Source organism: Phyllobates terribilis, unplaced genomic scaffold (assembly GCF_046119375.1).
Source record: "Phyllobates terribilis strain yellow unplaced genomic scaffold, ASM4611937v1 Scaffold_2__4_contigs__length_985480577, whole genome shotgun sequence".
Classification (NCBI taxonomy): Eukaryota; Metazoa; Chordata; class Amphibia; order Anura; family Dendrobatidae; genus Phyllobates; species Phyllobates terribilis.
In genome coordinates, this window is record NW_027362762.1 from 476352116 (window position 1) to 476424204 (window position 72089).

Sequence of the window (72089 nt, forward strand, 5' to 3'; positions counted from 1 at the left end):
CCTGGGGTACGCTCACACATATTATTCCCTCATTTAGTGGATATTTTCACAAAAAAGTGAAATTTTCAAAAATCCAGAAAATTGGCTGAAAACGACTAAATATCAAGGACTCATTGGGCGAATCGCTCTGGAACTGAAATCGGAACTCTCACTGACATTTCCCCTATCTGAAAGTCTGATAAACGTCGGAAAAATGACAAGTCCAAAAAAAAATTTTTTTCAACTTTTTTCAATTTTACCCCCGTGGGATATATATTCTACCCACACACATTTGGAACTCTCCTGGGGTACCCTCACACATATTATTCCCTCATTTAGTGGATATTTTCACAAAAAAGTGAAATTTTCAAAAATCCAAAAAATTGGCTGAAAATGACCAAATATCAAGGACTCATTGGGCGAATCGCTCTGGAACTGAAATCGGAACGCTCACTGACATTTGCCCTATCTGAAAATCTGATAAACGTCGGAAAAATGACTAAGTCCAAAAAAAAATTTTTTTCAACTTTTTTCAATTTTGCCCCCGTGGGATATATATTCTACCCACACACATTTGGAACTCTCCTGGGGTACCCTCACACATATTATTCCCTCATTTAGTGGATATTTTCACAAAAAAGTGAAATTTTCAAAAATCCAGAAAATTGGCTGAAAACGACTAAATATCAAGGACTCATTGGGCGAATCGCTCTGGAACTGAAATCGGAACTCTCACTGACATTTCCCCTATCTGAAAGTCTGATAAACGTCGGAAAAATGACTAAGTCCAAAAAAAAATTTTTTTCAACTTTTTTCAATTTTACCCCCGTGGGATATATATTCTACCCACACACATTTGGAACTCTCCTGGGGTACCCTCACACATATTATTCCCTCATTTAGTGGATATTTTCACAAAAAAGTGAAATTTTCAAAAATCCAAAAAATTGGCTGAAAATGACCAAATATCAAGGACTCATTGGGCGAATCGGTCTGGAACTGAAATCGGAACGCTCACTGACATTTCCCCTATCTGAAAATCTGATAAACGTCGGAAAAATGACTAAGTCCAAAAAAAAAATTTTTTCAACTTTTTTCAATTTTACCCCCGTGGGATATATATTCTACCCACACACATTTGGAACTCTCCTGGGGTACCCTCACACATATTATTCTCTCATTTAGTGGATATTTTCACAAAAAAGTGAAATTTTCAAAAATCCAGAAAATTGGCTGAAAACGACTAAATATCAAGGACTCATTGGGCGAATCGCTCTGGAACTGAAATCGGAACTCTCACTGACATTTCCCCTATCTGAAAGTCTGATAAACGTCGGAAAAATGACTAAGTCCAAAAAAAAAATTTTTTCAACTTTTTTCAGTTTTACCCCCGTGGGATATATATTCTACCCACACACATTTGGAACTCTCCTGGGGTACCCTCACACATATTATTCCCTCATTTAGTGGATATTTTCACAAAAAAGTGAAATTTTCAAAAATCCAGAAAATTGGCTGAAAACGACTAAATATCAAGGACTCATTGGGCGAATCGCTCTGGAACTGAAATCGGAACGCTCACTGACATTTGCCCTATCTGAAAGTTTGATAAACGTCGGAAAAATGACTAAGTCCAAAAAAAAATTTTTTTCAACTTTTTTCAATTTTACCCCCGTGGGATATATATTCTACCCACACACATTTGGAACTCTCCTGGGGTACCCTCACACATATTATTCCCTCATTTAGTGGATATTTTCACAAAAAAGTGAAATTTTCAAAAATCCAAAAAATTGGCTGAAAATGACCAAATATCAAGGACTCATTGGGCGAATCGGTCTGGAACTGAAATCGGAACGCTCACTGACATTTCCCCTATCTGAAAATCTGATAAACGTCGGAAAAATGACTAAGTCCAAAAAAAAAATTTTTTCAACTTTTTTCAATTTTACCCCCGTGGGATATATATTCTACCCACACACATTTGGAACTCTCCTGGGGTACCCTCACACATATTATTCTCTCATTTAGTGGATATTTTCACAAAAAAGTGAAATTTTCAAAAATCCAGAAAATTGGCTGAAAACGACTAAATATCAAGGACTCATTGGGCGAATCGCTCTGGAACTGAAATCGGAACTCTCACTGACATTTCCCCTATCTGAAAGTCTGATAAACGTCGGAAAAATGACTAAGTCCAAAAAAAAAATTTTTTCAACTTTTTTCAGTTTTACCCCCGTGGGATATATATTCTACCCACACACATTTGGAACTCTCCTGGGGTACCCTCACACATATTATTCCCTAATTTAGTGGATATTTTCACAAAAAAGTGAAATTTTCAAAAATCCAGAAAATTGGCTGAAAACGACTAAATATCAAGGACTCATTGGGCGAATCGCTCTGGAACTGAAATCGGAACTCTCACTGACATTTCCCCTATCTGAAAGTCTGATAAACGTCGGAAAAATGACTAAGTACAAAAAAAAAATTTTTTCAACTTTTTTCAATTTTACCCCCGTGGGATATATATTCTACCCACACACATTTGGAACTCTCCTGGGGTACCCTCACACATATTATTCCCTCATTTAGTGGATATTTTCACAAAAAAGTGAAATTTTCAAAAATCCAGAAAATTGGCTGAAAACGACTAAATATCAAGGACTCATTGGGCGAATCGCTCTGGAACTGAAATCGAAACGCTCACTGACATTTGCCCTATCTGAAAGTCTGATAAACGTCGGAAAAATGACTAAGTCCAAAAAAAAAATTTTTTCAACTTTTTTCAATTTTGCCCCCGTGGGATATATATTCTACCCACACACATTTGGAACTCTCCTGGGGTACCCTCACACATATTATTCCCTCATTTAGTGGATATTTTCACAAAAAAGTGAAATTTTCAAAAATCCAGAAAATTGGCTGAAAACGACTAAATATCAAGGACTCATTGGGCGAATCGCTCTGGAACTGAAATCGGAACGCTCACTGACATTTGCCCTATCTGAAAATCTGATAAACGTCGGAAAAATGACTAAGTCCAAAAAAAAATTTTTTTCAACTTTTTTCAATTTTGCCCCCGTGGGATATATATTCTACCCACACACATTTGGAACTCTCCTGGGGTACCCTCACACATATTATTCCCTCATTTAGTGGATATTTTCACAAAAAAGTGAAATTTTCAAAAATCCAGAAAATTGGCTGAAAACGACTAAATATCAAGGACTCATTGGGCGAATCGCTCTGGAACTGAAATCGGAACTCTCACTGACATTTCCCCTATCTGAAAGTCTGATAAACGTCGGAAAAATGACTTAAGTCCAAAAAAAAATTTTTTTCAACTTTTTTCAATTTTACCCCCGTGGGATATATATTCTACCCACACACATTTGGAACTCTCCTGGGGTACCCTCACACATATTATTCCCTCATTTAGTGGATATTTTCACAAAAAAGTGAAATTTTCAAAAATCCAAAAAATTGGCTGAAAATGACCAAATATCAAGGACTCATTGGGCGAATCGCTCTGGAACTGAAATCGGAACGCTCACTGACATTTGCCCTATCTGAAAATCTGATAAACGTCGGAAAAATGACTAAGTCCAAAAAAAAATTTTTTTCAACTTTTTTCAATTTTGCCCCCGTGGGATATATATTCTACCCACACACATTTGGAACTCTCCTGGGGTACCCTCACACATATTATTCCCTCATTTAGTGGATATTTTCACAAAAAAGTGAAATTTTCAAAAATCCAGAAAATTGGCTGAAAACGACTAAATATCAAGGACTCATTGGGCGAATCGCTCTGGAACTGAAATCGGAACTCTCACTGACATTTCCCCTATCTGAAAGTCTGATAAACGTCGGAAAAATGACTAAGTCCAAAAAAAAATTTTTTTCAACTTTTTTCAATTTTACCCCCGTGGGATATATATTCTACCCACACACATTTGGAACTCTCCTGGGGTACCCTCACACATATTATTCCCTCATTTAGTGGATATTTTCACAAAAAAGTGAAATTTTCAAAAATCCAAAAAATTGGCTGAAAATGACCAAATATCAAGGACTCATTGGGCGAATCGGTCTGGAACTGAAATCGGAACGCTCACTGACATTTCCCCTATCTGAAAATCTGATAAACGTCGGAAAAATGACTAAGTCCAAAAAAAAAATTTTTTCAACTTTTTTCAATTTTACCCCCGTGGGATATATATTCTACCCACACACATTTGGAACTCTCCTGGGGTACCCTCACACATATTATTCTCTCATTTAGTGGATATTTTCACAAAAAAGTGAAATTTTCAAAAATCCAGAAAATTGGCTGAAAACGACTAAATATCAAGGACTCATTGGGCGAATCGCTCTGGAACTGAAATCGGAACTCTCACTGACATTTCCCCTATCTGAAAGTCTGATAAACGTCGGAAAAATGACTAAGTCCAAAAAAAAAATTTTTTCAACTTTTTTCAGTTTTACCCCCGTGGGATATATATTCTACCCACACACATTTGGAACTCTCCTGGGGTACCCTCACACATATTATTCCCTCATTTAGTGGATATTTTCACAAAAAAGTGAAATTTTCAAAAATCCAGAAAATTGGCTGAAAACGACTAAATATCAAGGACTCATTGGGCGAATCGCTCTGGAACTGAAATCGGAACGCTCACTGACATTTGCCCTATCTGAAAATCTGATAAACGTCGGAAAAATGACTAAGTCCAAAAAAAAATTTTTTTCAACTTTTTTCAATTTTGCCCCCGTGGGATATATATTCTACCCACACACATTTGGAACTCTCCTGGGGTACCCTCACACATATTATTCCCTCATTTAGTGGATATTTTCACAAAAAAGTGAAATTTTCAAAAATCCAGAAAATTGGCTGAAAACGACTAAATATCAAGGACTCATTGGGCGAATCGCTCTGGAACTGAAATCGGAACTCTCACTGACATTTCCCCTATCTGAAAGTCTGATAAACGTCGGAAAAATGACTTAAGTCCAAAAAAAAATTTTTTTCAACTTTTTTCAATTTTACCCCCGTGGGATATATATTCTACCCACACACATTTGGAACTCTCCTGGGGTACCCTCACACATATTATTCCCTCATTTAGTGGATATTTTCACAAAAAAGTGAAATTTTCAAAAATCCAAAAAATTGGCTGAAAATGACCAAATATCAAGGACTCATTGGGCGAATCGCTCTGGAACTGAAATCGGAACGCTCACTGACATTTGCCCTATCTGAAAATCTGATAAACGTCGGAAAAATGACTAAGTCCAAAAAAAAATTTTTTTCAACTTTTTTCAATTTTGCCCCCGTGGGATATATATTCTACCCACACACATTTGGAACTCTCCTGGGGTACCCTCACACATATTATTCCCTCATTTAGTGGATATTTTCACAAAAAAGTGAAATTTTCAAAAATCCAGAAAATTGGCTGAAAACGACTAAATATCAAGGACTCATTGGGCGAATCGCTCTGGAACTGAAATCGGAACTCTCACTGACATTTCCCCTATCTGAAAGTCTGATAAACGTCGGAAAAATGACTAAGTCCAAAAAAAAATTTTTTTCAACTTTTTTCAATTTTACCCCCGTGGGATATATATTCTACCCACACACATTTGGAACTCTCCTGGGGTACCCTCACACATATTATTCCCTCATTTAGTGGATATTTTCACAAAAAAGTGAAATTTTCAAAAATCCAAAAAATTGGCTGAAAATGACCAAATATCAAGGACTCATTGGGCGAATCGCTCTGGAACTGAAATCGGAACGCTCACTGACATTTGCCCTATCTGAAAATCTGATAAACGTCGGAAAAATGACTAAGTCCAAAAAAAAATTTTTTTCAACTTTTTTCAATTTTGCCCCCGTGGGATATATATTCTACCCACACACATTTGGAACTCTCCTGGGGTACCCTCACACATATTATTCCCTCATTTAGTGGATATTTTCACAAAAAAGTGAAATTTTCAAAAATCCAGAAAATTGGCTGAAAACGACTAAATATCAAGGACTCATTGGGCGAATCGCTCTGGAACTGAAATCGGAACTCTCACTGACATTTCCCCTATCTGAAAGTCTGATAAACGTCGGAAAAATGACTTAAGTCCAAAAAAAAATTTTTTTCAACTTTTTTCAATTTTACCCCCGTGGGATATATATTCTACCCACACACATTTGGAACTCTCCTGGGGTACCCTCACACATATTATTCCCTCATTTAGTGGATATTTTCACAAAAAAGTGAAATTTTCAAAAATCCAAAAAATTGGCTGAAAATGACCAAATATCAAGGACTCATTGGGCGAATCGCTCTGGAACTGAAATCGGAACGCTCACTGACATTTGCCCTATCTGAAAATCTGATAAACGTCGGAAAAATGACTAAGTCCAAAAAAAAATTTTTTTCAACTTTTTTCAATTTTGCCCCCGTGGGATATATATTCTACCCACACACATTTGGAACTCTCCTGGGGTACCCTCACACATATTATTCCCTCATTTAGTGGATATTTTCACAAAAAAGTGAAATTTTCAAAAATCCAGAAAATTGGCTGAAAACGACTAAATATCAAGGACTCATTGGGCGAATCGCTCTGGAACTGAAATCGGAACTCTCACTGACATTTCCCCTATCTGAAAGTCTGATAAACGTCGGAAAAATGACTAAGTCCAAAAAAAAATTTTTTTCAACTTTTTTCAATTTTACCCCCGTGGGATATATATTCTACCCACACACATTTGGAACTCTCCTGGGGTACCCTCACACATATTATTCCCTCATTTAGTGGATATTTTCACAAAAAAGTGAAATTTTCAAAAATCCAAAAAATTGGCTGAAAATGACCAAATATCAAGGACTCATTGGGCGAATCGGTCTGGAACTGAAATCGGAACGCTCACTGACATTTCCCCTATCTGAAAATCTGATAAACGTCGGAAAAATGACTAAGTCCAAAAAAAAAATTTTTTCAACTTTTTTCAATTTTACCCCCGTGGGATATATATTCTACCCACACACATTTGGAACTCTCCTGGGGTACCCTCACACATATTATTCTCTCATTTAGTGGATATTTTCACAAAAAAGTGAAATTTTCAAAAATCCAGAAAATTGGCTGAAAACGACTAAATATCAAGGACTCATTGGGCGAATCGCTCTGGAACTGAAATCGGAACTCTCACTGACATTTCCCCTATCTGAAAGTCTGATAAACGTCGGAAAAATGACTAAGTCCAAAAAAAAAATTTTTTCAACTTTTTTCAGTTTTACCCCCGTGGGATATATATTCTACCCACACACATTTGGAACTCTCCTGGGGTACCCTCACACATATTATTCCCTCATTTAGTGGATATTTTCACAAAAAAGTGAAATTTTCAAAAATCCAGAAAATTGGCTGAAAACGACTAAATATCAAGGACTCATTGGGCGAATCGCTCTGGAACTGAAATCGGAACGCTCACTGACATTTGCCCTATCTGAAAATCTGATAAACGTCGGAAAAATGACTAAGTCCAAAAAAAAATTTTTTTCAACTTTTTTCAATTTTGCCCCCGTGGGATATATATTCTACCCACACACATTTGGAACTCTCCTGGGGTACCCTCACACATATTATTCCCTCATTTAGTGGATATTTTCACAAAAAAGTGAAATTTTCAAAAATCCAGAAAATTGGCTGAAAACGACTAAATATCAAGGACTCATTGGGCGAATCGCTCTGGAACTGAAATCGGAACTCTCACTGACATTTCCCCTATCTGAAAGTCTGATAAACGTCGGAAAAATGACTTAAGTCCAAAAAAAAATTTTTTTCAACTTTTTTCAATTTTACCCCCGTGGGATATATATTCTACCCACACACATTTGGAACTCTCCTGGGGTACCCTCACACATATTATTCCCTCATTTAGTGGATATTTTCACAAAAAAGTGAAATTTTCAAAAATCCAAAAAATTGGCTGAAAATGACCAAATATCAAGGACTCATTGGGCGAATCGCTCTGGAACTGAAATCGGAACGCTCACTGACATTTGCCCTATCTGAAAATCTGATAAACGTCGGAAAAATGACTAAGTCCAAAAAAAAATTTTTTTCAACTTTTTTCAATTTTGCCCCCGTGGGATATATATTCTACCCACACACATTTGGAACTCTCCTGGGGTACCCTCACACATATTATTCCCTCATTTAGTGGATATTTTCACAAAAAAGTGAAATTTTCAAAAATCCAGAAAATTGGCTGAAAACGACTAAATATCAAGGACTCATTGGGCGAATCGCTCTGGAACTGAAATCGGAACTCTCACTGACATTTCCCCTATCTGAAAGTCTGATAAACGTCGGAAAAATGACTAAGTCCAAAAAAAAATTTTTTTCAACTTTTTTCAATTTTACCCCCGTGGGATATATATTCTACCCACACACATTTGGAACTCTCCTGGGGTACCCTCACACATATTATTCCCTCATTTAGTGGATATTTTCACAAAAAAGTGAAATTTTCAAAAATCCAAAAAATTGGCTGAAAATGACCAAATATCAAGGACTCATTGGGCGAATCGGTCTGGAACTGAAATCGGAACGCTCACTGACATTTCCCCTATCTGAAAATCTGATAAACGTCGGAAAAATGACTAAGTCCAAAAAAAAAATTTTTTCAACTTTTTTCAATTTTACCCCCGTGGGATATATATTCTACCCACACACATTTGGAACTCTCCTGGGGTACCCTCACACATATTATTCTCTCATTTAGTGGATATTTTCACAAAAAAGTGAAATTTTCAAAAATCCAGAAAATTGGCTGAAAACGACTAAATATCAAGGACTCATTGGGCGAATCGCTCTGGAACTGAAATCGGAACTCTCACTGACATTTCCCCTATCTGAAAGTCTGATAAACGTCGGAAAAATGACTAAGTCCAAAAAAAAAATTTTTTCAACTTTTTTCAGTTTTACCCCCGTGGGATATATATTCTACCCACACACATTTGGAACTCTCCTGGGGTACCCTCACACATATTATTCCCTCATTTAGTGGATATTTTCACAAAAAAGTGAAATTTTCAAAAATCCAGAAAATTGGCTGAAAACGACTAAATATCAAGGACTCATTGGGCGAATCGCTCTGGAACTGAAATCGGAACGCTCACTGACATTTGCCCTATCTGAAAGTTTGATAAACGTCGGAAAAATGACTAAGTCCAAAAAAAAATTTTTTTCAACTTTTTTCAATTTTACCCCCGTGGGATATATATTCTACCCACACACATTTGGAACTCTCCTGGGGTACCCTCACACATATTATTCCCTCATTTAGTGGATATTTTCACAAAAAAGTGAAATTTTCAAAAATCCAAAAAATTGGCTGAAAATGACCAAATATCAAGGACTCATTGGGCGAATCGGTCTGGAACTGAAATCGGAACGCTCACTGACATTTCCCCTATCTGAAAATCTGATAAACGTCGGAAAAATGACTAAGTCCAAAAAAAAAATTTTTTCAACTTTTTTCAATTTTACCCCCGTGGGATATATATTCTACCCACACACATTTGGAACTCTCCTGGGGTACCCTCACACATATTATTCCCTCATTTAGTGGATATTTTCACAAAAAAGTGAAATTTTCAAAAATCCAGAAAATTGGCTGAAAACGACTAAATATCAAGGACTCATTGGGCGAATCGCTCTGGAACTGAAATCGAAACGCTCACTGACATTTGCCCTATCTGAAAGTCTGATAAACGTCGGAAAAATGACTAAGTCCAAAAAAAAATTTTTTTCAACTTTTTTCAATTTTGCCCCCGTGGGATATATATTCTACCCACACACATTTGGAACTCTCCTGGGGTACCCTCACACATATTATTCCCTAATTTAGTGGATATTTTCACAAAAAAGTGAAATTTTCAAAAATCCAGAAAATTGGCTGAAAACGACTAAATATCAAGGACTCATTGGGCGAATCGCTCTGGAACTGAAATCGGAACTCTCACTGACATTTCCCCTATCTGAAAGTCTGATAAACGTCGGAAAAATGACTAAGTCCAAAAAAAAAATTTTTTCAACTTTTTTCAGTTTTACCCCCGTGGGATATATATTCTACCCACACACATTTGGAACTCTCCTGGGGTACCCTCACACATATTATTCCCTAATTTAGTGGATATTTTCACAAAAAAGTGAAATTTTCAAAAATCCAGAAAATTGGCTGAAAACGACTAAATATCAAGGACTCATTGGGCGAATCGCTCTGGAACTGAAATCGGAACTCTCACTGACATTTCCCCTATCTGAAAGTCTGATAAACGTCGGAAAAATGACTATGTCCAAAAAAAAATTTTTTTCAACTTTTTTCAATTTTACCCCCGTGGGATATATATTCTACCCACACACATTTGGAACTCTCCTGGGGTACCCTCACACATATTATTCCCTCATTTAGTGGATATTTTCACAAAAAAGTGAAATTTTCAAAAATCCAAAAAATTGGCTGAAAATGACCAAATATCAAGGACTCATTGGGCGAATCGGTCTGGAACTGAAATCGGAACGCTCACTGACATTTGCCCTATCTGAAAGTCTGATAAACGTCGGAAAAATGACTAAGTCCAAAAAAAAATTTTTTTCAACTTTTTTCAATTTTGCCCCCGTGGGATATATATTCTACCCACACACATTTGGAACTCTCCTGGGGTACCCTCACACATATTATTCCCTAATTTAGTGGATATTTTCACAAAAAAGTGAAATTTTCAAAAATCCAGAAAATTGGCTGAAAACGACTAAATATCAAGGACTCATTGGGCGAATCGCTCTGGAACTGAAATCGGAACTCTCACTGACATTTCCCCTATCTGAAAGTCTGATAAACGTCGGAAAAATGACTAAGTCCAAAAAAAAAATTTTTTCAACTTTTTTCAGTTTTACCCCCGTGGGATATATATTCTACCCACACACATTTGGAACTCTCCTGGGGTACCCTCACACATATTATTCCCTAATTTAGTGGATATTTTCACAAAAAAGTGAAATTTTCAAAAATCCAGAAAATTGGCTGAAAACGACTAAATATCAAGGACTCATTGGGCGAATCGCTCTGGAACTGAAATCGGAACTCTCACTGACATTTCCCCTATCTGAAAGTCTGATAAACGTCGGAAAAATGACTATGTCCAAAAAAAAATTTTTTTCAACTTTTTTCAATTTTACCCCCGTGGGATATATATTCTACCCACACACATTTGGAACTCTCCTGGGGTACCCTCACACATATTATTCCCTCATTTAGTGGATATTTTCACAAAAAAGTGAAATTTTCAAAAATCCAAAAAATTGGCTGAAAATGACCAAATATCAAGGACTCATTGGGCGAATCGGTCTGGAACTGAAATCGGAACGCTCACTGACATTTCCCCTATCTGAAAATCTGATAAACGTCGGAAAAATGACTAAGTCCAAAAGAAAAATTTTTTCAACTTTTTTCAATTTTACCCCCGTGGGATATATATTCTACCCACACACATTTGGAACTCTCCTGGGGTACCCTCACACATATTATTCTCTCATTTAGTGGATATTTTCACAAAAAAGTGAAATTTTCAAAAATCCAGAAAATTGGCTGAAAACGACTAAATATCAAGGACTCATTGGGCGAATCGCTCTGGAACTGAAATCGGAACTCTCACTGACATTTCCCCTATCTGAAAGTCTGATAAACGTCGGAAAAATGACTAAGTCCAAAAAAAAAATTTTTTCAACTTTTTTCAGTTTTACCCCCGTGGGATATATATTCTACCCACACACATTTGGAACTCTCCTGGGGTACCCTCACACATATTATTCCCTCATTTAGTGGATATTTTCACAAAAAAGTGAAATTTTCAAAAATCCAGAAAATTGGCTGAAAACGACTAAATATCAAGGACTCATTGGGCGAATCGCTCTGGAACTGAAATCGGAATGCTCACTGACATTTGCCCTATCTGAAAGTTTGATAAACGTCGGAAAAATGACTAAGTCCAAAAAAAAATTTTTTTCAACTTTTTTCAATTTTACCCCCGTGGGATATATATTCTACCCACACACATTTGGAACTCTCCTGGGGTACCCTCACACATATTATTCCCTCATTTAGTGGTTATTTTCACAAAAAAGTGAAATTTTCAAAAATCCAGAAAATTGGCTGAAAACGACTAAATATCAAGGACTCATTGGGCGAATCGCTCTGGAACTGAAATCGGAACGCTCACTGACATTTGCCCTATCTGAAAATCTGATAAACGTCGGAAAAATGACTAAGTCCAAAAAAAAATTTTTTTCAACTTTTTTCAATTTTGCCCCCGTGGGATATATATTCTACCCACACACATTTGGAACTCTCCTGGGGTACCCTCACACATATTATTCCCTCATTTAGTGGATATTTTCACAAAAAAGTGAAATTTTCAAAAATCCAGAAAATTGGCTGAAAACGACTAAATATCAAGGACTCATTGGGCGAATCGCTCTGGAACTGAAATCGGAACTCTCACTGACATTTCCCCTATCTGAAAGTCTGATAAACGTCGGAAAAATGACTAAGTCCAAAAAAAAATTTTTTTCAACTTTTTTCAATTTTACCCCCGTGGGATATATATTCTACCCACACACATTTGGAACTCTCCTGGGGTACCCTCACACATATTATTCCCTCATTTAGTGGATATTTTCACAAAAAAGTGAAATTTTCAAAAATCCAAAAAATTGGCTGAAAATGACCAAATATCAAGGACTCATTGGGCGAATCGGTCTGGAACTGAAATCGGAACGCTCACTGACATTTCCCCTATCTGAAAATCTGATAAACGTCGGAAAAATGACTAAGTCCAAAAAAAAAATTTTTTCAACTTTTTTCAATTTTACCCCCGTGGGATATATATTCTACCCACACACATTTGGAACTCTCCTGGGGTACCCTCACACATATTATTCCCTCATTTAGTGGATATTTTCACAAAAAAGTGAAATTTTCAAAAATCCAGAAAATTGGCTGAAAACGACTAAATATCAAGGACTCATTGGGCGAATCGCTCTGGAACTGAAATCGAAACGCTCACTGACATTTGCCCTATCTGAAAGTCTGATAAACGTCGGAAAAATGACTAAGTCCAAAAAAAAATTTTTTTCAACTTTTTTCAATTTTGCCCCCGTGGGATATATATTCTACCCACACACATTTGGAACTCTCCTGGGGTACCCTCACACATATTATTCCCTAATTTAGTGGATATTTTCACAAAAAAGTGAAATTTTCAAAAATCCAGAAAATTGGCTGAAAACGACTAAATATCAAGGACTCATTGGGCGAATCGCTCTGGAACTGAAATCGGAACTCTCACTGACATTTCCCCTATCTGAAAGTCTGATAAACGTCGGAAAAATGACTAAGTCCAAAAAAAAAATTTTTTCAACTTTTTTCAGTTTTACCCCCGTGGGATATATATTCTACCCACACACATTTGGAACTCTCCTGGGGTACCCTCACACATATTATTCCCTAATTTAGTGGATATTTTCACAAAAAAGTGAAATTTTCAAAAATCCAGAAAATTGGCTGAAAACGACTAAATATCAAGGACTCATTGGGCGAATCGCTCTGGAACTGAAATCGGAACTCTCACTGACATTTCCCCTATCTGAAAGTCTGATAAACGTCGGAAAAATGACTATGTCCAAAAAAAAATTTTTTTCAACTTTTTTCAATTTTACCCCCGTGGGATATATATTCTACCCACACACATTTGGAACTCTCCTGGGGTACCCTCACACATATTATTCCCTCATTTAGTGGATATTTTCACAAAAAAGTGAAATTTTCAAAAATCCAAAAAATTGGCTGAAAATGACCAAATATCAAGGACTCATTGGGCGAATCGGTCTGGAACTGAAATCGGAACGCTCACTGACATTTCCCCTATCTGAAAATCTGATAAACGTCGGAAAAATGACTAAGTCCAAAAAAAAAATTTTTTCAACTTTTTTCAATTTTACCCCCGTGGGATATATATTCTACCCACACACATTTGGAACTCTCCTGGGGTACCCTCACACATATTATTCTCTCATTTAGTGGATATTTTCACAAAAAAGTGAAATTTTCAAAAATCCAGAAAATTGGCTGAAAACGACTAAATATCAAGGACTCATTGGGCGAATCGCTCTGGAACTGAAATCGGAACTCTCACTGACATTTCCCCTATCTGAAAGTCTGATAAACGTCGGAAAAATGACTAAGTCCAAAAAAAAAATTTTTTCAACTTTTTTCAGTTTTACCCCCGTGGGATATATATTCTACCCACACACATTTGGAACTCTCCTGGGGTACCCTCACACATATTATTCCCTCATTTAGTGGATATTTTCACAAAAAAGTGAAATTTTCAAAAATCCAGAAAATTGGCTGAAAACGACTAAATATCAAGGACTCATTGGGCGAATCGCTCTGGAACTGAAATCGGAATGCTCACTGACATTTGCCCTATCTGAAAGTTTGATAAACGTCGGAAAAATGACTAAGTCCAAAAAAAAATTTTTTTCAACTTTTTTCAATTTTACCCCCGTGGGATATATATTCTACCCACACACATTTGGAACTCTCCTGGGGTACCCTCACACATATTATTCCCTCATTTAGTGGTTATTTTCACAAAAAAGTGAAATTTTCAAAAATCCAGAAAATTGGCTGAAAACGACTAAATATCAAGGACTCATTGGGCGAATCGCTCTGGAACTGAAATCGGAACTCTCACTGACATTTCCCCTATCTGAAAGTCTGATAAACGTCGGAAAAATGACTAAGTCCAAAAAAAAATTTTTTTCAACTTTTTTCAATTTTACCCCCGTGGGATATATATTCTACCCACACACATTTGGAACTCTCCTGGGGTACCCTCACACATATTATTCCCTCATTTAGTGGATATTTTCACAAAAAAGTGAAATTTTCAAAAATCCAAAAAATTGGCTGAAAATGACCAAATATCAAGGACTCATTGGGCGAATCGGTCTGGAACTGAAATCGGAACGCTCACTGACATTTCCCCTATCTGAAAATCTGATAAACGTCGGAAAAATGACTAAGTCCAAAAAAAAAATTTTTTCAACTTTTTTCAATTTTACCCCCGTGGGATATATATTCTACCCACACACATTTGGAACTCTCCTGGGGTACCCTCACACATATTATTCCCTCATTTAGTGGATATTTTCACAAAAAAGTGAAATTTTCAAAAATCCAGAAAATTGGCTGAAAACGACTAAATATCAAGGACTCATTGGGCGAATCGCTCTGGAACTGAAATCGAAACGCTCACTGACATTTGCCCTATCTGAAAGTCTGATAAACGTCGGAAAAATGACTAAGTCCAAAAAAAAATTTTTTTCAACTTTTTTCAATTTTGCCCCCGTGGGATATATATTCTACCCACACACATTTGGAACTCTCCTGGGGTACCCTCACACATATTATTCCCTAATTTAGTGGATATTTTCACAAAAAAGTGAAATTTTCAAAAATCCAGAAAATTGGCTGAAAACGACTAAATATCAAGGACTCATTGGGCGAATCGCTCTGGAACTGAAATCGGAACTCTCACTGACATTTCCCCTATCTGAAAGTCTGATAAACGTCGGAAAAATGACTAAGTCCAAAAAAAAAATTTTTTCAACTTTTTTCAGTTTTACCCCCGTGGGATATATATTCTACCCACACACATTTGGAACTCTCCTGGGGTACCCTCACACATATTATTCCCTAATTTAGTGGATATTTTCACAAAAAAGTGAAATTTTCAAAAATCCAGAAAATTGGCTGAAAACGACTAAATATCAAGGACTCATTGGGCGAATCGCTCTGGAACTGAAATCGGAACTCTCACTGACATTTCCCCTATCTGAAAGTCTGATAAACGTCGGAAAAATGACTATGTCCAAAAAAAAATTTTTTTCAACTTTTTTCAATTTTACCCCCGTGGGATATATATTCTACCCACACACATTTGGAACTCTCCTGGGGTACCCTCACACATATTATTCCCTCATTTAGTGGATATTTTCACAAAAAAGTGAAATTTTCAAAAATCCAAAAAATTGGCTGAAAATGACCAAATATCAAGGACTCATTGGGCGAATCGGTCTGGAACTGAAATCGGAACGCTCACTGACATTTCCCCTATCTGAAAATCTGATAAACGTCGGAAAAATGACTAAGTCCAAAAAAAAAATTTTTTCAACTTTTTTCAATTTTACCCCCGTGGGATATATATTCTACCCACACACATTTGGAACTCTCCTGGGGTACCCTCACACATATTATTCTCTCATTTAGTGGATATTTTCACAAAAAAGTGAAATTTTCAAAAATCCAGAAAATTGGCTGAAAACGACTAAATATCAAGGACTCATTGGGCGAATCGCTCTGGAACTGAAATCGGAACTCTCACTGACATTTCCCCTATCTGAAAGTCTGATAAACGTCGGAAAAATGACTAAGTCCAAAAAAAAAATTTTTTCAACTTTTTTCAGTTTTACCCCCGTGGGATATATATTCTACCCACACACATTTGGAACTCTCCTGGGGTACCCTCACACATATTATTCCCTCATTTAGTGGATATTTTCACAAAAAAGTGAAATTTTCAAAAATCCAGAAAATTGGCTGAAAACGACTAAATATCAAGGACTCATTGGGCGAATCGCTCTGGAACTGAAATCGGAATGCTCACTGACATTTGCCCTATCTGAAAGTTTGATAAACGTCGGAAAAATGACTAAGTCCAAAAAAAAATTTTTTTCAACTTTTTTCAATTTTACCCCCGTGGGATATATATTCTACCCACACACATTTGGAACTCTCCTGGGGTACCCTCACACATATTATTCCCTCATTTAGTGGTTATTTTCACAAAAAAGTGAAATTTTCAAAAATCCAGAAAATTGGCTGAAAACGACTAAATATCAAGGACTCATTGGGCGAATCGCTCTGGAACTGAAATCGGAACTCTCACTGACATTTCCCCTATCTGAAAGTCTGATAAACGTCGGAAAAATGACTAAGTCCAAAAAAAAAATTTTTTCAACTTTTTTCAATTTTACCCCCGTGGGATATATATTCTACCCACACACATTTGGAACTCTCCTGGGGTACCCTCACACATATTATTCCCTCATTTAGTGGATATTTTCACAAAAAAGTGAAATTTTCAAAAATCCAGAAAATTGGCTGAAAACGACTAAATATCAAGGACTCATTGGGCGAATCGCTCTGGAACTGAAATCGGAACGCTCACTGACATTTGCCCTATCTGAAAGTTTGATAAACGTCGGAAAAATGACTAAGTCCAAAAAAAAAATTTTTTTCAACTTTTTTCAATTTTACCCCCGTGGGATATATATTCTACCCACACACATTTGGAACTCTCCTGGGGTACCCTCACACATATTATTCCCTCATTTAGTGGATATTTTCACAAAAAAGTGAAATTTTCAAAAATCCAGAAAATTGGCTGAAAACGACTAAATATCAAGGACTCATTGGGCGAATCGCTCTGGAACTGAAATCGAAACGCTCACTGACATTTGCCCTATCTGAAAGTCTGATAAACGTCGGAAAAATGACTAAGTCCAAAAAAAAAATTTTTTCAACTTTTTTCAATTTTGCCCCCGTGGGATATATATTCTACCCACACACATTTGGAACTCTCCTGGGGTACCCTCACACATATTATTCCCTCATTTAGTGGATATTTTCACAAAAAAGTGAAATTTTCAAAAATCCAGAAAATTGGCTGAAAACGACTAAATATCAAGGACTCATTGGGCGAATCGCTCTGGAACTGAAATCGGAACGCTCACTGACATTTGCCCTATCTGAAAATCTGATAAACGTCGGAAAAATGACTAAGTCCAAAAAAAAATTTTTTTCAACTTTTTTCAATTTTGCCCCCGTGGGATATATATTCTACCCACACACATTTGGAACTCTCCTGGGGTACCCTCACACATATTATTCCCTCATTTAGTGGATATTTTCACAAAAAAGTGAAATTTTCAAAAATCCAGAAAATTGGCTGAAAACGACTAAATATCAAGGACTCATTGGGCGAATCGCTCTGGAACTGAAATCGGAACTCTCACTGACATTTCCCCTATCTGAAAGTCTGATAAACGTCGGAAAAATGACTAAGTCCAAAAAAAAAAATTTTTCAACTTTTTTCAATTTTACCCCCGTGGGATATATATTCTACCCACACACAGTTGGAACTCTCCTGGGGTACCCTCACACATATTATTCCCTCATTTAGTGGATATTTTCACAAAAAAGTGAAATTTTGAAAAATCCAGAAAATTGGCTGAAAACGACTAAATATCAAGGACTCATTGGGCGAATCGCTCTGGAACTAAAATTGGAACGCTCACTGACATTTGCCCAATCTGAAAGTCTGATAAACGCCGGAAAAATGACTAAGTCCAAAAAATAATTTTTTTCAACTTTTTTCAATTTTACCCCCGTGGGATATATATTCTACCCACACACATTTGGAACTCTCCTGGGGTACCCTCACACATATTATTCCCTCATTTAGTGGATATTTTCACAAAAAAGTGAAATTTTCAAAAATCCAGAAAATTGGCTGAAAACGACTAAATATCAAGGACTCATTGGGCGAATCGCTCTGGAACTGAAATCTGAACGCTCACTGACATTTGCCCTATCTGAAAGTCTGATAAACGTCGGAAAAATGACTAAGTCCAAAAAAAAAATTTTTTCAACTTTTTTCAATTTTGCCCCCGTGGGATATATATTCTACCCACACACATTTGGAACTCTCCTGGGGTACCTTCACACATATTATTCCCTCATTTAGTGGATATTTTCACAAAAAAGTGAAATTTTCAAAAATCCAGAAAATTGGCTGAAAACGACTAAATATCAAGGACTCATTGGGCGAATCGCTCTGGAACTAAAATTGGAACGCTCACTGACATTTGCCCAATCTGAAAGTCTGATAAACGCCGGAAAAATGACTAAGTCCAAAAAATAATTTTTTTCAACTTTTTTCAATTTTACCCCCGTGGGATATATATTCTACCCACACACATTTGGAACTCTCCTGGGGTACCCTCACACATATTATTCCCTCATTTAGTGGATATTTTCACAAAAAAGTGAAATTTTCAAAAATCCAGAAAATTGGCTGAAAACGACTAAATATCAAGGACTCATTGGGCGAATCGCTCTGGAACTGAAATCGGAACGCTCACTGACTTTTGCCCTATCTGAAAGTCTGATAAACGTCGGAAAAATGACTAAGTCCAAAAAAAAAATTTTTTCAACTTTTTTCAATTTTGCCCCCGTGGGATATATATTCTACCCACACACATTTGGAACTCTCCTGGGGTACCCTCACACATATTATTCCCTCATTTAGTGGATATTTTCACAAAAAAGTGAAATTTTCAAAAATCCAGAAAATTGGCTGAAAACGACTAAATATCAAGGACTCATTGGGCGAATCGCTCTGGAACTGAAATCGGAATGCTCACTGACATTTGCCCTATCTGAAAGTCTGATAAACGTTGGAAAAATGACTAAGTCCAAAAAAAAAATTTTTTCAACTTTTTTCAATTTTACCCCCGTGGGATATATATTCTACCCACACACATTTGGAACTCTTCTGGGGTACCCTCACACATATTATTCCCTCATTTAGTGGATATTTTCACAAAAAAGTGAAATTTTCAAAAATCCAAAAAATTGGCTGAAAACGACCAAATATCAAGGACTCATTGGGCGAATCGCTCTGGAACTGAAATCGGAACGCTCACTGACATTTCCCCTATCTGAAAATCTGATAAACGTCGGAAAAATGACTAAGTCCAAAAAAAAAATTTTTTCAACTTTTTTCAATTTTACCCCCGTGGGATATATATTCTACCCACACACATTTGGAACTCTCCTGGGGTACCCTCACACATATTATTCCCTCATTTAGTGGATATTTTCACAAAAAAGTGAAATTTTCAAAAATCCAAAAAATTGGCTGAAAACGACCAAATATCAAGGACTCATTGGGCGAATCGCTCTGGAACTGAAATCGGAACGCTCACTGACATTTCCCCTATCTGAAAATCTGATAAACGTCGGAAAAATGACTAAGTCCAAAAAAAAAAATTTTTCAACTTTTTTCAATTTTACCCCCGTGGGATATATATTCTACCCACACACATTTGGAACTCTCCTGGGGTACCCTCACACATATTATTCCCTCATTTAGTGGATATTTTCACAAAAAAGTGAAATTTTCAAAAATCCAGAAAATTGGCTGAAAACGACTAAATATCAAGGACTCATTGGGCGAATCGCTCTGGAACTAAAATTGGAACGCTCACTGACATTTGCCCAATCTGAAAGTCTGATAAACGCCGGAAAAATGACTAAGTCCAAAAAATAATTTTTTTCAACTTTTTTCAATTTTACCCCCGTGGGATATATATTCTACCCACACACATTTGGAACTCTCCTGGGGTACCCTCACACATATTATTCCCTCATTTAGTGGATATTTTCACAAAAAAGTGAAATTTTCAAAAATCCAGAAAATTGGCTGAAAACGACTAAATATCAAGGACTCATTGGGCGAATCGCTCTGGAACTGAAATCGGAACGCTCACTGACATTTGCCCTATCTGAAAGTCTGATAAACGTCGGAAAAATGACTAAGTCCAAAAAAAAAATTTTTTCAACTTTTTTCAATTTTGCCCCCGTGGGATATATATTCTACCCACACACATTTGGAACTCTCCTGGGGTACCCTCACACATATTATTCCCTCATTTAGTGGATATTTTCACAAAAAAGTGAAATTTTCAAAAATCCAGAAAATTGGCTGAAAACGACTAAATATCAAGGACTCATTGGGCGAATCGCTCTGGAACTGAAATCGGAATGCTCACTGACATTTGCCCTATCTGAAAGTCTGATAAACGTTGGAAAAATGACTAAGTCCAAAAAAAAAATTTTTTCAACTTTTTTCAATTTTACCCCCGTGGGATATATATTCTACCCACACACATTTGGAACTCTCCTGGGGTACCCTCACACATATTATTCTCTCATTTAGTGGATATTTTCACAAAAAAGTGAAATTTTCAAAAATCCAGAAAATTGGCTGAAAACGACTAAATATCAAGGACTCATTGGGCGAATCGCTCTGGAACTGAAATCGGAACTCTCACTGACATTTCCCCTATCTGAAAGTCTGATAAACGTCGGAAAAATGACTAAGTCCAAAAAAAAAATTTTTTCAACTTTTTTCAGTTTTACCCCCGTGGGATATATATTCTACCCACACACATTTGGAACTCTCCTGGGGTACCCTCACACATATTATTCCCTCATTTAGTGGATATTTTCACAAAAAAGTGAAATTTTCAAAAATCCAGAAAATTGGCTGAAAACGACTAAATATCAAGGACTCATTGGGCGAATCGCTCTGGAACTGAAATCGGAATGCTCACTGACATTTGCCCTATCTGAAAATCTGATAAACGTCAGAAAAATGACTAAGTCCAAAAAAAAAATTTTTTCAACTTTTTTCAATTTTACCCCCGTGGGATATATATTCTACCCACACACATTTGGAACTCTCCTGGGGTACCCTCACACATATTATTCCCTCATTTAGTGGATATTTTCACAAAAAAGTGAAATTTTCAAAAATCCAGAAAATTGGCTGAAAACGACTAAATATCAAGGACTCATTGGGCGAATCGCTCTGGAACTGAAATCGGAACGCTCACTGACATTTGCCCTATCTGAAAGTTTGATAAACGTCGGAAAAATGAGTAAGTCCAAAAAAAAATTTTTTTCAACTTTTTTCAATTTTACCCCCGTGGGATATATATTCTACCCACACACATTTGGAACTCTCCTGGGGTACCCTCACACATATTATTCCCTCATTTAGTGGATATTTTCACAAAAAAGTGAAATTTTCAAAAATCCAGAAAATTGGCTGAAAACGACTAAATATCAAGGACTCATTGGGCGAATCGCTCTGGAACTGAAATCGAAACGCTCACTGACATTTGCCCTATCTGAAAGTCTGATAAACGTCGGAAAAATGACTAAGTCCAAAAAAAAAATTTTTTCAACTTTTTTCAATTTTGCCCCCGTGGGATATATATTCTACCCACACACATTTGGAACTCTCCTGGGGTACCCTCACACATATTATTCCCTCATTTAGTGGATATTTTCACAAAAAAGTGAAATTTTCAAAAATCCAGAAAATTGGCTGAAAACGACTAAATATCAAGGACTCATTGGGCGAATCGCTCTGGAACTGAAATCGGAACGCTCACTGACATTTGCCCTATCTGAAAATCTGATAAACGTCGGAAAAATGACTAAGTCCAAAAAAAAATTTTTTTCAACTTTTTTCAATTTTGCCCCCGTGGGATATATATTCTACCCACACACATTTGGAACTCTCCTGGGGTACCCTCACACATATTATTCCCTCATTTAGTGGATATTTTCACAAAAAAGTGAAATTTTCAAAAATCCAGAAAATTGGCTGAAAACGACTAAACATCAAGGACTCATTGGGCGAATCGCTCTGGAACTGAAATCGGAACGCTCACTGACATTTCCCCTATCTGAAAATCTGATAAACGTCGGAAAAATGACTAAGTCCAAAAAAAAAATTTTTTCAACTTTTTTCAATTTTACCCCCGTGGGATATATATTCTACCCACACACATTTGGAACTCTCCTGGGGTACCCTCACACATATTATTCCCTCATTTAGTGGATATTTTCACAAAAAAGTGAAATTTTCAAAAATCCAGAAAATTGGCTGAAAACGACTAAATATCAAGGACTCATTGGGCGAATCGCTCTGGAACTGAAATCGGAACGCTCACTGACATTTGCCCTATCTGAAAGTTTGATAAACGTCGGAAAAATGAGTAAGTCCAAAAAAAAATTTTTTTCAACTTTTTTCAATTTTACCCCCGTGGGATATATATTCTACCCACACACATTTGGAACTCTCCTGGGGTACCCTCACACATATTATTCCCTCATTTAGTGGATATTTTCACAAAAAAGTGAAATTTTCAAAAATCCAGAAAATTGGCTGAAAACGACTAAATATCAAGGACTCATTGGGCGAATCGCTCTGGAACTGAAATCGAAACGCTCACTGACATTTGCCCTATCTGAAAGTCTGATAAACGTCGGAAAAATGACTAAGTCCAAAAAAAAAATTTTTTCAACTTTTTTCAATTTTGCCCCCGTGGGATATATATTCTACCCACACACATTTGGAACTCTCCTGGGGTACCCTCACACATATTATTCCCTCATTTAGTGGATATTTTCACAAAAAAGTGAAATTTTCAAAAATCCAGAAAATTGGCTGAAAACGACTAAATATCAAGGACTCATTGGGCGAATCGCTCTGGAACTGAAATCGGAACGCTCACTGACATTTGCCCTATCTGAAAATCTGATAAACGTCGGAAAAATGACTAAGTCCAAAAAAAAATTTTTTTCAACTTTTTTCAATTTTGCCCCCGTGGGATATATATTCTACCCACACACATTTGGAACTCTCCTGGGGTACCCTCACACATATTATTCCCTCATTTAGTGGATATTTTCACAAAAAAGTGAAATTTTCAAAAATCCAGAAAATTGGCTGAAAACGACTAAACATCAAGGACTCATTGGGCGAATCGCTCTGGAACTGAAATCGGAACGCTCACTGACATTTCCCCTATCTGAAAATCTGATAAACGTCGGAAAAATGACTAAGTCCAAAAAAAAAATTTTTTCAACTTTTTTCAATTTTACCCCCGTGGGATATATATTCTACCCACACACATTTGGAACTCTCCTGGGGTACCCTCACACATATTATTCCCTCATTTAGTGGATATTTTCACAAAAAAGTGAAATTTTCAAAAATCCAGAAAATTGGCTGAAAACGACTAAATATCAAGGACTCATTGGGCGAATCGCTCTGGAACTAAAATTGGAACGCTCACTGACATTTGCCCAATCTGAAAGTCTGATAAACGCCGGAAAAATGACTAAGTCCAAAAAATAATTTTTTTCAACTTTTTTCAATTTTACCCCCGTGGGATATATATTCTACCCACACACATTTGGAACTCTCCTGGGGTACCCTCACACATATTATTCCCTCATTTAGTGGATATTTTCACAAAAAAGTGAAATTTTCAAAAATCCAGAAAATTGGCTGAAAACGACTAAATATCAAGGACTCATTGGGCGAATCGCTCTGGAACTGAAATCGGAACGCTCACTGACATTTGCCCTATCTGAAAGTTTGATAAACGTCGGAAAAATGACTAAGTCCAAAAAAAAATTTTTTTCAACTTTTTTCAATTTTACCCCCGTGGGATATATATTCTACCCACACACATTTGGAACTCTCCTGGGGTACCCTCACACATATTATTCCCTCATTTAGTGGATATTTTCACAAAAAAGTGAAATTTTCAAAAATCCAGAAAATTGGCTGAAAACGACTAAATATCAAGGACTCATTGGGCGAATCGCTCTGGAACTGAAATCGAAACGCTCACTGACATTTGCCCTATCTGAAAGTCTGATAAACGTCGGAAAAATGACTAAGTCCAAAAAAAAAAATTTTTTCAACTTTTTTCAATTTTGCCCCCGTGGGATATATATTCTACCCACACACATTTGGAACTCTCCTGGGGTACCCTCACACATATTATTCCCTCATTTAGTGGATATTTTCACAAAAAAGTGAAATTTTCAAAAATCCAGAAAATTGGCTGAAAACGACTAAATATCAAGGACTCATTGGGCGAATCGCTCTGGAACTGAAATCGGAACGCTCACTGACATTTGCCCTATCTGAAAATCTGATAAACGTCGGAAAAATGACTAAGTCCAAAAAAAAATTTTTTTCAACTTTTTTCAATTTTGCCCCCGTGGGATATATATTCTACCCACACACATTTGGAACTCTCCTGGGGTACCCTCACACATATTATTCCCTCATTTAGTGGATATTTTCACAAAAAAGTGAAATTTTCAAAAATCCAGAAAATTGGCTGAAAACGACTAAATATCAAGGACTCATTGGGCGAATCGCTCTGGAACTGAAATCGGAACTCTCACTGACATTTCCCCTATCTGAAAGTCTGATAAACGTCGGAAAAATGACTAAGTCCAAAAAAAAATTTTTTTCAACTTTTTTCAATTTTACCCCTGTGGGATATATATTCTACCCACACACATTTGGAACTCTCCTGGGGTACCCTCACACATATTATTCCCTCATTTAGTGGATATTTTCACAAAAAAGTGAAATTTTCAAAAATCCAAAAAATTGGCTGAAAATGACCAAATATCAAGGACTCATTGGGCGAATCGGTCTGGAACTGAAATCGGAACGCTCACTGACATTTCCCCTATCTGAAAATCTGATAAACGTCGGAAAAATGACTAAGTCCAAAAAAAAATTTTTTTCAACTTTTTTCAATTTTACCCCCGTGGGATATATATTCTACCCACACACATTTGGAACTCTCCTGGGGTACCCTCACACATATTATTCCCTCATTTAGTGGATATTTTCACAAAAAAGTGAAATTTTCAAAAATCCAGAAAATTGGCTGAAAACGACTAAATATCAAGGACTCATTGGGCGAATCGCTCTGGAACTGAAATCGGAACGCTCACTGACATTTCCCCTATCTGAAAATCTGATAAACGTCGGAAAAATGACTAAGTCCAAAAAAAAAATTTTTTCAACTTTTTTCAATTTTACCCCCGTGGGATATATATTCTACCCACACACATTTGGAACTCTCCTCGGGTACCCTCACACATATTATTCTCTCATTTAGTGGATATTTTCACAAAAAAGTGAAATTTTCAAAAATCCAGAAAATTGGCTGAAAACGACTAAATATCAAGGACTCATTGGGCGAATCGCTCTGGAACTGAAATCGGAACTCTCACTGACATTTCCCCTATCTGAAAGTCTGATAAACGTCGGAAAAATGACTAAGTCCAAAAAAAAAATTTTTTCAACTTTTTTCAGTTTTACCCCCGTGGGATATATATTCTACCCACACACATTTGGAACTCTCCTGGGGTACCCTCACACATATTATTCCCTAATTTAGTGGATATTTTCACAAAAAAGTGAAATTTTCAAAAATCCAGAAAATTGGCTGAAAACGACTAAATATCAAGGACTCATTGGGCGAATCGCTCTGGAACTGAAATCGGAACTCTCACTGACATTTCCCCTATCTGAAAGTCTGATAAACGTCGGAAAAATGACTAAGTCCAAAAAAAAATTTTTTTCAACTTTTTTCAATTTTACCCCCGTGGGATATATATTCTACCCACACACATTTGGAACTCTCCTGGGGTACCCTCACACATATTATTCCCTCATTTAGTGGATATTTTCACAAAAAAGTGAAATTTTCAAAAATCCAAAAAATTGGCTGAAAATGACCAAATATCAAGGACTCATTGGGCGAATCGGTCTGGAACTGAAATCGGAACGCTCACTGACATTTCCCCTATCTGAAAATCTGATAAACGTCGGAAAAATGACTAAGTCCAAAAAAAAAATTTTTTCAACTTTTTTCAATTTTACCCCCGTGGGATATATATTCTACCCACACACATTTGGAACTCTCCTGGGGTACCCTCACACATATTATTCTCTCATTTAGTGGATATTTTCACAAAAAAGTGAAATTTTCAAAAATCCAGAAAATTGGCTGAAAACGACTAAATATCAAGGACTCATTGGGCGAATCGCTCTGGAACTGAAATCGGAACTCTCACTGACATTTCCCCTATCTGAAAGTCTGATAAACGTCGGAAAAATGACTAAGTCCAAAAAAAAAATTTTTTCAACTTTTTTCAGTTTTACCCCCGTGGGATATATATTCTACCCACACACATTTGGAACTCTCCTGGGGTACCCTCACACATATTATTCCCTCATTTAGTGGATATTTTCACAAAAAAGTGAAATTTTCAAAAATCCAGAAAATTGGCTGAAAACGACTAAATATCAAGGACTCATTGGGCGAATCGCTCTGGAACTGAAATTGGAACGCTCACTGACATTTGCCCAATCTGAAAGTCTGATAAACGCCGGAAAAATGACTAAGTCCAAAAAATAATTTTTTTCAACTTTTTTCAATTTTACCCCCGTGGGATATATATTCTACCCACACACATTTGGAACTCTCCTGGGGTACCCTCACACATATTATTCCCTCATTTAGTGGATATTTTCACAAAAAAGTGAAATTTTCAAAAATCCAGAAAATTGGCTGAAAACGACTAAATATCAAGGACTCATTGGGCGAATCGCTCTGGAACTAAAATTGGAACGCTCACTGACATTTGCCCAATCTGAAAGTCTGATAAACGCCGGAAAAATGACTAAGTCCAAAAAATAATTTTTTTCAACTTTTTTCAATTTTACCCCCGTGGGATATATATTCTACCCACACACATTTGGAACTCTCCTGGGGTACCCTCACACATATTATTCCCTCATTTAGTGGATATTTTCACAAAAAAGTGAAATTTTCAAAAATCCAGAAAATTGGCTGAAAACGACTAAATATCAAGGACTCATTGGGCGAATCGCTCTGGAACTGAAATCGGAACGCTCACTGACTTTTGCCCTATCTGAAAGTCTGATAAACGTCGGAAAAATGACTAAGTCCAAAAAAAAAATTTTTTCAACTTTTTTCAATTTTGCCCCCGTGGGATATATATTCTACCCACACACATTTGGAACTCTCCTGGGGTACCCTCACACATATTATTCCCTCATTTAGTGGATATTTTCACAAAAAAGTGAAATTTTCAAAAATCCAGAAAATTGGCTGAAAACGACTAAATATCAAGGACTCATTGGGCGAATCGCTCTGGAACTGAAATCGGAATGCTCACTGACATTTGCCCTATCTGAAAGTCTGATAAACGTTGGAAAAATGACTAAGTCCAAAGAAAAAATTTTTTCAACTTTTTTCAATTTTACCCCCGTGGGATATATATTCTACCCACACACATTTGGAACTCTCCTGGGGTACCCTCACACATATTATTCCCTCATTTAGTGGATATTTTCACAAAAAAGTGAAATTTTCAAAAATCCAAAAAATTGGCTGAAAACGACCAAATATCAAGGACTCATTGGGCGAATCGCTCTGGAACTGAAATCGGAACGCTCACTGACATTTCCCCTATCTGAAAATCTGATAAACGTCGGAAAAATGACTAAGTCCAAAAAAAAATTTTTTTCAACTTTTTTCAATTTGACCCCCGTGGGATATATATTCTACCCACACACATTTGGAACTCTCCTGGGGTACCCTCACACATATTATTCCCTCATTTAGTGGATATTTTCACAAAAAAGTGAAATTTTCAAAAATCCAAAAAATTGGCTGAAAACGACCAAATATCAAGGACTCATTGGGCGAATCGCTCTGGAACTGAAATCGGAACGCTCACTGACATTTCCCCTATCTGAAAATCTGATAAACGTCGGAAAAATGACTAAGTCCAAAAAAAAAAATTTTTCAACTTTTTTCAATTTTACCCCCGTGGGATATATATTCTACCCACACACATTTGGAACTCTCCTGGGGTACCCTCACACATATTATTCCCTCATTTAGTGGATATTTTCACAAAAAAGTGAAATTTTCAAAAATCCAGAAAATTGGCTGAAAACGACTAAATATCAAGGACTCATTGGGCGAATCGCTCTGGAACTAAAATTGGAACGCTCACTGTCATTTGCCCAATCTGAAAGTCTGATAAACGCCGGAAAAATGACTAAGTCCAAAAAATAATTTTTTTCAACTTTTTTCAATTTTACCCCCGTGGGATATATATTCTACCCACACACATTTGGAACTCTCCTGGGGTACCCTCACACATATTATTCCCTCATTTAGTGGATATTTTCACAAAAAAGTGAAATTTTCAAAAATCCAGAAAATTGGCTGAAAACGACTAAATATCAAGGACTCATTGGGCGAATCGCTCTGGAACTGAAATCGGAACGCTCACTGACATTTGCCCTATCTGAAAGTCTGATAAACGTCGGAAAAATGACTAAGTCCAAAAAAAAAATTTTTTCAACTTTTTTCAATTTTGCCCCCGTGGGATATATATTCTACCCACACACATTTGGAACTCTCCTGGGGTACCCTCACACATATTATTCCCTCATTTAGTGGATATTTTCACAAAAAAGTGAAATTTTCAAAAATCCAGAAAATTGGCTGAAAACGACTAAATATCAAGGACTCATTGGGCGAATCGCTCTGGAACTGAAATCGGAATGCTCACTGACATTTGCCCTATCTGAAAGTCTGATAAACGTTGGAAAAATGACTAAGTCCAAAAAAAAAATTTTTTCAACTTTTTTCAATTTTACCCCCGTGGGATATATATTCTACCCACACACATTTGGAACTCTCCTGGGGTACCCTCACACATATTATTCTCTCATTTAGTGGATATTTTCACAAAAAAGTGAAATTTTCAAAAATCCAGAAAATTGGCTGAAAACGACTAAATATCAAGGACTCATTGGGCGAATCGCTCTGGAACTGAAATCGGAACTCTCACTGACATTTCCCCTATCTGAAAGTCTGATAAACGTCGGAAAAATGACTAAGTCCAAAAAAAAAATTTTTTCAACTTTTTTCAGTTTTACCCCCGTGGGATATATATTCTACCCACACACATTTGGAACTCTCCTGGGGTACCCTCACACATATTATTCCCTCATTTAGTGGATATTTTCACAAAAAAGTGAAATTTTCAAAAATCCAGAAAATTGGCTGAAAACGACTAAATATCAAGGACTCATTGGGCGAATCGCTCTGGAACTGCAATCGGAATGCTCACTGACATTTGCCCTATCTGAAAATCTGATAAACGTCAGAAAAATGACTAAGTCCAAAAAAAAAATTTTTTCAACTTTTTTCAATTTTACCCCCGTGGGATATATATTCTACCCACACACATTTGGAACTCTCCTGGGGTACCCTCACACATATTATTCCCTCATTTAGTGGATATTTTCACAAAAAAGTGAAATTTTCAAAAATCCAGAAAATTGGCTGAAAACGACTAAATATCAAGGACTCATTGGGCGAATCGCTCTGGAACTGAAATCGGAACGCTCACTGACATTTGCCCTATCTGAAAGTTTGATAAACGTCGGAAAAATGAGTAAGTCCAAAAAAAAATTTTTTTCAACTTTTTTCAATTTTACCCCCGTGGGATATATATTCTACCCACACACATTTGGAACTCTCCTGGGGTACCCTCACACATATTATTCCCTCATTTAGTGGATATTTTCACAAAAAAGTGAAATTTTCAAAAATCCAGAAAATTGGCTGAAAACGACTAAATATCAAGGACTCATTGGGCGAATCGCTCTGGAACTGAAATCGAAACGCTCACTGACATTTGCCCTATCTGAAAGTCTGATAAACGTCGGAAAAATGACTAAGTCCAAAAAAAAAATTTTTTCAACTTTTTTCAATTTTGCCCCCGTGGGATATATATTCTACCCACACACATTTGGAACTCTCCTGGGGTACCCTCACACATATTATTCCCTCATTTAGTGGATATTTTCACAAAAAAGTGAAATTTTCAAAAATCCAGAAAATTGGCTGAAAACGACTAAATATCAAGGACTCATTGGGCGAATCGCTCTGGAACTGAAATCGGAACGCTCACTGACATTTGCCCTATCTGAAAATCTGATAAACGTCGGAAAAATGACTAAGTCCAAAAAAAAATTTTTTTCAACTTTTTTCAATTTTACCCCCGTGGGATATATATTCTACCCACACACATTTGGAACTCTCCTGGGGTACCCTCACACATATTATTCCCTCATTTAGTGGATATTTTCACAAAAAAGTGAAATTTTCAAAAATCCAGAAAATTGGCTGAAAACGACTAAATATCAAGGACTCATTGGGCGAATCGCTCTGGAACTGAAATCGGAACGCTCACTGACATTTGCCCTATCTGAAAGTTTGATAAACGTCGGAAAAATGAGTAAGTCCAAAAAAAAATTTTTTTCAACTTTTTTCAATTTTACCCCCGTGGGATATATATTCTACCCACACACATTTGGAACTCTCCTGGGGTACCCTCACACATATTATTCCCTCATTTAGTGGATATTTTCACAAAAAAGTGAAATTTTCAAAAATCCAGAAAATTGGCTGAAAACGACTAAATATCAAGGACTCATTGGGCGAATCGCTCTGGAACTGAAATCGGAACGCTCACTGACATTTGCCCTATCTGAAAGTTTGATAAACGTCGGAAAAATGAGTAAGTCCAAAAAAAAATTTTTTTCAACTTTTTTCAATTTTACCCCCGTGGGATATATATTCTACCCACACACATTTGGAACTCTCCTGGGGTACCCTCACACATATTATTCCCTCATTTAGTGGATATTTTCACAAAAAAGTGAAATTTTCAAAAATCCAGAAAATTGGCTGAAAACGACTAAATATCAAGGACTCATTGGGCGAATCGCTCTGGAACTGAAATCGAAACGCTCACTGACATTTGCCCTATCTGAAAGTCTGATAAACGTCGGAAAAATGACTAAGTCCAAAAAAAAAATTTTTTCAACTTTTTTCAATTTTGCCCCCGTGGGATATATATTCTACCCACACACATTTGGAACTCTCCTGGGGTACCCTCACACATATTATTCCCTCATTTAGTGGATATTTTCACAAAAAAGTGAAATTTTCAAAAATCCAGAAAATTGGCTGAAAACGACTAAATATCAAGGACTCATTGGGCGAATCGCTCTGGAACTGAAATCGGAACGCTCACTGACATTTGCCCTATCTGAAAATCTGATAAACGTCGGAAAAATGACTAAGTCCAAAAAAAAATTTTTTTCAACTTTTTTCAATTTTGCCCCCGTGGGATATATATTCTACCCACACACATTTGGAACTCTCCTGGGGTACCCTCACACATATTATTCCCTCATTTAGTGGATATTTTCACAAAAAAGTGAAATTTTCAAAAATCCAGAAAATTGGCTGAAAACGACTAAACATCAAGGACTCATTGGGCGAATCGCTCTGGAACTGAAATCGGAACGCTCACTGACATTTCCCCTATCTGAAAATCTGATAAACGTCGGAAAAATGACTAAGTCCAAAAAAAAAATTTTTTCAACTTTTTTCAATTTTACCCCCGTGGGATATATATTCTACCCACACACATTTGGAACTCTCCTGGGGTACCCTCACACATATTATTCCCTCATTTAGTGGATATTTTCACAAAAAAGTGAAATTTTCAAAAATCCAGAAAATTGGCTGAAAACGACTAAATATCAAGGACTCATTGGGCGAATCGCTCTGGAACTGAAATCGGAACTCTCACTGACATTTCCCCTATCTGAAAGTCTGATAAACGTCGGAAAAATGACTAAGTCCAAAAAAAAATTTTTTTCAACTTTTTTCAATTTTACCCCCGTGGGATATATATTCTACCCACACACATTTGGAACTCTCCTGGGGTACCCTCACACATATTATTCTCTCATTTAGTGGATATTTTCACAAAAAAGTGAAATTTTCAAAAATCCAGAAAATTGGCTGAAAACGACTAAATATCAAGGACTCATTGGGCGAATCGCTCTGGAACTGAAATCGGAACTCTCACTGACATTTCCCCTATCTGAAAGTCTGATAAACGTCGGAAAAATGACTAAGTCCAAAAAAAAAATTTTTTCAACTTTTTTCAGTTTTACCCCCGTGGGATATATATTCTACCCACACACATTTGGAACTCTCCTGGGGTACCCTCACACATATTATTCCCTCATTTAGTGGATATTTTCACAAAAAAGTGAAATTTTCAAAAATCCAAAAAATTGGCTGAAAATGACCAAATATCAAGGACTCATTGGGCGAATCGCTCTGGAACTGAAATCGGAACGCTCACTGACATTTGCCCTATCTGAAAATCTGATAAACGTCGGAAAAATGACTAAGTCCAAAAAAAAATTTTTTTCAACTTTTTTCAATTTTGCCCCCGTGGGATATATATTCTACCCACACACATTTGGAACTCTCCTGGGGTACCCTCACACATATTATTCCCTCATTTAGTGGATATTTTCACAAAAAAGTGAAATTTTCAAAAATCCAGAAAATTGGCTGAAAACGACTAAATATCAAGGACTCATTGGGCGAATCGCTCTGGAACTGAAATCGGAACTCTCACTGACATTTCCCCTATCTGAAAGTCTGATAAACGTCGGAAAAATGACTAAGTCCAAAAAAAAATTTTTTTCAACTTTTTTCAATTTTACCCCCGTGGGATATATATTCTACCCACACACATTTGGAACTCTCCTGGGGTACCCTCACACATATTATTCTCTCATTTAGTGGATATTTTCACAAAAAAGTGAAATTTTCAAAAATCCAGAAAATTGGCTGAAAACGACTAAATATCAAGGACTCATTGGGCGAATCGCTCTGGAACTGAAATCGGAACTCTCACTGACATTTCCCCTATCTGAAAGTCTGATAAACGTCGGAAAAATGACTAAGTCCAAAAAAAAAATTTTTTCAACTTTTTTCAGTTTTACCCCCGTGGGATATATATTCTACCCACACACATTTGGAACTCTCCTGGGGTACCCTCACACATATTATTCCCTCATTTAGTGGATATTTTCACAAAAAAGTGAAATTTTCAAAAATCCAGAAAATTGGCTGAAAACGACTAAATATCAAGGACTCATTGGGCGAATCGCTCTGGAACTGAAATCGGAACTCTCACTGACATTTCCCCTATCTGAAAGTCTGATAAACGTCGGAAAAATGACTAAGTCCAAAAAAAAATTTTTTTCAACTTTTTTCAATTTTACCCCCGTGGGATATATATTCTACCCACACACATTTGGAACTCTCCTGGGGTACCCTCACACATATTATTCCCTCATTTAGTGGATATTTTCACAAAAAAGTGAAATTTTCAAAAATCCAGAAAATTGGCTGAAAACGACTAAATATCAAGGACTCATTGGGCGAATCGCTCTGGAACTAAAATTGGAACGCTCACTGACATTTGCCCAATCTGAAAGTCTGATAAACGCCGGAAAAATGACTAAGTCCAAAAAAAAATTTTTTTCAACTTTTTTCAATTTTACCCCCGTGGGATATATATTCTACCCACACACATTTGGAACTCTCCTGGGGTACCCTCACACATATTATTCCCTCATTTAGTGGATATTTTCACAAAAAAGTGAAATTTTCAAAAATCCAAAAAATTGGCTGAAAACGACCAAATATCAAGGACTCATTGGGCGAATCGCTCTGGAACTGAAATCGGAACGCTCACTGACATTTCCCCTATCTGAAAATCTGATAAACGTCGGAAAAATGACTAAGTCCAAAAAAAAAAATTTTTCAACTTTTTTCAATTTTACCCCCGTGGGATATATATTCTACCCACACACATTTGGAACTCTCCTGGGGTACCCTCACACATATTATTCCCTCATTTAGTGGATATTTTCACAAAAAAGTGAAATTTTCAAAAATCCAGAAAATTGGCTGAAAACGACTAAATATCAAGGACTCATTGGGCGAATCGCTCTGGAACTGAAATCGGAACTCTCACTGACATTTCCCCTATCTGAAAGTCTGATAAACGTCGGAAAAATGACTAAGTCCAAAAAAAAATTTTTTTCAACTTTTTTCAATTTTACCCCCGTGGGATATATATTCTACCCACACACATTTGGAACTCTCCTGGGGTACCCTCACACATATTATTCCCTCATTTAGTGGATATTTTCACAAAAAAGTGAAATTTTCAAAAATCCAAAAAATTGGCTGAAAATGACCAAATATCAAGGACTCATTGGGCGAATCGCTCTGGAACTGAAATCGGAACGCTCACTGACATTTGCCCTATCTGAAAATCTGATAAACGTCGGAAAAATGACTAAGTCCAAAAAAAAATTTTTTTCAACTTTTTTCAATTTTGCCCCCGTGGGATATATATTCTACCCACACACATTTGGAACTCTCCTGGGGTACCCTCACACATATTATTCCCTCATTTAGTGGATATTTTCACAAAAAAGTGAAATTTTCAAAAATCCAGAAAATTGGCTGAAAACGACTAAATATCAAGGACTCATTGGGCGAATCGCTCTGGAACTGAAATCGGAACTCTCACTGACATTTCCCCTATCTGAAAGTCTGATAAACGTCGGAAAAATGACTAAGTCCAAAAAAAAATTTTTTTCAACTTTTTTCAATTTTACCCCCGTGGGATATATATTCTACCCACACACATTTGGAACTCTCCTGGGGTACCCTCACACATATTATTCTCTCATTTAGTGGATATTTTCACAAAAAAGTGAAATTTTCAAAAATCCAGAAAATTGGCTGAAAACGACTAAATATCAAGGACTCATTGGGCGAATCGCTCTGGAACTGAAATCGGAACTCTCACTGACATTTCCCCTATCTGAAAGTCTGATAAACGTCGGAAAAATGACTAAGTCCAAAAAAAAAATTTTTTCAACTTTTTTCAGTTTTACCCCCGTGGGATATATATTCTACCCACACACATTTGGAACTCTCCTGGGGTACCCTCACACATATTATTCCCTCATTTAGTGGATATTTTCACAAAAAAGTGAAATTTTCAAAAATCCAAAAAATTGGCTGAAAATGACCAAATATCAAGGACTCATTGGGCGAATCGCTCTGGAACTGAAATCGGAACGCTCACTGACATTTGCCCTATCTGAAAATCTGATAAACGTCGGAAAAATGACTAAGTCCAAAAAAAAATTTTTTTCAACTTTTTTCAATTTTGCCCCCGTGGGATATATATTCTACCCACACACATTTGGAACTCTCCTGGGGTACCCTCACACATATTATTCCCTCATTTAGTGGATATTTTCACAAAAAAGTGAAATTTTCAAAAATCCAGAAAATTGGCTGAAAACGACTAAATATCAAGGACTCATTGGGCGAATCGCTCTGGAACTGAAATCGGAACTCTCACTGACATTTCCCCTATCTGAAAGTCTGATAAACGTCGGAAAAATGACTAAGTCCAAAAAAAAAATTTTTTCAACTTTTTTCAGTTTTACCCCCGTGGGATATATATTCTACCCACACACATTTGGAACTCTCCTGGGGTACCCTCACACATATTATTCCCTCATTTAGTGGATATTTTCACAAAAAAGTGAAATTTTCAAAAATCCAGAAAATTGGCTGAAAACGACTAAATATCAAGGACTCATTGGGCGAATCGCTCTGGAACTGAAATCGGAACTCTCACTGACATTTCCCCTATCTGAAAGTCTGATAAACGTCGGAAAAATGACTAAGTCCAAAAAAAAATTTTTTTCAACTTTTTTCAATTTTACCCCCGTGGGATATATATTCTACCCACACACATTTGGAACTCTCCTGGGGTACCCTCACACATATTATTCCCTCATTTAGTGGATATTTTCACAAAAAAGTGAAATTTTCAAAAATCCAGAAAATTGGCTGAAAACGACTAAATATCAAGGACTCATTGGGCGAATCGCTCTGGAACTAAAATTGGAACGCTCACTGACATTTGCCCAATCTGAAAGTCTGATAAACGCCGGAAAAATGACTAAGTCCAAAAAAAAATTTTTTTCAACTTTTTTCAATTTTACCCCCGTGGGATATATATTCTACCCACACACATTTGGAACTCTCCTGGGGTACCCTCACACATATTATTCCCTCATTTAGTGGATATTTTCACAAAAAAGTGAAATTTTCAAAAATCCAAAAAATTGGCTGAAAACGACCAAATATCAAGGACTCATTGGGCGAATCGCTCTGGAACTGAAATCGGAACGCTCACTGACATTTCCCCTATCTGAAAATCTGATAAACGTCGGAAAAATGACTAAGTCCAAAAAAAAAATTTTTTCAACTTTTTTCAATTTTACCCCCGTGGGATATATATTCTACCCACACACATTTGGAACTCTCCTGGGGTACCCTCACACATATTATTCCCTCATTTAGTGGATATTTTCACAAAAAAGTGAAATTTTCAAAAATCCAGAAAATTGGCTGAAAACGACTAAATATCAAGGACTCATTGGGCGAATCGCTCTGGAACTGAAATCGGAACTCTCACTGACATTTCCCCTATCTGAAAGTCTGATAAACGTCGGAAAAATGACTAAGTCCAAAAAAAAAATTTTTTCAACTTTTTTCAGTTTTACCCCCGTGGGATATATATTCTACCCACACACATTTGGAACTCTCCTGGGGTACCCTCACACATATTATTCCCTCATTTAGTGGATATTTTCACAAAAAAGTGAAATTTTCAAAAATCCAGAAAATTGGCTGAAAACGACTAAATATCAAGGACTCATTGGGCGAATCGCTCTGGAACTGAAATCGGAACTCTCACTGACATTTCCCCTATCTGAAAGTCTGATAAACGTCGGAAAAATGACTAAGTCCAAAAAAAAATTTTTTTCAACTTTTTTCAATTTTACCCCCGTGGGATATATATTCTACCCACACACATTTGGAACTCTCCTGGGGTACCCTCACACATATTATTCCCTCATTTAGTGGATATTTTCACAAAAAAGTGAAATTTTCAAAAATCCAGAAAATTGGCTGAAAACGACTAAATATCAAGGACTCATTGGGCGAATCGCTCTGGAACTAAAATTGGAACGCTCACTGACATTTGCCCAATCTGAAAGTCTGATAAACGCCGGAAAAATGACTAAGTCCAAAAAAAAATTTTTTTCAACTTTTTTCAATTTTACCCCCGTGGGATATATATTCTACCCACACACATTTGGAACTCTCCTGGGGTACCCTCACACATATTATTCCCTCATTTAGTGGATATTTTCACAAAAAAGTGAAATTTTCAAAAATCCAAAAAATTGGCTGAAAACGACCAAATATCAAGGACTCATTGGGCGAATCGCTCTGGAACTGAAATCGGAACGCTCACTGACATTTCCCCTATCTGAAAATCTGATAAACGTCGGAAAAATGACTAAGTCCAAAAAAAAAATTTTTTCAACTTTTTTCAATTTTACCCCCGTGGGATATATATTCTACCCACACACATTTGGAACTCTCCTGGGGTACCCTCACACATATTATTCCCTCATTTAGTGGATATTTTCACAAAAAAGTGAAATTTTCAAAAATCCAGAAAATTGGCTGAAAACGACTAAATATCAAGGACTCATTGGGCGAATCGCTCTGGAACTGAAATCGGAACTCTCACTGACATTTCCCCTATCTGAAAGTCTGATAAACGTCGGAAAAATGACTAAGTCCAAAAAAAAATTTTTTTCAACTTTTTTCAATTTTACCCCCGTGGGATATATATTCTACCCACACACATTTGGAACTCTCCTGGGGTACCCTCACACATATTATTCCCTCATTTAGTGGATATTTTCACAAAAAAGTGAAATTTTCAAAAATCCAAAAAATTGGCTGAAAATGACCAAATATCAAGGACTCATTGGGCGAATCGCTCTGGAACTGAAATCGGAACGCTCACTGACATTTGCCCTATCTGAAAATCTGATAAACGTCGGAAAAATGACTAAGTCCAAAAAAAAATTTTTTTCAACTTTTTTCAATTTTGCCCCCGTGGGATATATATTCTACCCACACACATTTGGAACTCTCCTGGGGTACCCTCACACATATTATTCCCTCATTTAGTGGATATTTTCACAAAAAAGTGAAATTTTCAAAAATCCAGAAAATTGGCTGAAAACGACTAAATATCAAGGACTCATTGGGCGAATCGCTCTGGAACTGAAATCGGAACTCTCACTGACATTTCCCCTATCTGAAAGTCTGATAAACGTCGGAAAAATGACTAAGTCCAAAAAAAAATTTTTTTCAACTTTTTTCAATTTTACCCCCGTGGGATATATATTCTACCCACACACATTTGGAACTCTCCTGGGGTACCCTCACACATATTATTCTCTCATTTAGTGGATATTTTCACAAAAAAGTGAAATTTTCAAAAATCCAGAAAATTGGCTGAAAACGACTAAATATCAAGGACTCATTGGGCGAATCGCTCTGGAACTGAAATCGGAACTCTCACTGACATTTCCCCTATCTGAAAGTCTGATAAACGTCGGAAAAATGACTAAGTCCAAAAAAAAAATTTTTTCAACTTTTTTCAGTTTTACCCCCGTGGGATATATATTCTACCCACACACATTTGGAACTCTCCTGGGGTACCCTCACACATATTATTCCCTCATTTAGTGGATATTTTCACAAAAAAGTGAAATTTTCAAAAATCCAAAAAATTGGCTGAAAATGACCAAATATCAAGGACTCATTGGGCGAATCGCTCTGGAACTGAAATCGGAACGCTCACTGACATTTGCCCTATCTGAAAATCTGATAAACGTCGGAAAAATGACTAAGTCCAAAAAAAAATTTTTTTCAACTTTTTTCAATTTTGCCCCCGTGGGATATATATTCTACCCACACACATTTGGAACTCTCCTGGGGTACCCTCACACATATTATTCCCTCATTTAGTGGATATTTTCACAAAAAAGTGAAATTTTCAAAAATCCAGAAAATTGGCTGAAAACGACTAAATATCAAGGACTCATTGGGCGAATCGCTCTGGAACTGAAATCGGAACTCTCACTGACATTTCCCCTATCTGAAAGTCTGATAAACGTCGGAAAAATGACTAAGTCCAAAAAAAAATTTTTTTCAACTTTTTTCAATTTTACCCCCGTGGGATATATATTCTACCCACACACATTTGGAACTCTCCTGGGGTACCCTCACACATATTATTCTCTCATTTAGTGGATATTTTCACAAAAAAGTGAAATTTTCAAAAATCCAGAAAATTGGCTGAAAACGACTAAATATCAAGGACTCATTGGGCGAATCGCTCTGGAACTGAAATCGGAACTCTCACTGACATTTCCCCTATCTGAAAGTCTGATAAACGTCGGAAAAATGACTAAGTCCAAAAAAAAAATTTTTTCAACTTTTTTCAGTTTTACCCCCGTGGGATATATATTCTACCCACACACATTTGGAACTCTCCTGGGGTACCCTCACACATATTATTCCCTCATTTAGTGGATATTTTCACAAAAAAGTGAAATTTTCAAAAATCCAGAAAATTGGCTGAAAACGACTAAATATCAAGGACTCATTGGGCGAATCGCTCTGGAACTGAAATCGGAACGCTCACTGACATTTGCCCTATCTGAAAGTTTGATAAACGTCGGAAAAATGACTAAGTCCAAAAAAAATTTTTTTTCAACTTTTTTCAATTTTACCCCCGTGGGATATATATTCTACCCACACACATTTGGAACTCTCCTGGGGTACCCTCACACATATTATTCCCTCATTTAGTGGATATTTTCACAAAAAAGTCTAATTTTCAAAAATCCAGAAAATTGGCTGAAAACGACTAAATATCAAGGACTCATTGGGCGAATCGCTCTGGAACTGAAATCGAAACGCTCACTGACATTTGCCCTATCTGAAAGTCTGATAAACGTCGGAAAAATGACTAAGTCCAAAAAAAAAATTTTTTCAACTTTTTTCAATTTTGCCCCCGTGGGATATATATTCTACCCACACACATTTGGAACTCTCCTGGGGTACCCTCACACATATTATTCCCTCATTTAGTGGATATTTTCACAAAAAAGTGAAATTTTCAAAAATCCAGAAAATTGGCTGAAAACGACTAAATATCAAGGACTCATTGGGCGAATCGCTCTGGAACTGAAATCGGAACGCTCACTGACATTTGCCCTATCTGAAAATCTGATAAACGTCGGAAAAATGACTAAGTCCAAAAAAAAATTTTTTTCAACTTTTTTCAATTTTGCCCCCGTGGGATATATATTCTACCCACACACATTTGGAACTCTCCTGGGGTACCCTCACACATATTATTCCCTCATTTAGTGGATATTTTCACAAAAAAGTGAAATTTTCAAAAATCCAGAAAATTGGCTGAAAACGACTAAATATCAAGGACTCATTGGGCGAATCGCTCTGGAACTGAAATCGGAACTCTCACTGACATTTCCCCTATCTGAAAGTCTGATAAACGTCGGAAAAATGACTAAGTCCAAAAAAAAATTTTTTTCAACTTTTTTCAATTTTACCCCCGTGGGATATATATTCTACCCACACACATTTGGAACTCTCCTGGGGTACCCTCACACATATTATTCCCTCATTTAGTGGATATTTTCACAAAAAAGTGAAATTTTCAAAAATCCAAAAAATTGGCTGAAAATGACCAAATATCAAGGACTCATTGGGCGAATCGCTCTGGAACTGAAATCGGAACGCTCACTGACATTTGCCCTATCTGAAAATCTGATAAACGTCGGAAAAATGACTAAGTCCAAAAAAAAATTTTTTTCAACTTTTTTCAATTTTGCCCCCGTGGGATATATATTCTACCCACACACATTTGGAACTCTCCTGGGGTACCCTCACACATATTATTCCCTCATTTAGTGGATATTTTCACAAAAAAGTGAAATTTTCAAAAATCCAGAAAATTGGCTGAAAACGACTAAATATCAAGGACTCATTGGGCGAATCGCTCTGGAACTGAAATCGGAACTCTCACTGACATTTCCCCTATCTGAAAGTCTGATAAACGTCGGAAAAATGACTAAGTCCAAAAAAAAATTTTTTTCAACTTTTTTCAATTTTACCCCCGTGGGATATATATTCTACCCACACACATTTGGAACTCTCCTGGGGTACCCTCACACATATTATTCCCTCATTTAGTGGATATTTTCACAAAAAAGTGAAATTTTCAAAAATCCAAAAAATTGGCTGAAAATGACCAAATATCAAGGACTCATTGGGCGAATCGGTCTGGAACTGAAATCGGAACGCTCACTGACATTTCCCCTATCTGAAAATCTGATAAACGTCGGAAAAATGACTAAGTCCAAAAAAAAAATTTTTTCAACTTTTTTCAATTTTACCCCCGTGGGATATATATTCTACCCACACACATTTGGAACTCTCCTGGGGTACCCTCACACATATTATTCTCTCATTTAGTGGATATTTTCACAAAAAAGTGAAATTTTCAAAAATCCAGAAAATTGGCTGAAAACGACTAAATATCAAGGACTCATTGGGCGAATCGCTCTGGAACTGAAATCGGAACTCTCACTGACATTTCCCCTATCTGAAAGTCTGATAAACGTCGGAAAAATGACTAAGTCCAAAAAAAAAATTTTTTCAACTTTTTTCAGTTTTACCCCCGTGGGATATATATTCTACCCACACACATTTGGAACTCTCCTGGGGTACCCTCACACATATTATTCCCTCATTTAGTGGATATTTTCACAAAAAAGTGAAATTTTCAAAAATCCAGAAAATTGCCTGAAAACGACTAAATATCAAGGACTCATTGGGCGAATCGCTCTGGAACTGAAATCGGAACGCTCACTGACATTTGCCCTATCTGAAAGTTTGATAAACGTCGGAAAAATGACTAAGTCCAAAAAAAAATTTTTTTCAACTTTTTTCAATTTTACCCCCGTGGGATATATATTCTACCCACACACATTTGGAACTCTCCTGGGGTACCCTCACACATATTATTCCCTCATTTAGTGGATATTTTCACAAAAAAGTCTAATTTTCAAAAATCCAGAAAATTGGCTGAAAACGACTAAATATCAAGGACTCATTGGGCGAATCGCTCTGGAACTGAAATCGAAACGCTCACTGACATTTGCCCTATCTGAAAGTCTGATAAACGTCGGAAAAATGACTAAGTCCAAAAAAAAAATTTTTTCAACTTTTTTCAATTTTGCCCCCGTGGGATATATATTCTACCCACACACATTTGGAACTCTCCTGGGGTACCCTCACACATATTATTCCCTCATTTAGTGGATATTTTCACAAAAAAGTGAAATTTTCAAAAATCCAGAAAATTGGCTGAAAACGACTAAATATCAAGGACTCATTGGGCGAATCGCTCTGGAACTGAAATCGGAACGCTCACTGACATTTGCCCTATCTGAAAATCTGATAAACGTCGGAAAAATGACTAAGTCCAAAAAAAAATTTTTTTCAACTTTTTTCAATTTTGCCCCCGTGGGATATATATTCTACCCACACACATTTGGAACTCTCCTGGGGTACCCTCACACATATTATTCCCTCATTTAGTGGATATTTTCACAAAAAAGTGAAATTTTCAAAAATCCAGAAAATTGGCTGAAAACGACTAAATATCAAGGACTCATTGGGCGAATCGCTCTGGAACTGAAATCGGAACTCTCACTGACATTTCCCCTATCTGAAAGTCTGATAAACGTCGGAAAAATGACTAAGTCCAAAAAAAAATTTTTTTCAACTTTTTTCAATTTTACCCCCGTGGGATATATATTCTACCCACACACATTTGGAACTCTCCTGGGGTACCCTCACACATATTATTCCCTCATTTAGTGGATATTTTCACAAAAAAGTGAAATTTTCAAAAATCCAAAAAATTGGCTGAAAATGACCAAATATCAAGGACTCATTGGGCGAATCGGTCTGGAACTGAAATCGGAACGCTCACTGACATTTCCCCTATCTGAAAATCTGATAAACGTCGGAAAAATGACTAAGTCCAAAAAAAAAATTTTTTCAACTTTTTTCAATTTTACCCCCGTGGGATATATATTCTACCCACACACATTTGGAACTCTCCTGGGGTACCCTCACACATATTATTCCCTCATTTAGTGGATATTTTCACAAAAAAGTGAAATTTTCAAAAATCCAGAAAATTGGCTGAAAACGACTAAATATCAAGGACTCATTGGGCGAATCGCTCTGGAACTGAAATCGGAACGCTCACTGACATTTGCCCTATCTGAAAATCTGATAAACGTCGGAAAAATGACTAAGTCCAAAAAAAAATTTTTTTCAACTTTTTTCAATTTTACCCCCGTGGGATATATATTCTACCCACACACATTTGGAACTCTCCTGGGGTACCCTCACACATATTATTCCCTCATTTAGTGGATATTTTCACAAAAAAGTGAAATTTTCAAAAATCCAGAAAATTGGCTGAAAACGACTAAATATCAAGGACTCATTGGGCGAATCGCTCTGGAACTGAAATCGGAACGCTCACTGACATTTGCCCTATCTGAAAATCTGATAAACGTCGGAAAAATGACTAAGTCCAAAAAAAAATTTTTTTCAACTTTTTTCAATTTTACCCCCGTGGGATATATATTCTACCCACACACATTTGGAACTCTCCTGGGGTACCCTCACACATATTATTCCCTCATTTAGTGGATATTTTCACAAAAAAGTGAAATTTTCAAAAATCCAAAAAATTGGCTGAAAATGACCAAATATCAAGGACTCATTGGGCGAATCGGTCTGGAACTGAAATCGGAACGCTCACTGACATTTCCCCTATCTGAAAATCTGATAAACGTCGGAAAAATGACTAAGTCCAAACAAAAAATTTTTTCAACTTTTTTCAATTTTACCCCCGTGGGATATATATTCTACCCACACACATTTGGAACTCTCCTGGGGTACCCTCACACATATTATTCCCTCATTTAGTGGATATTTTCACAAAAAAGTGAAATTTTCAAAAATCCAGAAAATTGGCTGAAAACGACTAAATATCAAGGACTCATTGGGCGAATCGCTCTGGAACTGAAATCGGAACTCTCACTGACATTTCCCCTATCTGAAAGTCTGATAAACGTCGGAAAAATGACTAAGTCCAAAAAAAAATTTTTTTCAACTTTTTTCAATTTTACCCCCGTGGGATATATATTCTACCCACACACATTTGGAACTCTCCTGGGGTACCCTCACACATATTATTCCCTCATTTAGTGGATATTTTCACAAAAAAGTGAAATTTTCAAAAAGCCAAAAAATTGGCTGAAAATGACCAAATATCAAGGACTCATTGGGCGAATCGCTCTGGAACTGAAATCGGAACGCTCACTGACATTTGCCCAATCTGAAAGTCTGATAAACGCCGGAAAAATGACTAAGTCCAAAAAATAATTTTTTTCAACTTTTTTCAATTTTACCCACGTGGGATATATATTCTACCCACACACATTTGGAACTCTCCTGGGGTACCCTCACACATATTATTCCCTCATTTAGTGGATATTTTCACAAAAAAGTGAAATTTTCAAAAATCCAGAAAATTGGCTGAAAACGACTAAATATCAAGGACTCATTGGGCGAATCGCTCTGGAACTAAAATTGGAACGCTCACTGACATTTGCCCAATCTGAAAGTCTGATAAACGCCGGAAAAATGACTAAGTCCAAAAAAAAATTTTTTTCAACTTTTTTCAATTTTACCCCCGTGGGATATATATTCTACCCACACACATTTGGAACTCTCCTGGGGTACCCTCACACATATTATTCCCTCATTTAGTGGATATTTTCACAAAAAAGTGAAATTTTCAAAAATCCAAAAAATTGGCTGAAAACGACCAAATATCAAGGACTCATTGGGCGAATCGCTCTGGAACTGAAATCGGAACGCTCACTGACATTTCCCCTATCTGAAAATCTGATAAACGTCGGAAAAATGACTAAGTCCAAAAAAAAAATTTTTTCAACTTTTTTCAATTTTACCCCCGTGGGATATATATTCTACCCAAACACATTTGGAACTCTCCTGGGGTACCCTCACACATATTATTCCCTCATTTAGTGGATATTTTCACAAAAAAGTGAAATTTTCAAAAATCCAGAAAATTGGCTGAAAACGACTAAATATCAAGGACTCATTGGGTGAATCGCTCTGGAACTGAAATCGGAACTCTCACTGACATTTCCCCTATCTGAAAGTCTGATAAACGTCGGAAAAATGACTAAGTCCAAAAAAAAATTTTTTTCAACTTTTTTCAATTTTACCCCCGTGGGATATATATTCTACCCACACACATTTGGAACTCTCCTGGGGTACCCTCACACATATTATTCCCTCATTTAGTGGATATTTTCACAAAAAAGTGAAATTTTCAAAAATCCAAAAAATTGGCTGAAAATGACCAAATATCAAGGACTCATTGGGCGAATCGCTCTGGAACTGAAATCGGAACGCTCACTGACATTTGCCCTATCTGAAAATCTGATAAACGTCGGAAAAATGACTAAGTCCAAAAAAAAATTTTTTTCAACTTTTTTCAATTTTGCCCCCGTGGGATATATATTCTACCCACACACATTTGGAACTCTCCTGGGGTACCCTCACACATATTATTCCCTCATTTAGTGGATATTTTCACAAAAAAGTGAAATTTTCAAAAATCCAGAAAATTGGCTGAAAACGACTAAATATCAAGGACTCATTGGGCGAATCGCTCTGGAACTGAAATCGGAACTCTCACTGACATTTCCCCTATCTGAAAGTCTGATAAACGTCGGAAAAATGACTAAGTCCAAAAAAAAATTTTTTTCAACTTTTTTCAATTTTACCCCCGTGGGATATATATTCTACCCACACACATTTGGAACTCTCCTGGGGTACCCTCACACATATTATTCCCTCATTTAGTGGATATTTTCACAAAAAAGTGAAATTTTCAAAAATCCAAAAAATTGGCTGAAAATGACCAAATATCAAGGACTCATTGGGCGAATCGGTCTGGAACTGAAATCGGAACGCTCACTGACATTTCCCCTATCTGAAAATCTGATAAACGTCGGAAAAATGACTAAGTCCAAAAAAAAAATTTTTTCAACTTTTTTCAATTTTACCCCCGTGGGATATATATTCTACCCACACACATTTGGAACTCTCCTGGGGTACCCTCACACATATTATTCTCTCATTTAGTGGATATTTTCACAAAAAAGTGAAATTTTCAAAAATCCAGAAAATTGGCTGAAAACGACTAAATATCAAGGACTCATTGGGCGAATCGCTCTGGAACTGAAATCGGAACGCTCACTGACATTTGCCCTATCTGAAAGTTTGATAAACGTCGGAAAAATGACTAAGTCCAAAAAAAAATTTTTTTCAACTTTTTTCAATTTTACCCCCGTGGGATATATATTCTACCCACACACATTTGGAACTCTCCTGGGGTACCCTCACACATATTATTCCCTCATTTAGTGGATATTTTCACAAAAAAGTGAAATTTTCAAAAATCCAGAAAATTGGCTGAAAACGACTAAATATCAAGGACTCATTGGGCGAATCGCTCTGGAACTGAAATCGGAATGCTCACTGACATTTGCCCTATCTGAAAGTTTGATAAACGTCGGAAAAATGACTAAGTCCAAAAAAAAATTTTTTTCAACTTTTTTCAATTTTACCCCCGTGGGATATATATTCTACCCACACACATTTGGAACTCTCCTGGGGTACCCTCACACATATTATTCCCTCATTTAGTGGATATTTTCACAAAAAAGTCTAATTTTCAAAAATCCAGAAAATTGGCTGAAAACGACTAAATATCAAGGACTCATTGGGCGAATCGCTCTGGAACTGAAATCGAAACGCTCACTGACATTTGCCCTATCTGAAAGTCTGATAAACGTCGGAAAAATGACTAAGTCCAAAAAAAAAATTTTTTCAACTTTTTTCAATTTTGCCCCCGTGGGATATATATTCTACCCACACACATTTGGAACTCTCCTGGGGTACCCTCACACATATTATTCCCTCATTTAGTGGATATTTTCACAAAAAAGTGAAATTTTCAAAAATCCAGAAAATTGGCTGAAAACGACTAAATATCAAGGACTCATTGGGCGAATCGCTCTGGAACTGAAATCGGAACGCTCACTGACATTTGCCCTATCTGAAAATCTGATAAACGTCGGAAAAATGACTAAGTCCAAAAAAAATTTTTTTTCAACTTTTTTCAATTTTGCCCCCGTGGGATATATATTCTACCCACACACATTTGGAACTCTCCTGGGGTACCCTCACACATATTATTCCCTCATTTAGTGGATATTTTCACAAAAAAGTGAAATTTTCAAAAATCCAGAAAATTGGCTGAAAACGACTAAATATCAAGGACTCATTGGGCGAATCGCTCTGGAACTGAAATCGGAACTCTCACTGACATTTCCCCTATCTGAAAGTCTGATAAACGTCGGAAAAATGACTAAGTCCAAAAAAAAATTTTTTTCAACTTTTTTCAATTTTACCCCCGTGGGATATATATTCTACCCACACACATTTGGAACTCTCCTGGGGTACCCTCACACATATTATTCCCTCATTTAGTGGATATTTTCACAAAAAAGTGAAATTTTCAAAAATCCAAAAAATTGGCTGAAAATGACCAAATATCAAGGACTCATTGGGCGAATCGGTCTGGAACTGAAATCGGAACGCTCACTGACATTTCCCCTATCTGAAAATCTGATAAACGTCGGAAAAATGACTAAGTCCAAAAAAAAAATTTTTTCAACTTTTTTCAATTTTACCCCCGTGGGATATATATTCTACCCACACACATTTGGAACTCTCCTGGGGTACCCTCACACATATTATTCCCTCATTTAGTGGATATTTTCACAAAAAAGTGAAATTTTCAAAAATCCAGAAAATTGGCTGAAAACGACTAAATATCAAGGACTCATTGGGCGAATCGCTCTGGAACTGAAATCGGAACGCTCACTGACATTTGCCCTATCTGAAAATCTGATAAACGTCGGAAAAATGACTAAGTCCAAAAAAAAATTTTTTTCAACTTTTTTCAATTTTACCCCCGTGGGATATATATTCTACCCACACACATTTGGAACTCTCCTGGGGTACCCTCACACATATTATTCCCTCATTTAGTGGATATTTTCACAAAAAAGTGAAATTTTCAAAAATCCAGAAAATTGGCTGAAAACGACTAAATATCAAGGACTCATTGGGCGAATCGCTCTGGAACTGAAATCGGAACGCTCACTGACATTTGCCCTATCTGAAAATCTGATAAACGTCGGAAAAATGACTAAGTCCAAAAAAAAATTTTTTTCAACTTTTTTCAATTTTACCCCCGTGGGATATATATTCTACCCACACACATTTGGAACTCTCCTGGGGTACCCTCACACATATTATTCCCTCATTTAGTGGATATTTTCACAAAAAAGTGAAATTTTCAAAAATCCAAAAAATTGGCTGAAAATGACCAAATATCAAGGACTCATTGGGCGAATCGGTCTGGAACTGAAATCGGAACGCTCACTGACATTTCCCCTATCTGAAAATCTGATAAACGTCGGAAAAATGACTAAGTCCAAAAAAAAAATTTTTTCAACTTTTTTCAATTTTACCCCCGTGGGATATATATTCTACCCACACACATTTGGAACTCTCCTGGGGTACCCTCACACATATTATTCCCTCATTTAGTGGATATTTTCACAAAAAAGTGAAATTTTCAAAAATCCAGAAAATTGGCTGAAAACGACTAAATATCAAGGACTCATTGGGCGAATCGCTCTGGAACTGAAATCGGAACTCTCACTGACATTTCCCCTATCTGAAAGTCTGATAAACGTCGGAAAAATGACTAAGTCCAAAAAAAAATTTTTTTCAACTTTTTTCAATTTTACCCCCGTGGGATATATATTCTACCCACACACATTTGGAACTCTCCTGGGGTACCCTCACACATATTATTCCCTCATTTAGTGGATATTTTCACAAAAAAGTGAAATTTTCAAAAAGCCAAAAAATTGGCTGAAAATGACCAAATATCAAGGACTCATTGGGCGAATCGCTCTGGAACTGAAATCGGAACGCTCACTGACATTTGCCCAATCTGAAAGTCTGATAAACGCCGGAAAAATGACTAAGTCCAAAAAATAATTTTTTTCAACTTTTTTCAATTTTACCCCCGTGGGATATATATTCTACCCACACACATTTGGAACTCTCCTGGGGTACCCTCACACATATTATTCCCTCATTTAGTGGATATTTTCACAAAAAAGTGAAATTTTCAAAAATCCAGAAAATTGGCTGAAAACGACTAAATATCAAGGACTCATTGGGCGAATCGCTCTGGAACTAAAATTGGAACGCTCACTGACATTTGCCCAATCTGAAAGTCTGATAAACGCCGGAAAAATGACTAAGTCCAAAAAAAAATTTTTTTCAACTTTTTTCAATTTTACCCCCGTGGGATATATATTCTACCCACACACATTTGGAACTCTCCTGGGGTACCCTCACACATATTATTCCCTCATTTAGTGGATATTTTCACAAAAAAGTGAAATTTTCAAAAATCCAAAAAATTGGCTGAAAACGACCAAATATCAAGGACTCATTGGGCGAATCGCTCTGGAACTGAAATCGGAACGCTCACTGACATTTCCCCTATCTGAAAATCTGATAAACGTCGGAAAAATGACTAAGTCCAAAAAAAAAATTTTTTCAACTTTTTTCAATTTTACCCCCGTGGGATATATATTCTACCCACACACATTTGGAACTCTCCTGGGGTACCCTCACACATATTATTCCCTCATTTAGTGGATATTTTCACAAAAAAGTGAAATTTTCAAAAATCCAGAAAATTGGCTGAAAACGACTAAATATCAAGGACTCATTGGGTGAATCGCTCTGGAACTGAAATCGGAACTCTCACTGACATTTCCCCTATCTGAAAGTCTGATAAACGTCGGAAAAATGACTAAGTCCAAAAAAAAATTTTTTTCAACTTTTTTCAATTTTACCCCCGTGGGATATATATTCTACCCACACACATTTGGAACTCTCCTGGGGTACCCTCACACATATTATTCCCTCATTTAGTGGATATTTTCACAAAAAAGTGAAATTTTCAAAAATCAAAAAAATTGGCTGAAAATGACCAAATATCAAGGACTCATTGGGCGAATCGCTCTGGAACTGAAATCGGAACGCTCACTGACATTTGCCCTATCTGAAAATCTGATAAACGTCGGAAAAATGACTAAGTCCAAAAAAAAATTTTTTTAAACTTTTTTCAATTTTGCCCCCGTGGGATATATATTCTACCCACACACATTTGGAACTCTCCTGGGGTACCCTCACACATATTATTCCCTCATTTAGTGGATATTTTCACAAAAAAGTGAAATTTTCAAAAATCCAGAAAATTGGCTGAAAACGACTAAATATCAAGGACTCATTGGGCGAATCGCTCTGGAACTGAAATCGGAACTCTCACTGACATTTCCCCTATCTGAAAGTCTGATAAACGTCGGAAAAATGACTAAGTCCAAAAAAAAATTTTTTTCAACTTTTTTCAATTTTACCCCCGTGGGATATATATTCTACCCACACACATTTGGAACTCTCCTGGGGTACCCTCACACATATTATTCCCTCATTTAGTGGATATTTTCACAAAAAAGTGAAATTTTCAAAAATCCAAAAAATTGGCTGAAAATGACCAAATATCAAGGACTCATTGGGCGAATCGGTCTGGAACTGAAATCGGAACGCTCACTGACATTTCCCCTATCTGAAAATCTGATAAACGTCGGAAAAATGACTAAGTCCAAAAAAAAAATTTTTTCAACTTTTTTCAATTTTACCCCCGTGGGATATATATTCTACCCACACACATTTGGAACTCTCCTCGGGTACCCTCACACATATTATTCTCTCATTTAGTGGATATTTTCACAAAAAAGTGAAATTTTCAAAAATCCAGAAAATTGGCTGAAAACGACTAAATATCAAGGACTCATTGGGCGAATTGCTCTGGAACTGAAATCGGAACTCTCACTGACATTTCCCCTATCTGAAAGTCTGATAAACGTCGGAAAAATGACTAAGTCCAAAAAAAAAATTTTTTCAACTTTTTTCAGTTTTACCCCCGTGGGATATATATTCTACCCACACACATTTGGAACTCTCCTGGGGTACCCTCACACATATTATTCCCTAATTTAGTGGATATTTTCACAAAAAAGTGAAATTTTCAAAAATCCAGAAAATTGGCTGAAAACGACTAAATATCAAGGACTCATTGGGCGAATCGCTCTGGAACTGAAATCGGAACTCTCACTGACATTTCCCCTATCTGAAAGTCTGATAAACGTCGGAAAAATGACTAAGTCCAAAAAAAAATTTTTTTCAACTTTTTTCAATTTTACCCCCGTGGGATATATATTCTACCCACACACATTTGGAACTCTCCTGGGGTACCCTCACACATATTATTCCCTCATTTAGTGGATATTTTCACAAAAAAGTGAAATTTTCAAAAATCCAAAAAATTGGCTGAAAATGACCAAATATCAAGGACTCATTGGGCGAATCGGTCTGGAACTGAAATCGGAACGCTCACTGACATTTCCCCTATCTGAAAATCTGATAAACGTCGGAAAAATGACTAAGTCCAAAAAAAAAATTTTTTCAACTTTTTTCAATTTTACCCCCGTGGGATATATATTCTACCCACACACATTTGGAACTCTCCTGGGGTACCCTCACACATATTATTCTCTCATTTAGTGGATATTTTCACAAAAAAGTGAAATTTTCAAAAATCCAGAAAATTGGCTGAAAACGACTAAATATCAAGGACTCATTGGGCGAATCGCTCTGGAACTGAAATCGGAACGCTCACTGACATTTGCCCTATCTGAAAGTCTGATAAACGTCGGAAAAATGACTAAGTCCAAAAAAAAAATTTTTTCAACTTTTTTCAATTTTGCCCCCGTGGGATATATATTCTACCCACACACATTTGGAACTCTCCTGGGGTACCCTCACACATATTATTCCCTCATTTAGTGGATATTTTCACAAAAAAGTGAAATTTTCAAAAATCCAGAAAATTGGCTGAAAACGACTAAATATCAAGGACTCATTGGGCGAATCGCTCTGGAACTGAAATCGGAACTCTCACTGACATTTCCCCTATCTGAAAGTCTGATAAACGTCGGAAAAATGACTAAGTCCAAAAAAAAAATTTTTTCAACTTTTTTCAATTTTACCCCCGTGGGATATATATTCTACCCACACACATTTGGAACTCTCCTGGGGTACCCTCACACATATTATTCCCTCATTTAGTGGATATTTTCACAAAAAAGTGAAATTTTCAAAAATCCAGAAAATTGGCTGAAAACGACTAAATATCAAGGACTCATTGGGCGAATCGCTCTGGAACTGAAATCGGAACGCTCACTGACATTTGCCCTATCTGAAAGTTTGATAAACGTCGGAAAAATGACTAAGTCCAAAAAAAAAATTTTTTTCAACTTTTTTCAATTTTACCCCCGTGGGATATATATTCTACCCACACACATTTGGAACTCTCCTGGGGTACCCTCACACATATTATTCCCTCATTTAGTGGATATTTTCACAAAAAAGTGAAATTTTCAAAAATCCAGAAAATTGGCTGAAAACGACTAAATATCAAGGACTCATTGGGCGAATCGCTCTGGAACTGAAATCGAAACGCTCACTGACATTTGCCCTATCTGAAAGTCTGATAAACGTCGGAAAAATGACTAAGTCCAAAAAAAAAATTTTTTCAACTTTTTTCAATTTTGCCCCCGTGGGATATATATTCTACCCACACACATTTGGAACTCTACTGGGGTACCCTCACACATATTATTCCCTCATTTAGTGGATATTTTCACAAAAAAGTGAAATTTTCGAAAATCCAGAAAATTGGCTGAAAACGACTAAATATCAAGGACTCATTGGGCGAATCGCTCTGGAACTAAAATTGGAACGCTCACTGACATTTGCCCAATCTGAAAGTCTGATAAACGCCGGAAAAATGACTAAGTCCAAAAAATAATTTTTTTCAACTTTTTTCAATTTTACCCCCGTGGGATATATATTCTACCCACACACATTTGGAACTCTCCTGGGGTACCCTCACACATATTATTCGATCATTTAGTGGATATTTTCACAAAAAAGTGAAATTTTCAAAAATCCAGAAAATTGGCTGAAAACGACTAAATATCAAGGACTCATTGGGCGAATCGCTCTGGAACTGAAATCGGAACGCTCACTGACATTTGCCCTATCTGAAAGTCTGATAAACGTCGGAAAAATGACTAAGTCCAAAAAAAAAATTTTTTCAACTTTTTTCAATTTTGCCCCCGTGGGATATATATTCTACCCACACACATTTGGAACTCTCCTGGGGTACCCTCACACATATTATTCCCTCATTTAGTGGATATTTTCACAAAAAAGTGAAATTTTCAAAAATCCAGAAAATTGGCTGAAAACGACTAAATATCAAGGACTCATTGGGCGAATCGCTCTGGAACTGAAATCGGAATGCTCACTGACATTTGCCCTATCTGAAAGTCTGATAAACGTTGGAAAAATGACTAAGTCCAAAAAAAAAATTTTTTCAACTTTTTTCAATTTTACCCCCGTGGGATATATATTCTACCCACACACATTTGGAACTCTCCTGGGGTACCCTCACACATATTATTCCCTCATTTAGTGGATATTTTCACAAAAAAGTGAAATTTTCAAAAATCCAAAAAATTGGCTGAAAACGACCAAATATCAAGGACTCATTGGGCGAATCGCTCTGGAACTGAAATCGGAACGCTCACTGACATTTGCCCTATCTGAAAGTCTGATAAACGTCGGAAAAATGACTAAGTCCAAAAAAAAAATTTTTTCAACTTTTTTCAATTTTACCCCCGTGGGATATATATTCTACCCACACACATTTGGAACTCTCCTGGGGTACCCTCACACATATTATTCCCTCATTTAGTGGATATTTTCACAAAAAAGTGAAATTTTCAAAAATCCAGAAAATTGGCTGAAAACGACTAAATATCAAGGACTCATTGGGCGAATCGCTCTGGAACTGAAATCGGAACGCTCACTGACATTTGCCCTATCTGAAAGTTTGATAAACGTCGGAAAAATGACTAAGTCCAAAAAAAAATTTTTTTCAACTTTTTTCAATTTTACCCCCGTGGGATATATATTCTACCCACACACATTTGGAACTCTCCTGGGGTACCCTCACACATATTATTCCCTCATTTAGTGGATATTTTCACAAAAAAGTGAAATTTTCAAAAATCCACAAAATTGGCTGAAAACGACTAAATATCAAGGACTCATTGGGCGAATCGCTCTGGAACTGAAATCGAAACGCTCACTGACATTTGCCCTATCTGAAAGTCTGATAAACGTCGGAAAAATGACTAAGTCCAAAAAAAAAAATTTTTTCAACTTTTTTCAATTTTGCCCCCGTGGGATATATATTCTACCCACACACATTTGGAACTCTCCTGGGGTACCCTCACACATATTATTCCCTCATTTAGTGGATATTTTCACAAAAAAGTGAAATTTTCAAAAATCCAGAAAATTGGCTGAAAACGACTAAATATCAAGGACTCATTGGGCGAATCGCTCTGGAACTGAAATCGGAACGCTCACTGACATTTGCCCTATCTGAAAATCTGATAAACGTCGGAAAAATGACTAAGTCCAAAAAAAATTTTTTTTCAACTTTTTTCAATTTTGCCCCCGTGGGATATATATTCTACCCACACACATTTGGAACTCTCCTGGGGTACCCTCACACATATTATTCCCTCATTTAGTGGATATTTTCACAAAAAAGTGAAATTTTCAAAAATCCAGAAAATTGGCTGAAAACGACTAAATATCAAGGACTCATTGGGCGAATCGCTCTGGAACTGAAATCGGAACTCTCACTGACATTTCCCCTATCTGAAAGTCTGATAAACGTCGGAAAAATGACTAAGTCCAAAAAAAAATTTTTTTCAACTTTTTTCAATTTTACCCCCGTGGGATATATATTCTACCCACACACATTTGGAACTCTCCTGGGGTACCCTCACACATATTATTCCCTCATTTAGTGGATATTTTCACAAAAAAGTGAAATTTTCAAAAATCCAAAAAATTGGCTGAAAACGACCAAATATCAAGGACTCATTGGGCGAATCGCTCTGGAACTGAAATCGGAACGCTCACTGACATTTCCCCTATCTGAAAATCTGATAAACGTCGGAAAAATGACTAAGTCCAAAAAAAAAATTTTTTCAACTTTCTTCAATTTTACCCCCGTGGGATATATATTCTACCCACACACATTTGGAACTCTCCTGGGGTACCCTCACACATATTATTCCCTCATTTAGTGGATATTTTCACAAAAAAGTGAAATTTTCAAAAATCCAGAAAATTGGCTGAAAACGACTAAATATCAAGGACTCATTGGGCGAATCGCTCTGGAACTAAAATTGGAACGCTCACTGACATTTGCCCAATCTGAAAGTCTGATAAACGCCGGAAAAATGACTAAGTCCAAAAAATAATTTTTTTCAACTTTTTTCAATTTTACCCCCGTGGGATATATATTCTACCCACACACATTTGGAACTCTCCTGGGGTACCCTCACACATATTATTCCCTCATTTAGTGGATATTTTCACAAAAAAGTGAAATTTTCAAAAATCCAGAAAATTGGCTGAAAACGACTAAATATCAAGGACTCATTGGGCGAATCGCTCTGGAACTGAAATCGGAACGCTCACTGACTTTTGCCCTATCTGAAAGTCTGATAAACGTCGGAAAAATGACTAAGTCCAAAAAAAAAATTTTTTCAACTTTTTTCAATTTTGCCCCCGTGGGATATATATTCTACCCACACACATTTGGAACTCTCCTGGGGTACCCTCACACATATTATTCCCTCATTTAGTGGATATTTTCACAAAAAAGTGAAATTTTCAAAAATCCAAAAAATTGGCTGAAAACGACCAAATATCAAGGACTCATTGGGCGAATCGCTCTGGAACTGAAATCGGAACGCTCACTGACATTTCCCCTATCTGAAAATCTGATAAACGTCGGAAAAATGACTAAGTCCAAAAAAAAAATTTTTTCAACTTTTTTCAATTTTACCCCCGTGGGATATATATTCTACCCACACACATTTGGAACTCTCCTGGGGTACCCTCACACATATTATTCCCTCATTTAGTGGATATTTTCACAAAAAAGTGAAATTTTCAAAAATCCAAAAAATTGGCTGAAAACGACCAAATATCAAGGACTCATTGGGCGAATCGCTCTGGAACTGAAATCGGAACGCTCACTGACATTTCCCCTATCTGAAAATCTGATAAACGTCGGAAAAATGACTAAGTCCAAAAAAAAAAATTTTTCAACTTTTTTCAATTTTACCCCCATGGGATATATATTCTACCCACACACATTTGGAACTCTCCTGGGGTACCCTCACACATATTATTCCCTCATTTAGTGGATATTTTCACAAAAAAGTGAAATTTTCAAAAATCCAGAAAATTGGCTGAAAACGACTAAATATCAAGGACTCATTGGGCGAATCGCTCTGGAACTAAAATTGGAACGCTCACTGACATTTGCCCAATCTGAAAGTCTGATAAACGCCGGAAAAATGACTAAGTCCAAAAAATAATTTTTTTCAACTTTTTTCAATTTTACCCCCGTGGGATATATATTCTACCCACACACATTTGGAACTCTCCTGGGGTACCCTCACACATATTATTCCCTCATTTAGTGGATATTTTCACAAAAAAGTGAAATTTTCAAAAATCCAGAAAATTGGCTGAAAACGACTAAATATCAAGGACTCATTGGGCGAATCGCTCTGGAACTGAAATCGGAACGCTCACTGACATTTGCCCTATCTGAAAGTCTGATAAACGTCGGAAAAATGACTAAGTCCAAAAAAAAATTTTTTTCAACTTTTTTCAATTTTGCCCCCGTGGGATATATATTCTACCCACACACATTTGGAACTCTCCTGGGGTACCCTCACACATATTATTCCCTCATTTAGTGGATATTTTCACAAAAAAGTGAAATTTTCAAAAATCCAGAAAATTGGCTGAAAACGACTAAATATCAAGGACTCATTGGGCGAATCGCTCTGGAACTGAAATCGGAATGCTCACTGACATTTGCCCTATCTGAAAGTCTGATAAACGTTGGAAAAATGACTAAGTCCAAAAAAAAATTTTTTCAACTTTTTTCAATTTTACCCCCGTGGGATATATATTCTACCCACACACATTTGGAACTCTCCTGGGGTACCCTCACACATATTATTCTCTCATTTAGTGGATATTTTCACAAAAAAGTGAAATTTTCAAAAATCCAGAAAATTGGCTGAAAACGACTAAATATCAAGGACTCATTGGGCGAATCGCTCTGGAACTGAAATCGGAACTCTCACTGACATTTCCCCTATCTGAAAGTCTGATAAACGTCGGAAAAATGACTAAGTCCAAAAAAAAAATTTTTTCAACTTTTTTCAGTTTTACCCCCGTGGGATATATATTCTACCCACACACATTTGGAACTCTCCTGGGGTACCCTCACACATATTATTCCCTCATTTAGTGGATATTTTCACAAAAAAGTGAAATTTTCAAAAATCCAGAAAATTGGCTGAAAACGACTAAATATCAAGGACTCATTGGGCGAATCGCTCTGGAACTGAAATCGGAACGCTCACTGACATTTGCCCTATCTGAAAGTCTGATAAACGTCGGAAAAATGAATAAGTCCAAAAAAAAAATTTTTTCAACTTTTTTCAATTTTGCCCCCGTGGGATATATATTCTACCCACACACATTTGGAACTCTCCTGGGGTACCCTCACACATATTATTCCCTCATTTAGTGGATATTTTCACAAAAAAGTGAAATTTTCAAAAATCCAGAAAATTGGCTGAAAACGACTAAATATCAAGGACTCATTGGGCGAATCGCTCTGGAACTAAAATTGGAACGCTCACTGACATTTGCCCAATCTGAAAGTCTGATAAACGCCGGAAAAATGACTAAGTCCAAAAAATAATTTTTTTCAACTTTTTTCAATTTTACCCCCGTGGGATATATATTCTACCCACACACATTTGGAACTCTCCTGGGGTACCCTCACACATATTATTCCCTCATTTAGTGGATATTTTCACAAAAAAGTGAAATTTTCAAAAATCCAGAAAATTGGCTGAAAACGACTAAATATCAAGGACTCATTGGGCGAATCGCTCTGGAACTAAAATTGGAACGCTCACTGACATTTGCCCAATCTGAAAGTCTGATAAACGCCGGAAAAATGACTAAGTCCAAAAAATAATTTTTTTCAACTTTTTTCAATTTTACCCCCGTGGGATATATATTCTACCCACACACATTTGGAACTCTCCTGGGGTACCCTCACACATATTATTCCCTCATTTAGTGGATATTTTCACAAAAAAGTGAAATTTTCAAAAATCCAGAAAATTGGCTGAAAACGACTAAATATCAAGGACTCATTGGGCGAATCGCTCTGGAACTAAAATTGGAACGCTCACTGACATTTGCCCAATCTGAAAGTCTGATAAACGCCGGAAAAATGACTAAGTCCAAAAAATAATTTTTTTCAACTTTTTTCAATTTTACCCCCGTGGGATATATATTCTACCCACACACATTTGGAACTCTCCTGGGGTACCCTCACACATATTATTCCCTCATTTAGTGGATATTTTCACAAAAAAGTGAAATTTTCAAAAATCCAGAAAATTGGCTGAAAACGACTAAATATCAAGGACTCATTGGGCGAATCGCTCTGGAACTAAAATTGGAACGCTCACTGACATTTGCCCAATCTGAAAGTCTGATAAACGCCGGAAAAATGACTAAGTCCAAAAAATAATTTTTTTCAACTTTTTTCAATTTTACCCCCGTGGGATATATATTCTACCCACACACATTTGGAACTCTCCTGGGGTACCCTCACACATATTATTCCCTCATTTAGTGGATATTTTCACAAAAAAGTGAAATTTTCAAAAATCCAGAAAATTGGCTGAAAACGACTAAATATCAAGGACTCATTGGGCGAATCGCTCTGGAACTAAAATTGGAACGCTCACTGACATTTGCCCAATCTGAAAGTCTGATAAACGCCGGAAAAATGACTAAGTCCAAAAAATAATTTTTTTCAACTTTTTTCAATTTTACCCCCGTGGGATATATATTCTACCCACACACATTTGGAACTCTCCTGGGGTACCCTCACACATATTATTCCCTCATTTAGTGGATATTTTCACAAAAAAGTGAAATTTTCAAAAATCCAGAAAATTGGCTGAAAACGACTAAATATCAAGGACTCATTGGGCGAATCGCTCTGGAACTGAAATCGGAACGCTCACTGACATTTGCCCTATCTGAAAGTCTGATAAACGTCGGAAAAATGACTAAGTCCAAAAAAAAATTTTTTTCAACTTTTTTCAATTTTGCCCCCGTGGGATATATATTCTACCCACACACATTTGGAACTCTCCTGGGGTACCCTCACACATATTATTCCCTCATTTAGTGGATATTTTCACAAAAAAGTGAAATTTTCAAAAATCCAGAAAATTGGCTGAAAACGACTAAATATCAAGGACTCATTGGGCGAATCGCTCTGGAACTGAAATCGGAATGCTCACTGACATTTGCCCTATCTGAAAGTCTGATAAACGTTGGAAAAATGACTAAGTCCAAAAAAAAAATTTTTTCAACTTTTTTCAATTTTACCCCCGTGGGATATATATTCTACCCACACACATTTGGAACTCTCCTGGGGTACCCTCACACATATTATTCTCTCATTTAGTGGATATTTTCACAAAAAAGTGAAATTTTCAAAAATCCAGAAAATTGGCTGAAAACGACTAAATATCAAGGACTCATTGGGCGAATCGCTCTGGAACTGAAATCGGAACTCTCACTGACATTTCCCCTATCTGAAAGTCTGATAAACGTCGGAAAAATGACTAAGTCCAAAAAAAAAATTTTTTCAACTTTTTTCAATTTTACCCCCGTGGGATATATATTCTACCCACACACATTTGGAACTCTCCTGGGGTACCCTCACACATATTATTCCCTCATTTAGTGGATATTTTCACAAAAAAGTGAAATTTTCAAAAATCCAGAAAATTGGCTGAAAACGACTAAATATCAAGGACTCATTGGGCGAATCGCTCTGGAACTGAAATCGGAACGCTCACTGACATTTGCCCTATCTGAAAGTTTGATAAACGTCGGAAAAATGACTAAGTCCAAAAAAAAATTTTTTTCAACTTTTTTCAATTTTACCCCCGTGGGATATATATTCTACCCACACACATTTGGAACTCTCCTGGGGTACCCTCACACATATTATTCCCTCATTTAGTGGATATTTTCACAAAAAAGTGAAATTTTCAAAAATCCACAAAATTGGCTGAAAATGACTAAATATCAAGGACTCATTGGGCGAATCGCTCTGGAACTGAAATCGAAACGCTCACTGACATTTGCCCTATCTGAAAGTCTGATAAACGTCGGAAAAATGACTAAGTCCAAAAAAAAAATTTTTTCAACTTTTTTCAATTTTGCCCCCGTGGGATATATATTCTACCCACACACATTTGGAACTCTCCTGGGGTACCCTCACACATATTATTCCCTCATTTAGTGGATATTTTCACAAAAAAGTGAAATTTTCAAAAATCCAGAAAATTGGCTGAAAACGACTAAATATCAAGGACTCATTGGGCGAATCGCTCTGGAACTGAAATCGGAACGCTCACTGACATTTGCCCTATCTGAAAATCTGATAAACGTCGGAAAAATGACTAAGTCCAAAAAAAATTTTTTTTCAACTTTTTTCAATTTTGCCCCCGTGGGATATATATTCTACCCACACACATTTGGAACTCTCCTGGGGTACCCTCACACATATTATTCCCTCATTTAGTGGATATTTTCACAAAAAAGTGAAATTTTCAAAAATCCAGAAAATTGGCTGAAAACGACTAAATATCAAGGACTCATTGGGCGAATCGCTCTGGAACTGAAATCGGAACTCTCACTGACATTTCCCCTATCTGAAAGTCTGATAAACGTCGGAAAAATGACTAAGTCCAAAAAAAAATTTTTTTCAACTATTTTCAATTTTACCCCCGTGGGATATATATTCTACCCACACACATTTGGAACTCTCCTGGGGTACCCTCACACATATTATTCCCTCATTTAGTGGATATTTTCACAAAAAAGTGAAATTTTCAAAAATCCAAAAAATTGGCTGAAAACGACCAAATATCAAGGACTCATTGGGCGAATCGCTCTGGAACTGAAATCGGAACGCTCACTGACATTTCCCCTATCTGAAAATCTGATAAACGTCGGAAAAATGACTAAGTCCAAAAAAAAAATTTTTTCAACTTTCTTCAATTTTACCCCCGTGGGATATATATTCTACCCACACACATTTGGAACTCTCCTGGGGTACCCTCACACATATTATTCCCTCATTTAGTGGATATTTTCACAAAAAAGTGAAATTTTCAAAAATCCAGAAAATTGGCTGAAAACGACTAAATATCAAGGACTCATTGGGCGAATCGCTCTGGAACTAAAATTGGAACGCTCACTGACATTTGCCCAATCTGAAAGTCTGATAAACGCCGGAAAAATGACTAAGTCCAAAAAATAATTTTTTTCAACTTTTTTCAATTTTGCCCCCGTGGGATATATATTCTACCCACACACATTTGGAACTCTCCTGGGGTACCCTCACACATATTATTCCCTCATTTAGTGGATATTTTCACAAAAAAGTGAAATTTTCAAAAATCCAAAAAATTGGCTGAAAACGACCAAATATCAAGGACTCATTGGGCGAATCGCTCTGGAACTGAAATCGGAACGCTCACTGACATTTCCCCTATCTGAAAATCTGATAAACGTCGGAAAAATGACTAAGTCCAAAAAAAAAATTTTTTCAACTTTTTTCAATTTTACCCCCGTGGGATATATATTCTACCCACACACATTTGGAACTCTCCTGGGGTACCCTCACACATATTATTCCCTCATTTAGTGGATATTTTCACAAAAAAGTGAAATTTTCAAAAATCCAAAAAATTGGCTGAAAACGACCAAATATCAAGGACTCATTGGGCGAATCGCTCTGGAACTGAAATCGGAACGCTCACTGACATTTCCCCTATCTGAAAATCTGATAAACGTCGGAAAAATGACTAAGTCCAAAAAAAAAAATTTTTCAACTTTTTTCAATTTTACCCCCGTGGGATATATATTCTACCCACACACATTTGGAACTCTCCTGGGGTACCCTCACACATATTATTCCCTCATTTAGTGGATATTTTCACAAAAAAGTGAAATTTTCAAAAATCCAGAAAATTGGCTGAAAACGACTAAATATCAAGGACTCATTGGGCGAATCGCTCTGGAACTAAAATTGGAACGCTCACTGACATTTGCCCAATCTGAAAGTCTGATAAACGCCGGAAAAATGACTAAGTCCAAAAAATAATTTTTTTCAACTTTTTTCAATTTTACCCCCGTGGGATATATATTCTACCCACACACATTTGGAACTCTCCTGGGGTACCCTCACACATATTATTCCCTCATTTAGTGGATATTTTCACAAAAAAGTGAAATTTTCAAAAATCCAGAAAATTGGCTGAAAACGACTAAATATCAAGGACTCATTGGGCGAATCGCTCTGGAACTAAAATTGGAACGCTCACTGACATTTGCCCAATCTGAAAGTCTGATAAACGCCGGAAAAATGACTAAGTCCAAAAAATAATTTTTTTCAACTTTTTTCAATTTTACCCCCGTGGGATATATATTCTACCCACACACATTTGGAACTCTCCTGGGGTACCCTCACACATATTATTCCCTCATTTAGTGGATATTTTCACAAAAAAGTGAAATTTTCAAAAATCCAGAAAATTGGCTGAAAACGACTAAATATCAAGGACTCATTGGGCGAATCGCTCTGGAACTGAAATCGGAACGCTCACTGACATTTGCCCTATCTGAAAGTCTGATAAACGTCGGAAAAATGACTAAGTCCAAAAAAAAATTTTTTTCAACTTTTTTCAATTTTGCCCCCGTGGGATATATATTCTACCCACACACATTTGGAACTCTCCTGGGGTACCCTCACACATATTATTCCCTCATTTAGTGGATATTTTCACAAAAAAGTGAAATTTTCAAAAATCCAGAAAATTGGCTGAAAACGACTAAATATCAAGGACTCATTGGGCGAATCGCTCTGGAACTGAAATCGGAATGCTCACTGACATTTGCCCTATCTGAAAGTCTGATAAACGTTGGAAAAATGACTAAGTCCAAAAAAAAAATTTTTTCAACTTTTTTCAATTTTACCCCCGTGGGATATATATTCTACCCACACACATTTGGAACTCTCCTGGGGTACCCTCACACATATTATTCTCTCATTTAGTGGATATTTTCACAAAAAAGTGAAATTTTCAAAAATCCAGAAAATTGGCTGAAAACGACTAAATATCAAGGACTCATTGGGCGAATCGCTCTGGAACTGAAATCGGAACTCTCACTGACATTTCCCCTATCTGAAAGTCTGATAAACGTCGGAAAAATGACTAAGTCCAAAAAAAAAATTTTTTCAACTTTTTTCAGTTTTACCCCCGTGGGATATATATTCTACCCACACACATTTGGAACTCTCCTGGGGTACCCTCACACATATTATTCCCTCATTTAGTGGATATTTTCACAAAAAAGTGAAATTTTCAAAAATCCAGAAAATTGGCTGAAAACGACTAAATATCAAGGACTCATTGGGCGAATCGCTCTGGAACTGAAATCGGAACGCTCACTGACATTTGCCCTATCTGAAAGTCTGATAAACGTCGGAAAAATGAATAAGTCCAAAAAAAAAATTTTTTCAACTTTTTTCAATTTTGCCCCCGTGGGATATATATTCTACCCACACACATTTGGAACTCTCCTGGGGTACCCTCACACATATTATTCCCTCATTTAGTGGATATTTTCACAAAAAAGTGAAATTTTCAAAAATCCAGAAAATTGGCTGAAAACGACTAAATATCAAGGACTCATTGGGCGAATCGCTCTGGAACTAAAATTGGAACGCTCACTGACATTTGCCCAATCTGAAAGTCTGATAAACGCCGGAAAAATGACTAAGTCCAAAAAATAATTTTTTTCAACTTTTTTCAATTTTACCCCCGTGGGATATATATTCTACCCACACACATTTGGAACTCTCCTGGGGTACCCTCACACATATTATTCCCTCATTTAGTGGATATTTTCACAAAAAAGTGAAATTTTCAAAAATCCAGAAAATTGGCTGAAAACGACTAAATATCAAGGACTCATTGGGCGAATCGCTCTGGAACTGAAATCGGAACGCTCACTGACATTTGCCCTATCTGAAAGTCTGATAAACGTCGGAAAAATGACTAAGTCCAAAAAAAAATTTTTTTCAACTTTTTTCAATTTTGCCCCCGTGGGATATATATTCTACCCACACACATTTGGAACTCTCCTGGGGTACCCTCACACATATTATTCCCTCATTTAGTGGATATTTTCACAAAAAAGTGAAATTTTCAAAAATCCAGAAAATTGGCTGAAAACGACTAAATATCAAGGACTCATTGGGCGAATCGCTCTGGAACTGAAATCGGAATGCTCACTGACATTTGCCCTATCTGAAAGTCTGATAAACGTTGGAAAAATGACTAAGTCCAAAAAAAAAATTTTTTCAACTTTTTTCAATTTTACCCCCGTGGGATATATATTCTACCCACACACATTTGGAACTCTCCTGGGGTACCCTCACACATATTATTCTCTCATTTAGTGGATATTTTCACAAAAAAGTGAAATTTTCAAAAATCCAGAAAATTGGCTGAAAACGACTAAATATCAAGGACTCATTGGGCGAATCGCTCTGGAACTGAAATCGGAACTCTCACTGACATTTCCCCTATCTGAAAGTCTGATAAACGTCGGAAAAATGACTAAGTCCAAAAAAAAAATTTTTTCAACTTTTTTCAGTTTTACCCCCGTGGGATATATATTCTACCCACACACATTTGGAACTCTCCTGGGGTACCCTCACACATATTATTCCCTCATTTAGTGGATATTTTCACAAAAAAGTGAAATTTTCAAAAATCCAGAAAATTGGCTGAAAACGACTAAATATCAAGGACTCATTGGGCGAATCGCTCTGGAACTGAAATCGGAACGCTCACTGACATTTGCCCTATCTGAAAGTCTGATAAACGTCGGAAAAATGAATAAGTCCAAAAAAAAAATTTTTTCAACTTTTTTCAATTTTGCCCCCGTGGGATATATATTCTACCCACACACATTTGGAACTCTCCTGGGGTACCCTCACACATATTATTCCCTCATTTAGTGGATATTTTCACAAAAAAGTGAAATTTTCAAAAATCCAGAAAATTGGCTGAAAACGACTAAATATCAAGGACTCATTGGGCGAATCGCTCTGGAACTGAAATCGGAATGCTCACTGACATTTGCCCTATCTGAAAATCTGATAAACGTCAGAAAAATGACTAAGTCCAAAAAAAAAATTTTTTCAACTTTTTTCAATTTTACCCCCGTGGGATATATATTCTACCCACACACATTTGGAACTCTCCTGGGGTACCCTCACACATATTATTCCCTCATTTAGTGGATATTTTCACAAAAAAGTGAAATTTTCAAAAATCCAGAAAATTGGCTGAAAACGACTAAATATCAAGGACTCATTGGGCGAATCGCTCTGGAACTGAAATCGGAACGCTCACTGACATTTGCCCTATCTGAAAGTTTGATAAACGTCGGAAAAATGAGTAAGTCCAAAAAAAAATTTTTTCAACTTTTTTCAATTTTACCCCCGTGGGATATATATTCTACCCACACACATTTGGAACTCTCCTGGGGTACCCTCACACATATTATTCCCTCATTTAGTGGATATTTTCACAAAAAAGTGAAATTTTCAAAAATCCAGAAAATTGGCTGAAAACGACTAAATATCAAGGACTCATTGGGCGAATCGCTCTGGAACTGAAATCGAAACGCTCACTGACATTTGCCCTATCTGAAAGTCTGATAAACGTCGGAAAAATGACTAAGTCCAAAAAAAAAATTTTTTCAACTTTTTTCAATTTTGCCCCCGTGGGATATATATTCTACCCACACACATTTGGAACTCTCCTGGGGTACCCTCACACATATTATTCCCTCATTTAGTGGATATTTTCACAAAAAAGTGAAATTTTCAAAAATCCAGAAAATTGGCTGAAAACGACTAAATATCAAGGACTCATTGGGCGAATCGCTCTGGAACTGAAATCGGAACGCTCACTGACATTTGCCCTATCTGAAAATCTGATAAACGTCGGAAAAATGACTAAGTCCAAAAAAAAATTTTTTTCAACTTTTTTCAATTTTGCCCCCGTGGGATATATATTCTACCCACACACATTTGGAACTCTCCTGGGGTACCCTCACACATATTATTCCCTCATTTAGTGGATATTTTCACAAAAAAGTGAAATTTTCAAAAATCCAGAAAATTGGCTGAAAACGACTAAATATCAAGGACTCATTGGGCGAATCGCTCTGGAACTGAAATCGGAACGCTCACTGACATTTGCCCTATCTGAAAGTCTGATAAACGTCGGAAAAATGACTAAGTCCAAAAAAAAATTTTTTTCAACTTTTTTCAATTTTACCCCCGTGGGATATATATTCTACCCACACACATTTGGAACTCTCCTGGGGTACCCTCACACATATTATTCCCTCATTTAGTGGATATTTTCACAAAAAAGTGAAATTTTCAAAAATCCAGAAAATTGGCTGAAAACGACTAAATATCAAGGACTCATTGGGCGAATCGCTCTGGAACTGAAATCGAAACGCTCACTGACATTTGCCCTATCTGAAAGTCTGATAAACGTCGGAAAAATGACTAAGTCCAAAAAAAAAATTTTTTCAACTTTTTTCAATTTTGCCCCCGTGGGATATATATTCTACCCACACACATTTGGAACTCTCCTGGGGTACCCTCACACATATTATTCCCTCATTTAGTGGATATTTTCACAAAAAAGTGAAATTTTCAAAAATCCAGAAAATTGGCTGAAAACGACTAAATATCAAGGACTCATTGGGCGAATCGCTCTGGAACTGAAATCGGAACGCTCACTGACATTTGCCCTATCTGAAAATCTGATAAACGTCGGAAAAATGACTAAGTCCAAAAAAAAATTTTTTTCAACTTTTTTCAATTTTGCCCCCGTGGGATATATATTCTACCCACACACATTTGGAACTCTCCTGGGGTACCCTCACACATATTATTCCCTCATTTAGTGGATATTTTCACAAAAAAGTGAAATTTTCAAAAATCCAGAAAATTGGCTGAAAACGACTAAACATCAAGGACTCATTGGGCGAATCGCTCTGGAACTGAAATCGGAACACTCACTGACATTTCCCCTATCTGAAAATCTGATAAACGTCGGAAAAATGACTAAGTCCAAAAAAAAAATTTTTTCAACTTTTTTCAATTTTACCCCCGTGGGATATATATTCTACCCACACACATTTGGAACTCTCCTGGGGTACCCTCACACATATTATTCCCTCATTTAGTGGATATTTTCACAAAAAAGTGAAATTTTCAAAAATCCAGAAAATTGGCTGAAAACGACTAAATATCAAGGACTCATTGGGCGAATCGCTCTGGAACTAAAATTGGAACGCTCACTGACATTTGCCCAATCTGAAAGTCTGATAAACGCCGGAAAAATGACTAAGTCCAAAAAATAATTTTTTTCAACTTTTTTCAATTTTACCCCCGTGGGATATATATTCTACCCACACACATTTGGAACTCTCCTGGGGTACCCTCACACATATTATTCCCTCATTTAGTGGATATTTTCACAAAAAAGTGAAATTTTCAAAAATCCAGAAAATTGGCTGAAAACGACTAAATATCAAGGACTCATTGGGCGAATCGCTCTGGAACTAAAATTGGAACGCTCACTGACATTTGCCCAATCTGAAAGTCTGATAAACGCCGGAAAAATGACTAAGTCCAAAAAAAAATTTTTTTCAACTTTTTTCAATTTTACCCCCGTGGGATATATATTCTACCCACACACATTTGGAACTCTCCTGGGGTACCCTCACACATATTATTCCCTCATTTAGTGGATATTTTCACAAAAAAGTGAAATTTTCAAAAATCCAAAAAATTGGCTGAAAACGACCAAATATCAAGGACTCATTGGGCGAATCGCTCTGGAACTGAAATCGGAACGCTCACTGACATTTCCCCTATCTGAAAATCTGATAAACGTCGGAAAAATGACTAAGTCCAAAAAAAAAATTTTTTCAACTTTTTTCAATTTTACCCCCGTGGGATATATATTCTACCCACACACATTTGGAACTCTCCTGGGGTACCCTCACACATATTATTCCCTCATTTAGTGGATATTTTCACAAAAAAGTGAAATTTTCAAAAATCCAAAAAATTGGCTGAAAACGACCAAATATCAAGGACTCATTGGGCGAATCGCTCTGGAACTGAAATCGGAACGCTCACTGACATTTCCCCTATCTGAAAATCTGATAAACGTCGGAAAAATGACTAAGTCCAAAAAAAAAATTTTTTCAACTTTTTTCAATTTTACCCCCGTGGGATATATATTCTACCCACACACATTTGGAACTCTCCTGGGGTACCCTCACACATATTATTCCCTCATTTAGTGGATATTTTCACAAAAAAGTGAAATTTTCAAAAATCCAGAAAATTGGCTGAAAACGACTAAATATCAAGGACTCATTGGGCGAATCGCTCTGGAACTGAAATCGGAACGCTCACTGACATTTGCCCTATCTGAAAGTCTGATAAACGTCGGAAAAATGACTAAGTCCAAAAAAAAAATTTTTTCAACTTTTTTCAATTTTGCCCCCGTGGGATATATATTCTACCCACACACATTTGGAACTCTCCTGGGGTACCCTCACACATATTATTCCCTCATTTAGTGGATATTTTCACAAAAAAGTGAAATTTTCAAAAATCCAGAAAATTGGCTGAAAACGACTAAATATCAAGGACTCATTGGGCGAATCGCTCTGGAACTGAAATCGGAATGCTCACTGACATTTGCCCTATCTGAAAGTCTGATAAACGTTGGAAAAATGACTAAGTCCAAAAAAAAAATTTTTTCAACTTTTTTCAATTTTACCCCCGTGGGATATATATTCTACCCACACACATTTGGAACTCTCCTGGGGTACCCTCACACATATTATTCCCTCATTTAGTGGATATTTTCACAAAAAAGTGAAATTTTCAAAAATCCAGAAAATTGGCTGAAAACGACTAAATATCAAGGACTCATTGGGCGAATCGCTCTGGAACTGAAATCGGAACGCTCACTGACATTTCCCCTATCTGAAAATCTGATAAACGTCGGAAAAATGACTAAGTCCAAAAAAAAAAATTTTCAACTTTTTTCAATTTTACCCCCGTGGGATATATATTCTACCCACACACATTTGGAACTCTCCTGGGGTACCCTCACACATATTATTCCCTCATTTAGTGGATATTTTCACAAAAAAGTGAAATTTTCAAAAATCCAGAAAATTGGCTGAAAACGACTAAATATCAAGGACTCATTGGGCGAATCGCTCTGGAACTAAAATTGGAACGCTCACTGACATTTGCCCAATCTGAAAGTCTGATAAACGCCGGAAAAATGACTAAGTCCAAAAAATAATTTTTTTCAACTTTTTTCAATTTTACCCCCGTGGGATATATATTCTACCCACACACATTTGGAACTCTCCTGGGGTACCCTCACACATATTATTCCCTCATTTAGTGGATATTTTCACAAAAAAGTGAAATTTTCAAAAATCCAGAAAATTGGCTGAAAACGACTAAATATCAAGGACTCATTGGGCGAATCGCTCTGGAACTAAAATTGGAACGCTCACTGACATTTGCCCAATCTGAAAGTCTGATAAACGCCGGAAAAATGACTAAGTCCAAAAAATAATTTTTTTCAACTTTTTTCAATTTTACCCCCGTGGGATATATATTCTACCCACACACATTTGGAACTCTCCTGGGGTACCCTCACACATATTATTCCCTCATTTAGTGGATATTTTCACAAAAAAGTGAAATTTTCAAAAATCCAGAAAATTGGCTGAAAACGACTAAATATCAAGGACTCATTGGGCGAATCGCTCTGGAACTGAAATCGGAATGCTCACTGACATTTGCCCTATCTGAAAATCTGATAAACGTCAGAAAAATGACTAAGTCCAAAAAAAAAATTTTTTCAACTTTTTTCAATTTTACCCCCGTGGGATATATATTCTACCCACACACATTTGGAACTCTCCTGGGGTACCCTCACACATATTATTCCCTCATTTAGTGGATATTTTCACAAAAAAGTGAAATTTTCAAAAATCCAAAAAATTGGCTGAAAACGACCAAATATCAAGGACTCATTGGGCGAATCGCTCTGGAACTGAAATCGGAACGCTCACTGACATTTCCCCTATCTGAAAATCTGATAAACGTCGGAAAAATGACTAAGTCCAAAAAAAAAATTTTTTCAACTTTTTTCAATTTTACCCCCGTGGGATATATATTCTACCCACACACATTTGGAACTCTCCTGGGGTACCCTCACACATATTATTCCCTCATTTAGTGGATATTTTCACAAAAAAGTGAAATTTTCAAAAATCCAAAAAATTGGCTGAAAACGACCAAATATCAAGGACTCATTGGGCGAATCGCTCTGGAACTGAAATCGGAACGCTCACTGACATTTCACCTATCTGAAAAT